Source organism: Chiroxiphia lanceolata, chromosome 15 (assembly GCF_009829145.1).
Source record: "Chiroxiphia lanceolata isolate bChiLan1 chromosome 15, bChiLan1.pri, whole genome shotgun sequence".
NCBI lineage: Eukaryota > Metazoa > Chordata > Aves > Passeriformes > Pipridae > Chiroxiphia > Chiroxiphia lanceolata.
This window is the reverse complement of record NC_045651.1, coordinates 6,905,207-6,974,397: the sequence shown is the minus strand read 5'-3', so window position 1 is coordinate 6,974,397 and position 69,191 is coordinate 6,905,207. Positions and strand designations below refer to the sequence as shown.

The 69,191-nt window shown below is 43.6% G+C and overlaps 5 protein-coding genes across 7 annotated transcripts; 4 read left to right on the top strand and 1 right to left on the bottom strand.

Moving 5' to 3' along the window:
• Window positions 1–14,698: 14,698 nt before the first annotated feature.
• On the top strand, window positions 14,699–17,708 carry EGR1 (early growth response 1). The gene is made up of 2 exons (XM_032703236.1): window positions 14,699–15,108; window positions 15,413–17,708. Exons 1-2 carry the CDS (start codon window positions 14,874–14,876, stop codon window positions 16,708–16,710), a joined length of 1,533 nt encoding a protein of 510 aa, XP_032559127.1. The 5' UTR covers window positions 14,699–14,873; the 3' UTR covers window positions 16,711–17,708.
• Window positions 17,709–24,604: 6,896 nt separating this feature from the next.
• Window positions 24,605–30,129, top strand: CCNG1 (cyclin G1). Its single transcript, XM_032703124.1, has 7 exons — window positions 24,605–24,753; window positions 25,152–25,415; window positions 26,428–26,681; window positions 27,272–27,350; window positions 27,435–27,533; window positions 27,783–27,977; window positions 28,610–30,129. The coding sequence occupies exons 2-6, from the start codon at window positions 25,152–25,154 to the stop codon at window positions 27,972–27,974; spliced, it is 888 nt and encodes a 295-aa protein (XP_032559015.1). The 5' UTR covers window positions 24,605–24,753; the 3' UTR covers window positions 27,975–27,977; window positions 28,610–30,129.
• Window positions 30,130–31,887: 1,758 nt separating this feature from the next.
• NUDCD2 (NudC domain containing 2) lies at window positions 31,888–35,805 on the bottom strand. The gene is made up of 4 exons (XM_032703125.1): window positions 35,502–35,805; window positions 33,940–33,988; window positions 32,556–32,707; window positions 31,888–32,217 (listed from the first exon to the last, which is right to left on the bottom strand). Exons 1-4 carry the CDS (start codon window positions 35,688–35,690, stop codon window positions 32,134–32,136), a joined length of 474 nt encoding a protein of 157 aa, XP_032559016.1. The 5' UTR covers window positions 35,691–35,805; the 3' UTR covers window positions 31,888–32,133.
• A 74-nt stretch (window positions 35,806–35,879) lies between these two features.
• On the top strand, window positions 35,880–49,976 carry HMMR (hyaluronan mediated motility receptor). 2 transcript variants are annotated; one of them, XM_032702859.1, is made up of 18 exons: window positions 35,880–35,980; window positions 37,064–37,162; window positions 37,723–37,799; window positions 38,632–38,712; window positions 39,797–39,985; window positions 40,252–40,338; window positions 40,874–40,974; window positions 42,020–42,094; window positions 42,474–42,649; window positions 43,468–43,616; window positions 43,921–44,135; window positions 44,709–44,825; window positions 45,641–45,799; window positions 46,902–47,054; window positions 47,164–47,263; window positions 47,513–47,689; window positions 48,213–48,375; window positions 49,018–49,976. In XM_032702859.1, exons 1-18 carry the CDS (start codon window positions 35,938–35,940, stop codon window positions 49,035–49,037), a joined length of 2,181 nt encoding a protein of 726 aa, XP_032558750.1. In that variant the 5' UTR covers window positions 35,880–35,937; the 3' UTR covers window positions 49,038–49,976. The 2 variants fall into 2 exon arrangements, with proteins under 2 accessions (XP_032558750.1, XP_032558751.1); XM_032702860.1 differs by lacking the exon at window positions 38,632–38,712.
• Window positions 49,977–50,633: 657 nt separating this feature from the next.
• Window positions 50,634–62,261, top strand: MAT2B (methionine adenosyltransferase 2B). 2 transcript variants are annotated; one of them, XM_032702863.1, is made up of 7 exons: window positions 50,634–51,187; window positions 56,443–56,637; window positions 57,447–57,561; window positions 57,867–58,019; window positions 58,328–58,521; window positions 59,483–59,596; window positions 60,613–62,261. In XM_032702863.1, the coding sequence occupies exons 1-7, from the start codon at window positions 51,158–51,160 to the stop codon at window positions 60,781–60,783; spliced, it is 972 nt and encodes a 323-aa protein (XP_032558754.1). In that variant the 5' UTR covers window positions 50,634–51,157; the 3' UTR covers window positions 60,784–62,261. The 2 variants fall into 2 exon arrangements, with proteins under 2 accessions (XP_032558754.1, XP_032558752.1); XM_032702861.1 differs by lacking the exon at window positions 50,634–51,187 and adding an exon at window positions 53,037–53,155.
• The last annotated feature ends 6,930 nt before the right edge of the window (window positions 62,262–69,191 follow it).

The window sequence follows — 69,191 nt, the reverse complement described above, 5'->3', positions numbered from 1 at the left end:
GGACCTTAATTGATTTTTACATAATGCATTAATTACATTAATTACATTACTGTGAGAGCAGTGAAAGAGGAGAAGCAGTCCCACCGAAGTAATTTGGGTCCTTTTCAGAGAGCGACCTAACTCACGTGCCAGGATTTACAGTAGGTTTCCATGGAACAAGGAAGCAAAAGGCAGAAGCAGGAGGAGAATCAATCAGCAGCGTGTACAACACAGCAGTGACCACAGCATCTGTCAGGTGGGTGAAGTCACTGCACACAGGTGTGCACACCTGGGATGGAAGGAAACACCTGCCCTGAAGAAGGGACTCGAACAAAGATGTTAAACAGTTGGAACTATGAAGTCTGGAAAATTCTGGCCTGCTTAGGATTACTTAAAATAGAAGAAGAAAGAAGTAATTGAATACATTGTTATTAATTTAATCCTGATTTGACATTATCATTCCTATGGAGAATTCATCTTAACTCTGCACATTAGGTGGATTTGTGGGCGTAGATGATGATATTTTACTAAACTTTACACACCTAAACCTTCAAATGTTGTCGTATAAATTATACTCTGATTTGAATTTGTGCATTTTGCCTTTTGAATCCTTTTCTGGTGCAGAAGTGTTCAGTAATGAATGTAGACTACTTAAAAGTAGAATGCCCTCCCTGCATGTGAGGCTATGCAGATGGAAATTACATACAGCAATCTTTTCTTGCTGCCATAATATATATTTAATACTGATCCAGTGATTTCTTACTGCTCAGTACATCTTGTTTTCTAGAGTTCTTTCCAGGTGATTAAAGACATGATTTCTTGGAAGGCTGTCCTTCAAGATGCTTTTCTCTTTTTCTTTCTTTTTTTTAATTAATTTATTGCCATGATTTTCCTTTACCCTTCTGATGATGTCATCTGTGCCCCTGAAATCAGAGGGAATTCAGCTGTTGGATACTGTAGATTCCTTTGGCTTTAATTTCTGTGTTCAGCAGCTTTTCCAATGCATCTTAACTTGCATTATATGTAGTTTTAATACATGATTCACTAATGATTCTGAAGTATATCAGGTTATAAAGTATTCTACTCAGTTCCTTTAAAACAACACTCCTGTTGACTTTATAGGTATTTCCCAACATAATTGCTCTCTTGGAAAATTAAAAATTTGGATTGATAATTAAACGTGGTAAAAGTTCTTAATAAAATTGCTCTGTTCCTTTCCTTCTGAAATGGCCTGTGAGGGAGCTTAAAGTGTATAATTTTATGCCATACAATATGCATACAATGCACGTAGCCCAGCACTCCCAGAAGTCATTTTCTTTCATGGAGTGGGTGCTTGTTGTGACTGAAGTTTCCAAGCCCAGACCGTGTCTTCCTTCGTGTCTGTGAGGGCACAACTGGCCTCTGTCACACAGCAAATTCTGTCACTTTGTTCTTACTTGCCTGTGTTGAATGCAGAGGGCTTTGACTCCCCCACTGTGCTTTTGTAAATATGTTCATGTGTTCACAAGGAAATAGCTCATGTGGGAAGAATGTTTATAAGGTCCTTGACTGCTCCCTGCCAGTGGATCTCATGATTTCTTTTGTCTTTGTCCCTGTTGTGTTTTACTGTGAACCAGAGGATGACTCTTGGCAGAATCACTTGCAGACAGGACACAGATTGGTGTCTTCTTGGCTGCAGACCTGTGGGGACATTGCTGGATTTTAAGACCTATGATGGTACATTCATTTTCTGTAAATGAGTCTTTTGCATTTAATTTGTAGTGAGGCAAGTCTCTAAACTGCAATATTGTGAGAACCAAAATGAGTCTGTAGTTTTATTCTTGTTTTGAGACATCCAGTTCTTTAACATGTCTGGTTTGCCAGTTGCTATCCCTGGTAGCTTTTTCCTTATCTGTTTCATGAAACTATGACAAGCAAGGAACAAATATCATCAAGTTGACCTACAGAAATCTTAATTGCATGCTCTTTTAACTCGAGTGTTATTCACTATGCACCTTAAAATTTTGGCGTGATTTCTTTTTCTAACTGCAGGAAAAAAACCCAAAGAATTGAACATGGGAGATATATTTCATAGTGCTCTTGAAAATGCAGCTTCTGCTTTCTAATGAGTTGCCTAATAAATAGTGCAGTGAAATTTCCATCTTTTCTCTTGTAATTGCACACAAAACAATTATTTTTAGTTTTGCTTGACAAACTAGTAAAATGAAGCCATTTGAAAAGTAAGGAGGCTTGAAGTTTTGTAGAAATTCCACACAGCTCTACGCTGAATCATCAGTCCCAAGAGCACAGACATTGCATAGAAATGTCACAGTCCTTCTGGCATATTAATGAGGAAGCAGCAATGAGTTTTCAGTCAGGTTGATTTTAGAGTTCTTGCTCAGCTTGCAATAAAAGCTCACAGCACTCAGTAAAAGAACAGTTTAAGCAAACCCAAAATCAGGATAAGGATACAGTCCAGACTTGGGCTGTTTCCATCATGAAGTAGAAGCAGAACCTTGCCTCTAGTGATCTGTTGTACCATGTGTTATTACAATCACACTTCTTTCCTCACCTTTTACAAGCCAAACAAAGAAAAATGTGTAAGTCTACCACTATTCTGACTACTATGAGACTTTTCCTCTCAGAAGATTGTGATGTTTAACTGAATAAATACTTAAGCATCCTTGAATACTCGAGTTACTGTTGTCTTCAGATTTTCTTTGAAGCAAGAGTTGTGCTTTATTTTGGAATTTTTATCACAGATCAACCTTGAGAGAAAGGTAAATAATACATGTTCAGGAATAATAACCTACTGAGAGGTGGGGCAGGAATTAGAGAAAAATGTTGCTCTCTGAAGAGACAAGAAAGTTTATGTCTTAATCCTTTGGAATTAACTTCATTCAGCCCTATTGAATGAAGAGTGAAACATCCCTGATTAGCAAGAAACAGCTTTTGGGATTATTTAGCAAGTTAATATTTTATAAAGTAAAATATCTGAAGAATGTAGAATATGCTAGAATCAGAGACAGTGATTGCCTCTGGAAACCAGCAATAACATTGAGGACAGCTGCAGGTTCAAATCTAACTCAAAGCAGTTGTACTTGAAAGGAGTTATTACCTGATATTTGGATCTGAGAAGGGGGGCAGAGCTAACTGACCAAGTGTTTACATTGCCAAGTGCAAATATGCAAAGACAGATATATTTTAAAGATGTGCAAGAAAAAATGAAAAATAAATGTCAGTTAAATGTCAAACATAATTAAATATATGATCACATATATAATTAAATACATGAAAACACTGCTAAAAGTATTTTAAAATCTTCCTAAAAGACAGGAAAACTTTTCTGTTGCCCGCGATTCTGGGGCATTGTTTTTGTTAATTGTATTACTGGTATTATCCCTAACAAAACTCTTATAAGAAGCCAGAGTTGACCTTTTCTGGACTTGCTTCTCTAAGGGGCTACACCATTCCCTGTGTTAGTGAAAGCCTCCATTCCCCAAAAATAATTCTCCATGAAAACGTTCTCCTCTCCTTCCCTGTCTCCAATGCATTGAACTCTGACTGTGTTGTCCTTGAGGAACCTGGGGGGGGGGGGGGGAAAAGGCAGAAACAGAAATATTGTGCTCCATAGGCTGGAAAAATGTGTTTTTCTCACTTCAGTGACTTTTGTGGAATTGTGTAGTGGAGAGAACATGTTTATAAACTGAATAAAATTGGTAGCACTCTTCTTGCTGTTCATGGGAGATTCTGGATTACCTTGGGTGCTTTCTCCACTGTAGCTCTCAAAGATTCTTTTTGAAACCCTGCAAAATACTGAAAAGACTAGATGTTTAATTCTGCAGAAAAGGAGGATTAATATGAGACTAATAAATGCCTGCGAAAATAACATTTCATTTGCTAAAGTGAGAGGGGGAAAAAAGAGAATAACATTGAGACTTAGGTTTTAGCCTCTAGATTAGTGGCTGAGGAATCATTAGTTCTCCTGTCCCTTTTCAGATATTGCTCCCCTTGGTATAGCAAATGGCATTTCCACCCACAACACTGCAAATATAGAGATAAACAAGCTGAGGTGGGGGGCAGGGAGCTGTCTGGTGATATGGAGAAAATCTTAAATAGCTTTGGTAGAACTACTTCATCACACCTTGCTACACCAAAACATTCCCAAGCAAAAAGCAACCTATTGACCAGATTATCTGGCCAGTGTTAGAAGCTGTTGTAGAGAAGCAAAATTGAAAGCCTAAAGAGGCAAAACAGGAGGAGGCAAGTTGAAGCACGAGGACTGTTTGTAAAGGCCAGCAGGAACTTCACTGCTGACATTATCCAACCCACTGGATAAATCCTGGTAAACAGAGCATCTGAATAGCACCTAAATTGGAACTGGTTTTGAGAAACACTGAATTTTATTTTGTTAAGGACAGCAAAGAAAAGCAGATGAACATAGAAAAGAGGAGGGTTTGCCTAATTTATGTACAAGCACTGCAATTGCTTGTGGGAACCAAGCCAAACAGAATGCTATGTGTGGTATGTAGTAGCAATAAGAGTTTCTTATTCACATTTCAGATTTTAAGGTATTGGCTTGAAATTTCTTTCATAATGGAGCAGGATTGTGGTTTTTTGCTTTTAAAGGCCCTCATATAAAAATGATTTATTAAATGGCCCTTTGATCTGAAATATACAGGATTTCCATTTCCTGTCATTCCTACCGCAAACTTTAAACCCTTCCCAAAAAAACTCGGGATACAACTGCTGAATTACCTCAGTTATGTGGTCTGGCCAACCCAGGTCTGTGTCTCTGATGGTACCAAGTTATTCACAGGTAAGTGACTGTAAGGAATTTTAACTGTCCTGACCTGGTTGATGGTGCTTTTGCTTAGTAGTTACCAATATTTAATTTAGATTATGCTATGAGGGAGCAGTGATGGGAGAGGAGAATAGTCTCTTTAAATTAAATCCAGGTTGGAACATGTTGCTAAGCGGATGGAGTGCTCAGTGTTTGCTGCATCTGCTGGCTGTATGTCTCTGTGGTATTTCATGAGAGCTCCATGGGTTAGGTATTGTGAAAAAAAATATACTTCCTTTTTGTTTCATGGTGTTCCTTCTCATATATTCTGAGAGATTATATATTGAGCCCTCTGGTTTGGTTTGGGTTTTGGGGGTTTTTTGTTTGTTTGTTTTGGGGTTTTTGTTTTTGTTTGGTTGGTTGGTTGGGTTTTGTTTGGGTTTTTTGGGGGTTTTTTTGTTGTTGGGTTTTTTTTTACAATTATGTTGCATCTTAATTGTTCCTTTTGTAAAAAGCAAGACTTTTGATCTTTTTAGAATTTTTCCGTACTTTATTGAGTTTTACCTTTGTCAAAACTGACAGATCAAGTCTCCTTAACCCATCTAATTCTCGCCTGTGAGTTTCCAGTAGGGAGTGGTGATAATACATAACAAACAAACCAAGCACAGTGTGATTTTTCTTTCTCCTGCTCCCACTGTCCAATATTAGGTGATTCCTGAACCTGAGGCTGCTTCTCAACATTATGTTTAATGGCCACTGGTCGATCTGTTTATGTAGCCCATTTTGTAGCTGTTCATGCTCCTGGCCTATACAGCATCACTCAGCATTGGGTTCCACTAGAGAAAAGTATTTTTGCTTGTTTGTTCCACACTTGCTGCCTCACTGTTTCATTGTGTTCACCCTTTCATCCTGAGCTCCCATCAAATTGTGTTTGCTAGCTTTGTCTTTTTCTAAGGTTCTTAGAAAGTCTGAGTAGCCTGAACTGAGTGAAGATGGACAGAAGAGGATGCCTGATGAATTTGCATTGGTTTTGTTGTGGTTTCTGTCAGCAATTTCTTAGAGTGAAACAATTGATATTCTCACTGCAGCTGAACATAAGGCAGGTGCTTTCACTGAGGTGTTACTTTATCCCAGTACTTGATTCACAGCTCCTGATGGTCCTTACTGATGTGAGGAGAAAGAGGCAGGAGGTACAAGTGAGTTGGTGTTTTTACAGCGGGTGAAGAGAAACACAGACACAGTCGAGCTTTGCTGTGGGTGTAATGTAGGTTCTTGCCTGCTAATTTCTCTTCTCCTTGGACTTCTCTCTGAAAGTCTACATGTGGCTAACTCATTTCTCACAGCGTTTGAATCTCCAGATGCCTGAAGAGTCTGATGCTGGGAAATTGCAGCCTGAGACTGAGGAGTGATTAACCACAGTCCTCAGTCTTGGTGGTAACAATATAACATAACATGTAACTTGTAAATCCAGCTAGAAGGGAAAATTATTTCCTGCAAGAATACTTGTGTCCTTGTACTCCAGTAGTCTTTTGCTGGTCTATGGTATTCCTTCATCCTCCTCACTGTTTTTCTGACTTGTCTTGAGTTACCACCAAGCCAGTTCAAAATGTTATTTTCACTTTTCCCTTGCCTGCATTTACTATTTAGAGAAAACAGTGGTGTTTAGCTTTGTCCATAAATACAAACCCATTCTGTAGCAAGTATATGCAGCTTTTGCAGCACCTGAAATTTCAGTTTGAGAGCAATCAGTTTCTTATAAACTGTCAGTGTTTGAGATGTAACAGATCCAGCCCAGGGACTGTATGATGGGTCTATAACATCCCTGCCATCTTTCCTGTGATAATATTCTTCAACAGTCCACATTTGTGGGAAGGACTGTGTCTTGATAGTGCAGATGAAAGATGGAGGAGGACAATTGTCTGAAGAATACCAGCTAACAACAGAAATTGGCTTTTCCTGGCTCACAGATAAAATACAGAAAACTCCAAACAAAGCTCCTCCCCTGGGTACAGGACACTAAACGTCAGCTCAAGCAAACATCCCTGGCATTTAATGAGATCCGGTTCCTCAGATAATAGTGAGATCCTTTGCTGATATGATGTAGTTGTCATGGTTACAAAAAGACCAGCTGCTAAAAACAAAGTATCGGAAAGATGAAAATGGAGAAAATCAATGTCCAAGCAGAAAAGACGTACAGCAGAGAAGATGATTTGGAGATCAGAGAGAAATAAAGGGAATGGGGTCAGCAGCTAGGGAATTCAACAGGAAATAAAAGCAAGAGGAAAGAAAGTTCAAAGGTAGATAACCAGAGATGCATGATCCAGAAGCAGACCTTGAGGGAACTTAACATGCTTATGTTTGTAATTAATGAAAACCCTTCAAAGAGAAGTCTGGAAACAATATTCCTTAGCAAAAGTCCCTTTTGGCTTATTCTCTTTGAAGCTTTGCACGTTATATCTTAGGCAAGAACGAACTGTGGAAGACAAAGTTACGCTCTGATACTGAAGGGTGGACAGTGGCTTTTTCCACCAAGATGATGCAGCATAGGTGAAAAACAGTGTATAGGATGTTGGAAAGATTAGCATAGAGCACCTTCTCCTGTTGTTGACATTTTGGCCAAGTTCCTTCTGAAAGATGTAAATCTCCAAGATGTAGCCTCTGTGTGCTGTGCCCTAGTTTTGAGGAGGTAAAGATTTAGGTGGCCTTTTTTTGTTAAGTTGGTGAAAGCTAATTGAACCTTTTGTCCTGATAAAAAGTAATGAAAAGAGTATCTGAGATAATAAAGTGAGCCTGATAGCTTGATGTGAGTTAATATCATAGTGATTCCCTGAGCAAGTGGGTTGGGATCCTCAATTAATTCCTGCAGCAAAATGGGAAATCAGGTTTCCATGGATACTGAGCCAGCAGCAGCACTGACACTCACAGCAATTGCAAGCTTAGTTTCCCTAAGGCTTGTTTGCTAAGGAGGGTTCTCCCCCTGCCTCCATGATCTGTATTCCATATTTTTAAAGAAAAAGAGGCAGATGGACATTCGAGGAACAGGTAGAGACAAACAATATTATCCCCGTACCTAGTAAAGCTGTGTACAAGAAATGCAAGTGATTTGCATAATTTTAATCTACAACTAGGAATAAAATATATTAAAACTAGGGAACGAAAGGGCTGCAGCCCACTGAGGTTTTGACAGTCACTGAGGATGACAGCAAGGCCTCTGTCAGGACAGATTTATAACCAAGGACACAGTAAGAGCAGAGTACCTATTCCAGTGCAGGGCTGTAGGTGGTTTCAACATAGCTGTTCAGCCAGGTGACTGCAGCAATGTGTATATTAGCACTCATGGAAGAAAACTGGAAGAAAAAAAAAAGATGTGTTGTATCTGCCAATTGAAAATCCAATATAGAATACAATATAGAAAAGCCAAATTACAGTTCTTACTCAGAAGCTCACTGCCAGACATAGTGATAAGTGATGTACTCGCATTAAAAACATGTAAGACAAGTGAGAGGAAGAAAGATATTTGGCAATTATGTGCGTTTTTAAGTCCCCTCTGATTCATAGCAGTATCAAGCACTGTATTTTTATTTGCTGTAGGATAGAAATTTGAGGAAACTCACTGCCTTATTTATGTCCATCAAACACAGGATGAACACTGGTAACATCCATGAAAAAAGGCAGTATAACTAGAAATGTCTTCAGCATTTGATCTGTGACCTGTTGCTCCTACTCAAGAATTTATAGTGACAAGTTGGTTATAATCAGAAGTTAAACCTGGCTGTGCCCAGCCCCTCTGACCTCTGAGGACTAACTGAAATGCAAGGGAGGGTATTTCCTTCCAAATTTCATAATCTAATGGAACACATAGTTTATTTGCAAAGTGACCATGGCTGTTGCAGCCACTGCATGGAGCTGCTGCCCTTTTACTGCCACAGCCTGAGTGGGTTAAAGCTCTGCCTTTGAATTGCTCATGTGCTTGTGTTATGGTTAGTCAATTTTATATATGTATATATATATATATATATATATATATACATATATATATAGTGATGTACTGTGGTGTCTGTGTGTGTGTGCATGATTACGCCTACAACACTTGAGCATGTGCTAGCATGGGATAGGAAGCTGACTGATGTAAAAGAGGGGGGGTGCTGTGGCTGGGGGGCATTGCTGTTGTGAGCTGGGAGCCAATTAGAACAGAATCTCCCTTCAGTACTCTGATTGGATTATCAGCCAATGTCATTCAAGAAGGAACTCCTATCTTCTGAATTCTTGTTACAGGCTGGAAAGAATATGAGATATATGGCTGTAATAACACCTTTTTTTTTTCATGTTACTTTCTATCAAGCGCTGCAGCGAGGGTGGAAAAACCCCCAAACTCTTGGGGTTTGAAAATTGCAAGACAAATCTTCAGAACAATAAGCCTCCATCCTTGCTATAATGTCCTGAGTATGCAGCAGTGGTTTGTTTTTGTTCATTAGTGAACTATCATAGCAAGAGGAAGAGTATTCTGCATAGATATTTCAGGTTAAGCAGAAAGGCATTGTAGTTAAGAGCTCATGGGTATTTCTGTGATGAATTTCCTAGTGTTTTGCTGTCTAACTCCCAAATCTTTTGTTGTCAGGGTGGTTTGCCTCTGTGGTCGTGTGAAATCTTGTAAATAAACAACCCGTGGCACTGTTTGTGTTACAGAAAGTAGGAAATGTCATTTAAAATGGCATTGTCACATCACTAAGTTTGCCAGCTGGAGTACTGAATCATAGAATCCCAGAATGGTTTGGGTTGGAGGGGACCTTAGAGATCATTTAATTCCAACTCCCCTGCCACGGGCAGGGACACCTTCCACTAGACCACTCTCATCCACCAGCCCCCACAAGTCCTTCTCAGCAGAGCTGCTCTCTTACCTGTTCATCCCCCAGCCTCTGTTGATACTGGAGGTATCAATATATACCCTGTCCAAGGTGAAGCACCTTGCTTATTTATTTTCACTAGCTTACAACATCTTGAGAGAAAAGAAGATCTTTGTGCCTGGCCTGGTTCCAGCTGGGATAATTTTTTTCTTAGTAGCTGGAGCAGTGCTGTGTTTTGGATTTAGTATGAGGATAACGTTGATAACTGATGTTGATGAACACTGATGTTTTGTTGCTCAGTACCATAAGTCAAGGACTTTTCAGTTTCCCGTGCTCTGCCAGTGAGCAGGTGCACAACAAGCTGGTGGGGAACATGGCCAGGACAGCTGATCCAAACTGGTCACGGGGATATTCCACACCAGAAAATATCAACTGGGGGCAGTTGGCCAGAAACTGGCCATTGCTGCTGGGCTGCAGGCAGTGAGCAATTGTGTTGTGCATCTTGAGTTTTATTTCTCTCTCTCTTTTTCATTACTATTATTGTTATTGTTATTATCATGATTAGTAGCAGTATTATATTTTACTTTGTTTCAGTTATTAAACTTTTCTTATCTTAGCCCAGGAGTTTTCACTTTCTTCCTGATTGTCCTTCTCATCCCATCGTGAGGTGGGGACTGTGTGAGGTACAGGCTGTGTGGTGCTTAGTGCTGGCTGAGTTTAGACCACAACAGTCCTTTTTGGTGCCCTATTGTGGAGCACAAAGGAGTGAGATAATGACAGATCTGACCAAAATGTGTTAAACCAGATTTGTTATGAGCATTCATTGTATTGGTTTAGTAGTCACTGGTCCCAGTGTTGATTTATTTGTGCTCATTGTTGTTGTGCTTTTTCCCAAGGCTGTGTTATGTAACACTTCACTTGCAGTGTGTGTTCCTTGTGCTGGGCTAGGAACACACAATTAAATTGCTCTTTCACAACATTTTTCTTTCTGTCACTAGCACCAGCCCAACTTCCCCTACAGAATACAAGGCCCACATCAGGGGCTACAGTTTCAGCTGGGCAGTAGTTGTGAATGATGAAGTGCTTTCTGCTTATAATTTGTGTTTCCTTTTTTTTTAATCTCACCCCAAATGAAATGTTAACCTAATGTCAGAAGACTTCCTTAGCTTCAGTACATTGAGTCTGCCTGGCATCTTAAATAATCCTTCATGTCTAAAGATACACACACATACGGTAGATGGCATCGGTGATTTTTGTTCTGAAGAAGAAAGTGAACGACCAAAGGAGGAAAATGAGTGCTTGTGTAACAGCAGCAGAGAGATCCCAGCACTGGTAGAGGCATCTGTTGTCTTTGTTCATTGGTAACACTTGTTGAATGCTCATAATTGTTACCTGCTCTGCTTTTCTTCCACTACCTTCTTACCTTTACCTTACCGATATTTCTCATATATTAATTCTGCAGGGACAAAGAGGACACCAGTATATGGTGAATCGTCTTACTCATCCTGATACCATAGGAGACCTAATACCACTTGTCACAGGGCTAACAGCAAACTGAGGTAAGCGTTGTCTCTTGGCAACCACAGCCAAATTACCTCAACTGGAGGATTAAGGTTCACCAGAGCAGAGGTGCTCTTCAGCACCAGGGAAATGTTTGGATACTTCAAGTACTGTACTGGCTTTTGAAGTCTGTTAATCCATGTGTCCCAAATGAACTATTTTTAAAGGGTTTTCTTTAAATCAGAGCAGGAAAGCCTGAGGGGAAAGCCCTCAGGTGCCTTAGATTTCTGAGAAAAATCGATGACGTCATCTTGCCGCTCATCTATAATGTCTGAGATCAGGAAAAAAACCAAGCAAGCAACCCGATTCTTACACAATCCCTGCTCTATTTAGTTTTTGTAGAGCATACCTTGCTCTAGAGTAATCACAGGGAAGAGTTCCCTCTCCTGGGTGATGGACAGCTCTGCCACAGCCAGCGAGAGCAGCACGGTTTGAGGGCCTGTGCACAGAGCAAAGAGAACCACATACCACAGTGGGGGGAGAATTCTGCAGCAAACATTGTCTCAGTCACTACAGCAAAGCCATGCATTCAAAAAAACCTGGTTTTCACTCCTCACAGGACTGAAAAGGCTGCTGAGATTTAAGTATTTCCTCATTTATGAGTGCATTTATACCCGTTCCCTCTGTGCCCTGTCCAAAAGCGACAGACTTTTATTGTAATGAATGCAACTGCAAAGAAAGAAAAATTAATTATAAATAAGTTTAATATATCTGTAGAATATCCTGCAGTACAATGCATAAAAATATCACAGTTTTTAAAATCAAGTGGCTTGGTTCTGGAGTGCAGGGTGAGAGGACAGAAATAATTCTACAGCATTTCTTTAAAAAGCTGCAATAGCCCCTCTTTTCTAATTATTTGGGCAGAGAATGATAAAATTGGAGAATAATAAAACTTTTTAAAGGGATATCTAATAACTTGTTTTACAGTCTGGAATATTAAAAACAGTATCCAGGCGAAACAAAGGAGAGAACAGGATAAGGTAGTTGGAGGTTCAGGATTAAGACAATTGAAGGCACGTGTATTTGAACAATTAGTGTGGGACCTAGAGAAATTATGATCAATGCTGTTAGTATTACATATCCAGGCAAAACCAATATTTCTGAAAGAAAATGACTGAATTTTGCCAAAAGTCAGCAGGCATTCCAGACACAAGGAAGCTGTTTGTGGATGAAGTGAAAAGTGCATCTAATTGAACCAAAATTTGTATTAGAACACCGGGCAAGTTACAAAGTCAATTAACTTTTCTTGCACTCAGAGTTGAACTTAGTTAATTCAGTGCCAACAGTGGCCACTTTACTTTTAGTCACAGTACAGGTTGGCAAGACTTGAAGTAAGCTGGTCATGAAAACAGCAGTTAACAAAAAATATCTGAGGTAATTGAAAAGGAAGAGAGCAATAGATTTTTTTTCATCTCTTTGTGATTTCAGATTTGGAAAACCAAACCAAACCAAACCAAAATTTGTCTGAATTATGTAGTTCAATACCAGTAAAGGAATATTGGGCCTAACATATGCAGAGTGTATGAATGAAATTCTCTGGGAATCTTGAAAAATAATAGCATAAAGAAAAGAGGGAAAGAAAGATGCAATGGCTTCTGCAGTGTCAGTAAACACGTTCAGAAGCCAAAACAAACTACGGTGTTTGTAGAAAAAGTCAAGTTCTGCTACTCATCCCTTTCTAACAGAGCTCCACACTGTGACAGGCTGGTGAAAAACAGACTAGTTGTAATCATTATGTATGGCACGTCACAAACCCTGCAGCAGGTATTTGTTAAAAAACGAAAAGCACCAAATCACATTTTCAAGATTGAGGTCTGGCCTGGTGCACTGACATTTGAAAACTGGTACGATTTCTCTCCACAAAGAGCAAGTACCAAAGAACAGATGTGTATTAGCTGCCATTCGCTAACGCCAGCTGCGGATAAACGGGAGCCTTCCCCATTTTTCCCGGAGGCATCGTGCGGCTACAACCCATCGCTGGTTTTAAGCTGGAAATGCCTCAGTGTGGGAGGCACCGCACAGCGACACTGACAAGGCACTGCCCTAAATATAGCAACTCGGTTAAACCCGTGCACACGGCAGAAGTTTAAATATTCCATAAAAGCGGGCGGGCAGAGCCCTGCAACTCGGATATAACCCGCAAAGGCGGCGGAGCGCGGTGAGTTACACAACCGCCCGCCCGCAGAGCGGGGGGGGGGATGCCCGGCACAGCGCGGACGTGTCAGGCGCGGCCAGACCAGGCAAGGGGACCGCGGGCCCCGCCGCTGCCGCCCCTCCCCGCGCCGCCGGTGCCCCCGGGGCCGCTCCCGCCGCCCCCCCCGCGGGTCCCCGCGCACTGCGGGGAAGCCCCGGCGGCGGCGGCGGCGGCCCCGCGCACGCGCACTGCGGCCGCACTGCGTCGCCGGTGCCGCCGCCGCCGCCGCCGCCGCCCGGGCGCGCGCCGGGGGAGCCCCGCCGGCGGGGCCGCGCGGGCGGGGCCGGGGCGGGGCGGCGGCACCGCCGGGGCCGCTATTTATAGCGCCCGGGGCTCCCCCGGCCCCGCCGGCGCTCCCGCGGCGGTGCGCGGTGGTTCCGTGCGGGCCCCGTGTGTGCGGGGAGGGAGCGGCGGCCGCCCCAAGGGACGGCCCTAACGAGGGGCGAGAGCGGAGTCCCGAGCGCTGTCACTCGCTGTCAGTGGCGGCCGCGGCCGTGTGGTACCCGCGGCTCTGTTTGTATCCGTGCCCCGCTCTCCGCCGCGCGGAGCACGGGTCTGCCCCGGTCTGGGCTCCGCCGCTCTCGCCGGGAGCGGGCGGAGGGAGCAGGGCTCTCCCGGCAGGCCCGCTGGAATCCCGGAGATTCCCCTTTTCCGGGAGCGGGCAGCTCCCGCCCTGGGCGCGCTGCCAGCGCCCAGAAAACTCCTCCGCACTGGGGCTGCCGAGCTGACCGTGAGCCGCCGGCGCTCGGCTCCTCCGCGGGGGCTGAGGTGTGTGTGTGGGGGGGCGAGTAGTGCGAGCTGAGCAAATACGGGGTGAGGGCGAACGGCCCCGGGGTTCTCCGGGCGCCCCCCGCGCCGCCCGCCCGGGCAGCGCCCGCGCGTTCCCGCGGCCCCGGGGGCGGGCGCGCGCCCGGCTGCAGCCTTGGCTCGGCGCCCCCCCACCCGGAGCCGGAACCGCCATATAAGGAGCGGGAGCCTCCGCCGGAACCGGGACTTATAAGGCCGTTCCCTTATATGGAAAGTGCGGCGGGGGTTTCCGGCGGCGCCGCCGCCGCGGCCGGCGGGGGCCGGGAGACCCCGCTCCCCGGGGCCGGCGGCGCTGCCGGGGCGCTGCGGAGGCGCTGCCCGCGGCCGGGGACAGCCCCGCACGGGGCGCGGGGCTCCCGGCGCGGGGCGGGCGGGGCCCCCCGGCCCGGCTTTCCCCGGTGCCAGGCGCTGACGCCAGGCGGGGTCCTCCAGGCCGCAACCATATAAGGGCTTCCTGCTTTCCATATATGGCCATGTACGTCATGGCCGGGGCGGAGCGCGGCCGGTGAGACCCGATATATAGGGGCGGTGTTGGGGCGGGCGGGGAGCCGAGCGCTTCCAGCGGGCACAGCCGGGGGGAGCCCCGGGCGGGCGGGCGGGGAGCCGAGCGCTTCCAGCGGGCAGCGCCGGGGCCACCGCGGCGCGGGGCACACAGCAGGCGACGGCCGCCTCGCCGGCCCCGCGGCGGCAGCGCCATCACCCGTCAGAGCCGGAGCCCCGCGCCCTCATGGCCGCGGCCAAGGCGGAGATGCAGCTCCTGCCCCCGCTGCAGATCTCCGACCCCTTTGGCGCCTTCCCGCACTCGCCCCCCGCCATGGACACTCACTACCCCAAGCTGGAGGAGATGATGCTGCTCGGCGGCGGGGGCCCGCAGTTCCTCGCCCCGCCCGGGGCGCCCGAGAGCGGGGGCTTCGGCGCCGCCGGGGAGCCCGGGGAGCAGCACTTCGAGCACCTGGCGGCAGGTAAGCGCGCTGACCCGGCCCGGGCGGGCGGGCAGTCCCGGTCCGCCGCGGGGGCAGCGGCGCCTGCGGGAGCTCCGCGCTGCAGCGGCGCCCCCGGTCCCGGCGGCCGCGCGGGGGGATCCTCCTGTTTGCGTCAGAGCTCCGGACTGGCTGCGGCTGGAGCGCTGCCAGCGGCGCTGCAATATGTTACGCTCAATTAGTGATTAACCAGAATCTGGGGCTGCGCTGCGCTGGGGATGGCTCGCGAAGCTCCGGCAGCGGCTGCGGTGGCTGCTGGAAGTAATCGCTGTTCCTCTCTTTTCAGACACTTTTCCCGAAATCTCCCTGAACAACGAGAAAAGCCTGCCAGAAACCAGCTATCCCAACCAAACGACGCGGCTGCCGCCAATAACCTACACGGGGCGCTTCTCCTTAGAGCCGGCCCCCAACAGCGGCAACACCTTATGGCCAGAGCCTCTCTTCAGCCTCGTCAGTGGGCTGGTGGGCATGGCTAATGCACCTCCCACCTCGACGCCTACTTCATCTTCGCCATCCTCCTCCTCGCAGAGCTCCCCACTGAGCTGCTCAGTCCAAGCCAGCGAGAACAGTCCAATCTATTCAGCTGCACCAACGTTTCCCAATTCCAGCTCTGACATTTTCCCTGAATCGCAGACCCAGTCCTTCCCCAACCCCTCTGGAGCCCCCATCCAGTACCCACCTCCAGCTTATCCGACTGCTAAAACCAACTTTCAGGTGCCAATGATCCCGGATTACCTGTTCCCTCAGCAACAGGGAGAGCTCAGTCTTGTTCCGGCTGATCAGAAGCCCTTCCCAGCCCTGGAGACCAGAGCACAGCAGCCTTCCCTCACGCCACTGTCCACTATTAAGGCATTTGCTACTCAGACTGGTTCCCAGGAGTTGAAGACCCTCAACACTAACTATCAGTCCCAGCTGATCAAGCCCAGCAGGATGAGGAAATACCCAAACCGTCCCAGCAAGACCCCTCCTCACGAGCGACCCTACGCCTGCCCCGTGGAGTCCTGCGACCGGAGGTTTTCCCGATCCGATGAGCTGACGCGGCACATCCGCATCCACACGGGACAGAAACCTTTCCAGTGCCGCATCTGCATGCGGAACTTCAGCAGGAGCGACCACTTGACCACGCACATCCGCACACACACAGGGGAGAAGCCATTTGCCTGTGACATTTGTGGCAGAAAGTTTGCCAGGAGTGATGAGAGGAAGAGGCACACTAAAATCCACCTTAGGCAGAAGGACAAGAAAGTGGAAAAGGCAGCTCCAGTCTCAACTGCTTCCCCAATTCCTGCCTATTCATCCTCTGTGACTACATCCTACCCTTCCTCCATCACCACCACTTACCCCTCACCAGTGCGCACAGTGTATTCCTCTCCTGCTCCGTCTTCCTATCCGTCCCCTGCACACACCACATTCCCCTCCCCTTCTATAGCAACCACTTATCCCTCTGGCACTGCCACTTTTCAGACCCAAGTGGCCACCTCCTTCTCATCTCCAGGGGTCACCAATAATTTCAGCTCTCAGGTGACCTCAGCACTTTCAGACATGAACTCAGCCTTTTCTCCAAGGACAATTGAGATCTGCTGAGATGACCTTCTGGAACAGGAGAATTCACCTTTTCCATTGGTATTATCAGACATGGAGTCTCCAATTACTCCCCCAACACCATACGTTGCAAGGCTATTTAACTTTAGTTTAAACTTCAGCTGCCTGAAACAACTGCTGCTTAAGTTTTCCACCTCTGTTGAATGACTTAATTTGCATGGACTGTGGATATAAGTTCAATATAATTTTCCCCGTAAACAATAGTCTTTTATTAGGAAGAAAGGACTTTTGATTAAGTATCTAGCTGATGTAAATTGTACATGTGCCATGGTTTTGCTTTCCTTTAGGGTACTATTGATGTGGAAAAAAAAAAACTTTGCATATTCATATTGTATTATTTGGAGTTTGCAGGGCCATATTTTGTAAATGTTAATTCTATTTCAGTGACAATGCTGTAACGCGTTTCAAACTTCTTTGGGAACAGCACTTACTGTATTTGAGCATGTTAGAGTGATGCTGTGTAAATATCATCTGATGAGACACTCACATGTGGCAGAAGTTTTGTTTTAAAAGTTAAAAGTCTTGGTGCCTTTTTGTGAAGCCTTGCTGACGTCATGCATTTGTGTGAATGGATGCTTTGCATCTTGCCTTAAAGTGAAAGGGATGTTACGCAAAGAATGTAAAGGGAAGCAGGGAATGGGTGGGGAGAGGAGCAGGAGAAAGGCCTGAGGGATGGAATGTAAGCAAAAAAAAAAAAAATCCCACACCTCTCAAAGTCTATTTTTGTTACAAAAATGTAAATTTATATATATATTCAGGAGTTGGAATGTTGTAGTTACCTACTGAGTAGGCAGCAATTTTTGTATGTTATGAACATGCAGTTCATTATTTTGTGGTTTATTTTTACTTTATAATTGTGTTTGTTAAAATGAAAGTGACTGTTTGGCTTCTAAACACATTGAATGCGCTTTCCTGCCAATGGGATATTTGGTGTACAATACCCTTCAGAAAAAAATAAATAAAATATCAAGTCGTGCAGACTTCCACGTTTTCCTTTAAGTTACTACACAGGAAGACTGTGCCACAGCAATCCTGACTCCCTCAGTGGCTGCAAAGCCACAAGTGCTGCTTGTCTCCTGGAAAAATACCTGCTTAAAGAAATGAGATCAATCTCATGTCCAGTCGCTTGCAAAGGCTTGGATGGAGCACCCACATCCTTGCATTAGGTGCATCACCTGCTCTTTTGAAGTAGCCACGATTACTGTTTTCTGGCTTCTCCAGAAGCATGTGAGCTAATCTTGGGAAGAAAACCGATTCTTCCAGTGCTGAAAGTTAAGTTAGAAAATTAGAATCTCAACTGTGTTCGTAGGTAGCCAGAAATCTTACTGGGTGGGAAGACAACAGAGTAGTTTTAAGGCTGGAAATACAATAAGCTCAGTCATAATGGCTGTTTGACAGAAGGTGGCCCCGCTCAGCTGAGGGCTGTCGTGAGTTCCTCTTTGACACAACATAGGGCATGTGTGGCCCTGTCAGACTTTATTACAGCCGTGTCAGTATCTGTAGGAGAAAACCCTTCCTTAGGGGATGGTTTGAAATACATTCCAGGGGTTATGTGGTCACTGCAGACTGAAGTCAGAGGAGTTTCATCCCTGAGAACTAGTGGTGCAGGTACAGAACAGGGTTCTGCTGTCTGTCCTTTCGGGTGGGCTCTCTACAAATCACTGGTGTTTAGGGTTGTGAGTCGCTGGGATACACGCTATTTCCATGGCCTTCATCCCATAAAAAGCAAACAGATTCCCGGGCTGGGAAAGCACCGACCGCGCGTTTTCTGCGGGATCTCCCGCTGGCCGGTGGCCCGACGACAAGGACATCCGATTCTTAAAAAGTTCTCTTCTAGTCCAGCTGGGAGGACGAGCCGGTTCCAAAGAGGCTGTTCCCAGGGAACCAGCAGGTGCTGCCACCGACCGGGGGAAGCCCTTTCCCTGCGGGAAGCGCAGCGCGGGGGGAGGGAGGGAAGAACCTTTTTTCTCCCCACTCACGGGCAGGAACCGCGCTCGCCCGAGTCAAAGCCCAGCTGCCGGTGACCTAAAGCTGTCGGTGACCTAAAGCTGTCGGCGATCCAAAGCTGTCGGCGATCCCAAGCCCCGGCTCCGAGCCGAGCGGGGGCCCCGCGCGCTCACGCGGCTCTCGGGGGCGCGCCCGGGCCCCGTCACGCGGCCCCGGGCGGGCGGAAGCGCCGCGGCCGCCGGAACCGCGCGGGCCATATTTGGCTCTTCCTGAGCGGCCTTTTATGGCACTTCCGAGGCCCAAAAAAGGCGTTTCCTGCCCCGACGGTTCCGGGGCCGCTCCGCGCAGACGCCGCGGACCCCGCGGAGACACCGCCCCCCCCCCGGGCACGGACCGGGAACGGCCCCGATCCAGCCCCGGGCACGGCCCCGATCCTGCCCGGGAGCGGCCCCGATCCTGCCCCGGGAACGGCCCCGATCCTGCCCGGGAACGGCCCCGATCCTGCCCCGGGAACGGCCCCGATCCAGCCCCGGGAACGGCCCCGATCCTGCCCCGGGAACGGCCCCGATCCAGCCCCAGGAACGGCCCCGATCCAGCCCCGGGAACGACCCCGATCCTGCCCGGGAACGGCCCCCATCCAGCCCCGGGAACGACCCCGATCCTGCCCGGGAAACGGCCCCGATCCTGCCCGGGAAACGGCCCCGATCCAGCCCCGGGAGCGGCCCCGATCCAGCCCCAGGAACGGCCCCGATCCAGCCCCGGGAGCGGCCCCGATCCTGCCCGGGGAATGGCCCCGATCCAGCCCCGGGAATGGCCCCGATCCAGCCCCGGGAGCGGCCCCGATCCTACCCGGGGAACGGCCCCGATCCAGCCCCAGGAATGGCCCCGATCCTGCCCCGGGAACGGCCCCGATCCAGCCCCGGGAGCGGCCCCGCTGCGGCCGCTGCCCCGCGCTCCTGCCGTTCCCTGTCGGCAGCAGGGGCCGAGTCGCTCCCCCCCCACGCCTCCGAAAGAGGTAGGATGCCCGCCTGACCCCCCTGCAGAGCCCGGGGACCGTGTCCACCAGGACCTTCCCCACCCCGCCTTCTCCTCTGCGGGACCCTTCCACGAGCGACTCTTCAGCTGGATAGTCCGAGCCCGGGCGGCTGCTCTGTGCTTTATATGCACCAGATAAAAATGATTATTAGGTTTCCTTTCCCTTTAGAAATAAGGAACTAAAAATCACTTAAGGCATGCTTAAGAGCCCAGTGTCTCCTGTGGTGTCCCGTTGCGTTGTGTCCTGTTGTTTTCTGGAAATGCCACTGGAGGCTCTCTATAAAAACTGGTGAAATGCGGCTATTACAGGTATTTCTGTTGAGACTGAGAATTGCTCTGACCAAGTAGGTCACTGACCTTGACTGAGGAGACGAGACTTAACGAGGAGTGGAGAGACTTCTCTGCAGGCAGAGACTTTGTAGTGAAGAGATACGTGACCACAAGTCCTCCTTTCCTCCAGGGCTCCCACTGTCACAGGTCCAGACCACAGGGGTGATTTTGTGCATCTGAGCAAGACCTCAGGTGACCCTAGGAAAAATAACTTTGTAGACTCTGAACTAGTATCGGGAGCAGTGAAGGTGTTCTGAGCTGCAGCAGATGGCCTTGAAGGGCTGCCCCCAAGCACAGGTTCACCACTGTCAGTTTGACTAAAGCTGGATACAGTGGGTGAAGGCTGGCTCATGAAGAGTGTCTTTGACCCCTTCTAAACCAAACTGTTAACTAGGGCTGAACTTTTCCAAATCAAACTCTTAACTAGGGCTAGAGTGCTTCTTGACTTTTTGGTATAAGTGGCTGTTTATTTTTGTTTGTTTTGGCCCAGTAGACTCAGACTCCAGAGTTATATGTGTAGTTAGTGTATTTATGAAGACAGCTTGGCTGTGGGATTTTTGAGCTAAGCACTCTCATGTTTTTACCTGTGTACATCATCTTAATGTAGCCCTAACAAATACTAGTTAGACCTAGAAAAGAGATTACATGCTTTAAAGTGCACTGAGACTCTAGGATGAAATATGAGCTATAGCTAAAGAACAAGAACTTTTATAATAGTTAAGTTTTTTTGCTACAATCAGAGTGACTTTGTTTTTAAAAAAATCAGCCTTGACTGATAGACTTTAATGATTTATGGTCTTGATGAATGGAACTCTCTCTTCCAAATAGCTGGGGCTGATGCTTATACATATTCTTTGGCACTTTGCAGGGTTCAATTTGTGATCATTGTTTGGCACAGTCATAATGAAAATGATGGATGGTTACGAAGGACTATTTCTAACATGTATATTTCAAAAGCATCATTAAAGTATTCTTCTTGAACTTTTTTTTTTTAATAAGCATATAGGCTCATCTTTTTCTTTTGTGAACTTTTCCTGCTACTTTTTTGTATCTCCAAACGCCAGTGATGTTACACGATGATGCTACCAGTAAATGTTGATACTTGAAAGTTCTGGTCTCCAGTGTCCTCTGTTAGGTTGACCTGAGGAATATGACCTGACTTCTGCTATCCCAAGTGCTGTGACAGTGGCCTTCCCCTCTAGCAAATAAAACTGTTGATCACAAATAGACCTGTGAACATCAGAGTTGGAAGTTTGATTTGAGACAGAAGTTTGATTTGATGGTTAAAAGGCAGTGAATGCCTTCAGCCTTTTGCTAAGATGCAGTTAAAACTTTTAAGCAGACTGAGCATTACTTTTTATCTGCCAGTGGCTGTTCTCCAATCTGACAAGGTTAGTTGGGGATGGCTTTAAAAGCTCTTGAAATCATGTTACATAATGAATATGTAAAATGTGTTTATCCAAATTGCTGCACTCATTTGACTGCACAGGTGTGTGTGGCTCTCAGGTTATCGACCTGAATGTGCCCAGCTATGGAGCAAGTCACTGAACTTTCTGGTGCATTCCAACACGTGACATTCTGTAAGCTGAGTGCATGAACTGGAACTGTGCTTCCAGGTTTGCCTGCATTTACAGGAATTCTAGTCACAGCAGCCTTGGGGAACCCTCAAAGTACTGTAAACACACCTTAGTAAAGTCTGAGCTTTGACTTCTTAGTCAAAGAAGTGTCATTAAGCTACGGAGTGAACGCATTCAGTTTTACCATTTTTAATGGTTTTGACTCTGTCATTGGAATACCTGAAAGAACACTGGAACAGAAGGAAACGAAGGGCCAGACTCGATGAGGAAATCCTATTACAAATTTCCTAGAACAAAATGTCAACAGTGGTTCTTAGAATACTGTCTAGAACGTTTCTTCCTAATTAATCAGGGAACTAGAGTTGGAAACATGACAAAGTTGAAGGAAATGTGCAGCAGTAGCATTTTGTTCTGAAGATACTTGTGATTAAAGGTCTTGATCGTGATTTCTAACTTCTCTACTCTCAGGCACACACAGCCAAATGTTAGTAGATGAAAGAAAGAGTTATGCTCAGAGTTCTTCTGTGCAGGCTTTAGAGATTTCTGATCATTTCTCAACTTTAGGGAGAGCAGCTTGTGTCATACCCGGATCCGAGCTGTTTGGCTCCATCAGAGATGGCGCCAGCAGGCTTTAGATATCCTGTGCTGCCACCTTATGTCTGGAAACAAAACTGACTTCTTACCAGGAAATACTTACGTTAATGCTCAAGTGACCTTGTAACTGTAGCTCTAGTCTTGAGTATGAAAACAATCACATCAAGTTATGCAGTTTCGGTTCCTTTGATTTTCTTTAGGAATCTGAGACTAAGCTTCTTGGTGGGTTTTGGGGGGTTTGGCTTCTGGTTTTTGTTTGTTTGTTTGTTCGGGTTTTTTGTTGTTTTCAGTTTGTTTGGGTTTTTTTTTATTGGTAGGAGAGCAGTGGTGTTGTCCTCTCCCCATTTGCTTGTGTTTTTTCTTCCTCCTTCCCAGTTCCTCCCTGAACTCACAAGGAGTAGAAAGCCGTTTTATTTTCTAGCTCTGGGTGCCTGGAGACAAACACTGGGATACATATCTTTGGAGCATAACATAAAGAGCATGACTTACATCTAGAAGTTTGTAACTTCTGTTTTCTGATGCTGCTTTTCATGGTTCATTCCTGCTGTCAGTTGGCAACAGCCAAAATGCTCTGTGAGGGCAAACTCCATACTTGCAGATTCTTGGCAAAGGGTGGAATAACTCACAAGTGGGGTCTGGCGTGAAAATGGTTCTGTTAAAATAAGGCAAAGAATACAATAAATAAAAATGGGCATCCTTTTTATGTATGAAATAAATAGGAATAAAAATGCTAATAAATAGGAATTATAAAAAGGCACTTTTTCATTTTATTTGCTGACATCTCTCATTTTTTTATGCAAGAAACCCCCTCTAGTGAGTAATCAGAACAGAGGTGTGAAAGTGAGGAGCCTTTGACTTCCACAGTGCACTTAATTTTCCTTTTCTCCTCTCTTTCAGGACAGGAAAAAACCATTTAATTCAGCCCAGTGATGTCAAATGCTTTGGTGTTTGAACAGCCAAACTCAAGAGCCTCCAGACCCATCAGCCTGCATTGGAGGAAAATCCACTGGAGCAGCCAACACTGCTTCACCTCCATGGACAACCCTCTGGGTCTGGGCAAATGCAGCCCCTGAGGGAGGGCAAAAAGAGCAGGACCTCGGTCTCTGAGTGTCTGAGAAACAAGGGAGAGACAAATGTATGGATCATCCTCTGCCTCAGGGGACCAGGAAAAGCCACTGACTAAAAAACTAAAATGCTGCTCCACAGGGAGCCCCTGCACAGGACTGAACTTTATTCTGTGCTTCCTGTCAGTTCCCACATGAGCCCAAGTCTCCAGTCTGGGTCATGCAGGACTTGAGGTATCAAGTACAAACTCTGAGGATGTTTGTGAATTAATGTGGTATAACTTAAAGTGTTTTGTTTATTTTCATTCCTCAGAATTTCCATGGTATTTGATATTAAATACCTCAGAGGGGTCTATCATCCTTGGGGACGGGAGAGTTCTGGCTGCAGTTCCCATCTCCCTGCAGGCCAAAGCTTGGTGTTCCCTGTGCTCCAAAGGTGGTGGATGGAAAGGCTGGAAATGCTGTTGGCACAGGCCCTGCTCAGGCTGGACCGTGACTTTCCATCTTCCCAGCTCTTCTGTCCCTTCCCTTGGATTTTCCTAGGAGCTGTGGTGTGCCACGGGCAGTATAGATGGCCAGTGCCTCCCTTAGTCCCAGAATCCCCAGGGTGGAACACAGAGAAAATAGCAGGAATATGAAAATTTCATGCATTGAGAGTTTGTGGTGCTCTGGATCAAATCTTGGATTTCTAATGTTAAAGGAGAGGGTGGGGTCAGGCAGCACTTGGCTGTTTTGGGGCTTCTCTCTCTGCCTCCTTGTCATTATTGTTCTTATCACTGCTATTGTTACTATTGTTAGTGTTATGTATTATCATGAATATTAAATTATTATATTTTTCTTGGTTTCCATCATTAAACTATTCTGATCTCACCCGATGAGCTGTATTTTTTCCTTTAATCTCTTCCCCACCTCACTGCAGGGGGCTGCTGGTGCCCAGTTGCCGGCTGGGGTTCAGCCATGACTCCGGGGCGATTCTGGGGGCTCAGAACCAGACTCACTCGGTCGGTTTTTGGGCTCCCACAGAGAGATCCAGTGCTGCGTTTGGGCGGCTCGGAACTGAGCCCGAGAGTCCCGCGATTCCGGGCTCATAAGCGGAGACCCCGGTGCCGCGTTTTGGGGGCTCAGAACCAGGCTCACTTGGCCAATTTTTGGGCTCACGAGGAGACACCAAGTGCTTTGTTTTGGAGTCTCAAAATCAGGCTTAGAGTTTAAAAACACAGACTAAGTCCTGCATCCCGGCTGCGGGCCGGGCGGGAGGCGGTGCCGGGCCGGGCGGGCGGTGCTGGCGCGGCGCCGCCACCGGAGGGCGCCGCTGGGGCGGGCGGGGCGGGGCCGCTGTGCTCGCCCGGTGCCCGCGGGACCGGACGGAGCCCGGCACGGAGCCCGGCTCAGACCCCGGCACCGCTCCGGCACCGACCCGGCACCGCTCCGGCCCGCGGCCGCCCCGCCAGGGCAGGGAGCGGGTCGGCACGGACACGGTAAGGGCGAGGGGTCGGGTCCCGCCGGCTGCGCCTTTGGCTCCCCCGCGCCCGTCCCGCGCCGTGCGGTCGCTGGGTCGGGGCTTGTCCCGTTGTCCCCCCGTCCCGGGGGCAGCGCGCAGGGGGCTCGTCTGCCGGCGGAACCCCCGCGGTTCAGGAGCGGGGGACAGGCCCGGGCATGTCCCGGGAGGCGGCGCCTGCGCGGCCCCGCCGTGCCCCGCGCATCCCCCGCGCATCCCGGGAATCACCCGCGGCTGGGGATAACCCGGGAGTCGCTGGGGCTGGGGCTGACCCCGCGTGTGCCCGGCCGTGTGCCTTTGCTTTAGAGGCGGCTGTAACTCGGTGAGTTTTCCCCCGTTCGGCTGCTTGATGCGCTCGCGGGTGTTTCGTTGTTGCAGATGATCGACACCCTGGCGAGCACCGAGGCCGAGGAGCTGCTGCTCCAGCTCTCGGCGCTGCTGGAGCAGGAGCTGCGGGCTCAGCCCAAGCCCGCCGGGCTCAGGCTGGTCGAGGCTGCTCACGACAATGGCCTCCGAATGACTGCCCGGCTGCGGGACTTCGAAGTGAAAGACCTGCTCAGCTTAACTCAGTTCTTTGGCTTCCGCACGGAGACGTTTTCCCTGGCTGTGAATTTCTTGGATAGATTCTTGTCCAAAATGAAGGTAAGGCTTTTTAAAGTATAAGCTCTCAGTCGTTAGCTCCTGCTCGTTGCGTTAGAACACGCTGGGTTTAGATGGCTAAAGGTTTAGCTCCTTCCATAGGTTCTGATTGCACCAGGTGTTCCCCGTTCAGATTTTAGTATTGTTAAGAAAGCTGTTTCCTCTGGAGAAGACAAAGAATAGGGCATCACTTTCAACTTTAGGATGCCCATAGGCTGGGAAATGCAGGGCATCTAATGGGTTAGACCAAGACAGACTGTCCTTCCTGTCACATGGATACAAGAACATCTTAAATTACTTCTTACTTAACTGCCTTTTCAACCTGCCTGTGTATATCAAGATGCTATTCAGCACTCAGAGTCTGGTGAAACATCAGTTAGCACTCCATTCCCCTGTGCAGAAGTGACATGCTGACCTGGGTTGTTTTTAATTGTCTGACAAGACAGGATTACCACTGTACAATCTGGACAAGAACAAAAGCTTGTTTTCCTTGTGTGTTAAAACAAAAATGAGAAAGCTGGATGGGAAAATGATGATTTGAAAGACTTCTGAATCCAAAATAAGCAGAGGACTGCAATGTCTGTGGAATAAAATAAATCTATATATATATGTACATATATATATGTGTGTGTATATATGTTTTTTAAAAGAGTTAGAAAGCCCCATTTTTTTTGTATCAGCCAATACTTAAAGTTCTAAAAGCTTTTGATTAGGCTATTATAGAACCACATTAAGAAACTAGTTCTACCTCAATCAAAATATATTGTTCTGCAATCTTGCTTTTTAGATGAATGAGGTGGAACTTGTAGTTTGTAACTGTCGTCTTCTTTGGTTAAATAAAAAGAATGTAAGATAAAAGACTTAGTTCTCAATCTCCAAAAACCAGAACAACCCCCCCTGCCTCCCATAATTTTTTCCTACAATACATTGGTGCCTGCAGTTTGGTACTTACATGTTGTAATGGCTCATCAAAGGCCTTCCTCTCTGAAGGTAACAACAATTAATTTTTCTTTAGGTGCAGCCTAAACACTTGGGCTGTGTTGGACTCAGCTGCTTCTACTTGGCTGTGAAGGCATCAGAAGAAGAAAGAAATGTGCCCTTGGCCACTGACTTAATTCGGATAAGCCAGTACAGGTTCACTGTTTCTGATATGATGAGAATGGAGAAAATCATACTGGAGAAGCTGTGTTGGAAAGTGAAAGCTACAACAGCCTTCCAATTTCTACAGCTGTATCACTCACTCGTTCACGAGAATTTAAGCTGTGAAAGGTAAAATAGCTAATACTAATTTAGCTCTTAACTGCATATGATCAGGAAGCCTACGCAGAAAAATAAGCAGGGAAATTGCTCAAGTAATTGGCCTTTCCATACTGTAAAAATCCCACAAACTTTTCCCTTTATTGGTAAATATCATAAATGTGAGCATATGTGGTTTAATATTATTTTAAATATTGTTTGCATAAATTGATCTAAAGAGTACTGCTCTCTGAGCTGAAAACCAAACTTGCTCAGTAATGATGATATAATGAATCTCTGCTTATGCTGCATTAAAGTATTGCCTTATTGCAAAGATTGCAAAATCTGGCTTAAAAAGATTCCTTTTGCTAGTAAGCACTAAAATTCCCAGTTGTTAAACCTGTTTTGACAATGCAACTCTCCCCAGCATAACACAAGATTTATTTTTAGCCCTAGGACTGCCAAAGCTGAACACCTGTTTGACTGTAACCCTAGAACTTTTGAGACAAACGAGGTCTTTGTTTAGATAATGAACACTGTTGCTGCTTCTGTGAGTTCCCAGGGTGATGCTGCGGTGCTCACGCTTGCATTTTTCTACATTCACTCATCTGTTTTTATTCTAGGAGAAAGTACCTTAATTTTGAGAGACTTGAGACTCAGCTTAAGGCCTGTCACTGCAGAATCATGTTTTCTAAAGCCAAGGTAAACATCTTGAAAGTTCAGTGACAGTGAAACTACTGAAACTTAACAAAGCAGTGTTCAAAAACGTTGTCTCTCTCTCTCCAGCCTTCTGTCTTGGCACTGTCTATTATGGCACTAGAGATAGAAGAACAAAAGCTGCTGGAGTTGACAGAGGCATTGGAATTTCTGCAGTTGCATTCCAAGGTATGTACACACAAAGTTTCAGGAGAGGACAGAATTAAAATGCATGCAAGGGTCTACACAGTGGGGAAGGGGCAGGTGCATTGTCATAGTGGTTTCTTTTCTGTCTTTGCTGTGATGTTTTGTTGGGTTTTTTTTTCATTTGGCCTGGGATATTTGGCCAAATTTTAGATGAAAAAGCTGGAAGTACATGTATGAAATAAGGATTTAACTAGTTATTAATGACAGAATCTTTTCTGTCTTGCTGTTTAGATAAACAACAGAGATTTGACCTTCTGGAAGGAACTGGTTTTAAAGTGCCTTACCGAATATTCCTCGAGCAAGTGCTCCAAACCAAATGTCCAGAAATTAAAGTGGATTGTGTCTGGACGTACAGCACGGCAGCTCAAACACAGCTACTACAGAATAACACACCTTCCTACCATTCCAGAGACCAGCTCATAAAAGGTAACTCCTTGCAAAGTCAACTCCTGATAATGTAGAAGTAATTAGCTGTTAACTGCCTCAAAGTTTCTTATTCCATGTCGGTTACCTCGTGGAAAATATGTAACATAAACACAGTAGGCCTGTCTTAGAGGCAGGTCTGTTCTCGTGTTTGTGCTTGAGCTGTACCTAAAGAAGTGACAACCTAATATATGAACACTGGAGAACTGATCCTCTGGTGTGCTGTTGGGAGCAGAAAAGTTCTATAGACATTGGGACCTCATTCAAACTAAAATTTGGAGTAAAGCTGGTAAAAAGGCAGAGAAAAAACTTGACTCGCTCCTATTCTAAAAAAAAAAAAGTAAAATCAGCCTGTTAGAATGAGTTTCTTGTAATTGTTCACTTAAACCACTTAACAAGGAAGACAGTTTTAATACCATTTTGCTGTTCAGTAAAGTCTAAAATCTGTAATTCAGTCATTCATGTTACTGCAGTTTTACTCTGTAGAAACTATGAACTACTTCCTTACCCAGACTTTTATTGCAGAGGCTACACCTTTCCTGCTGTATTGCTGTTATCTTGCTGCATTAAGATCTCATGTTTTGTTTGGCTCTTGTAGAAAGCCCTTCAGTTGACTGGTTTGTTTGTTTTTACAGGAATACAATAAAATGAAGGAAAAAACATCCTGTGACCTTGTCAACAGGCACATGAATACTTGAGAAACAAAGTCTGAACCATGATCTTAATAATGAAGAACTCAACTCATGGAAAGAACACGTAACATTTCAGACTAAAGATCCTCCCAGCAAATATGTTCTTTTCATGATGATTACAACAGAATGTGGTGTCACTTTTCAGTCTTATTTGGCAGACTGTTCACTATTCAGTGAAACACCACAATACAAGGAATTTTAACACCTTATAGTTTGTAGAGCAGCTCGTGTCATCTAACCTTGGTTTACTGTAACTGCAGGTGCTGAATCATATATTTAATATAAAAAATCGGGTTCACTTTCCGAGGATTACATGATACTAGAAAGATACGATGTGCAGTGCTGCAGTGTGTTAATCAAACAGCAGACTAATCCCACTCACTGCTGCTGACAATAGCAAATTCCTGTCAGCCCACCTGACGTGCTGTTTGGGCAGTGTCACCACGTGTCCCTGCTGAGCAGGGCACTGGCCTTCTACCATAGACACATTAAAGATTAGCCTTTGTGATACCCACTGAACGTGGTGAGTAGCTAGAGCAGGAGGAAAGTTTAATGCATTTCCTCATAAAAGGCAGTCACTAACACAGCATCAGTAACTGCAATGTTTTGTGAGAGCCATAGTTTACTGAGATTACAAATAGAAATTAGTTCCCAGAGTGTAAAAACTGTGATACCTAATGAAGGCCAAGGGAAAGTACTGGCTCACATGCCCTAGATCTGACATTAGTTTTGCAGAGTTTTGCTGTACAAAGGGTAAATGCTGATGCTGAACAGGCACAGTCACAGGCACAGTAGGAGCAGGGCTAATTCCCCATCTTGGACTGTGTGTAGGAGCAATCTGGTTGAGAAACATTGAAGATTGCTTCAACTCTGATCTCTAATGGTAACCTTTGTAAAATACAACTGTTTTTTTCTGCAGACCAGATCAGTACTTGAGGCATATCGTGCTTCTAGTGCTAACAAGGAAGTGAATAATAGGAATGTATTATTGTATGTTAGATGACTAGAGGTGCTGGGGGAACGTTGCTCACGTCCTCTTGAATTCTGCATCACTGTGGGATGGGGGATGTTAGCAACAGGCTGTGAAAACTGATTGTCACATGGACCAGTGTAGTGGAGAAGGAGAGATCAGAGTGTGGGCTTAGCCAGCCAAGCCTTCCCCATTATGGGAACAGCTGAGGGGGAAACCATTCAAACCAGTTAAACCTTTCACCCAAGGCTCCATACCAAAGCTCTGTCCTGGACTAATCAAGTCTCACGAGCTCATGGGAGTGACTGCCCGTGAACCATGTAATTGGGTATTGCACCTGCCAGAGCTCCCTGGGCACTGTCCTGGCTTGTGCAAAGCACTCCAGGGATTTGGACATAGGTGTGCTCGGCCTACTGGGAGAGGATACAATTCTCATTGTCCTGTCTCAATATTAAGATATGTACCTTTCAATTAAACATTGAAATGTGCTTAACTGGGCAGCTTTTTTCTTTCTTGTTATAAAACATCTTAGTAGGAAGCCTATAAAGTGACTTACACCCAAACAGTATCTGGAGGAAAATTTCCAGGCAGGAGGTAAGACATTATGGAGAAGTTTTTTCAGTTTTGTGTTTTTTTTTTTTTTTTTTTTTAAGAGGTTGTGGCTGCATGGGAAAGGCTGGACAACCACAGGAGAAACTCAAGGTTATTGATTACAGTTTTTTCAACTTGGCCCACAATTACTCTAAATTCTTTGAGATGTGAATGTGTCGAGACTGAAAAGATTGATTTAAGTAGCTTAGACTGTTCAAATTTGACTTCAGCTCTTCCATTATTTATCTAATAGTACATATCATTCCAAGTGGTTGAAATGCTTCATGGCTGTGTCCTTAATGGTGTGTACCAAATTCCTCATTGGCACATACAAAAGGTTGTATAAAATAATAGCTGAGTTGACAATGTGGCTATTAAATTTAAAACTATATACAAAAATGTACAGCTTTCTAGATACACTGCCAACAATTTGCACACTCTATGTTGGCAATGAATAAATGCAAGATAGCATTTCCTACCTAGGGACTCCTTCCTATTCCTTTGAAAAGTCTTTGTATTCTCTTACTTTTAAAATCTTGAATATTTGTATGGGGAGACTATATTACATTAACACATAAAATTATCTATATTCAGATTTTTCACCTGGCCTTTAGCTTCCTAGCATTGCTTACCTGGTAGCAAGCATTAATAATTAGTGCTATATTTGACAGCACAGTGCATTGTATCTTGCCTCAAATAAGGTTTTACAGTAGTTGATTTAAATCACGTTTTAGAAAGACATTACAAGTTCTCAGAGGGCTGCTACAAAGGGAAAGTGTAATTGTAGGAATATCATTCCTGTTACAAGTTAAAAGAAAATATTAACTGTAACAGCTGTTCTTCAACAGTGAATCACAGAATGGGTAAGGCTGGATCATGGGTGGGGCCATCTGGTCTCACCTCCCAGCTCAAGCAGGATCATCCCAGAGCACATGGCACAGCATTGTGCCCAGATGGCTCTGGAATGTCTCCAGTGAGGGAGAGAGGAAGACTCCACCCCCTCTCTGGGCAATCTGTTCCAGTGCTCAGTCACTGCACAGGCAAGAAGTTCTTCCTCGTGTTCAGGTGGAGCTTCCTGGGCACCAGTTCCTGCCCGTTCCTCCTGTCCCATTGCTGGGCACCCCCGAGCAGAGCCTGGTCCACCCTCTGACAGACATGGATGAGATCCCCTCTCAGTGTCTCTTCTCGAGGATGAACAGCCCCAGCTCCCTCAGCCTTTCCTCATAAGGGAGATGCTCCATCCCTTCATCATCTCTGCAGCCTCTGCTGGACCTGCTGCAGGAGCTTTCTCTTGTCCTGAGGAGCCCAGACCTGGACACAGCACTTGCAGATGTGCCTCGCCAGGGCTGAGCAGAGGGGGAGGATCACCCCCTGACCTGCTGGCAATGCTCTTCCCAACGCACCCCAGGATCCAATTGCCCTTCTTGTCCCCCAGGACACACTGCTGGCTTAGGGACAGCAGCTTGTCCACCAGAACCCCCAGGGCCTTCTCTGCAGAGCTGCTCTCCAGCAGATCAGCCCCAGCCTGTGCTGCTGCCTGGGGCTGTTCCTCCTCAGGTGTACATAAGCAAGAATAAGATGTATAAAGACAAGTGGTAGATTTATAACTCACTAGCTTACTATGGTGTTTCTAATAAGAAAAAAATACCCAAACCAAACATTCTGCTCAAAGATGTTAGTTTTTTATGTACACCTTTCTCTATAATTTGTCCCTTAGTATTATAAGGTAATTGCAGCTTATAAATCAGCTGGTAACATTTTATCTTCATTCTGCTGGAAGACACCTTCACTTAAGTAATTACTTTGGACAACAATCCATTGAAGAGATCGCTGAAGTCTTCACCAGCTCCATGATTCCAGTCCTTAACTGTAACATGTAAGTCCTCTAAAAGAACACAGATAAAGTTTACTTTTCAAGACTAGAAAAGTCTGGTCCTCCTTTGCTGTAGTTTCCAGAAATTTCTGCCCCACTGAAGTCAAATCCAGGGTTCTGATGGAGGTAAAAGAAAAAAAATGTTCAATAAATAGATTATTTGTAATAAAAATGCTTAAAAAACCCCAAACCCAACCAACCAACCAAAACACTTTGATAATATTCTACCACTGTAACAAAGACATATAATAATCAACTTGTCATCCATTTCTCATGGCACTGCAAAATAACCTTTTGAAAGTACAGTGATAAAGCCTTATAAGCATTTTATATATATTGAACTAAAGCCTATGTTTCCATGGCACTGGGCAGCAGAACCATTTTGCTCAGCTTTCCTGGCCATAACCTCTGTGTGCAAACCCAAAATACAAGGAGTTTATGGTCCTTTAACTTGCCTCTCTTTGGAATCGTTCCAGTGTGAGCTTCCTCTGCATCTGGTCCTGTACCCAGGGATCAGCAGCATACTCATTTTCTAACAGAGATTTCCAACAATTTCCAGCATCTCTATTTGTCTTCATCAGAACAATTCGTATCAGCTGCCTGTCTTCTGTTGAATGAGAACACAGAGAACAACCTTTAGACTCAGTCCTCTGTGCCAGTCTTTTTGTTTTGGTGAATTCACCATTAACAAGCACGGGGGGTGCGAAGTAATTTAAATTCTTAATGCCAATGCCAACTGAGTTATTGATAAATAAATAAACATTAACAAGAAACAAAAAGACTGAAGCAGAGACAGCCTGCACTGCCATCTCTCCCCTTTCTGGCCTGAAGTTGTTTTAAGGCATTAAAACACAGTGCATAAGAACCTCCATTGCAAACATAAACTAACCTCTTGAAGAGGTTCACAGCAGAGAAAAGATTTAATCTATTAATACAGACACCTCTGCTAAGGCAATAATGATTTGAGGTCAGGCTTTACAGAGAGTTATCACCAACAAAAGTCAGAACTAAGTCTTAGGGACACATGAAGGGATAATTAATTTGCTCAGACACAGTGTGCATGCCCACAGACAATATACTGGAAGCAGATTTCAAAGTTAGCATGTAGGGTGCTTAGTTCTACTTAAGTGAATAAATACAGCATTGTAAGTGTATTTTGAAGACTATTCACATACTGAAAAAGATGGGCTTAACAATGTTTGCTAACACTTACAGTTTTCATGCTTAAGTTACTAAATTATTAATCTATACTTAGAACAAATATTGAATGGAAAACAAAATTCTTCACAGGAAACATTAAGTGAGAGGCACAGTCCACAAACATGACTGCCAAAACATGCTGAATATTTTACAGTATTTATAATATAACAATCAGATATGCTTTTTTTGCTAATTATATATAGCTACCTTAGCAGGATTTTAAAATATCTTTTAGATTCTCTGGGACTGCAGATTTTGTCACCTGTTCCAAAAATATAATGCATAACAGAAGGAGAAAAAAACCCAGGAAAAATAACAATTATGGAGAGGCACAGACCACACAACTGTACCATAATTATTTACCTTTAAATGATGGTGTGCAAAAAACTTCTCACCTATATGCAAGTGTTTGGAATCCACTGACTATGGCCTTCCAGGATATGGCATTTTCCCATTAACCTTAATCTCTAGGGCTTTTATAGTAGCTCAGTTCCTCAATCCAGCAGCAATGACAGCCCTTTTTACAAAGCTATGTACAGGGAAGAATCTGTCCCATTAAAAAAGGGAGGTGTAAACTCTTCTGCAGCACATATTGAGAAGTTCTACTGCCTTTATGTCATTTGAGATGCAGGTTATTACCTAATGTCCATGTTCCTTCATCAGTTACTGTAGAGTCAAAAAGTTTACCCTGCAAAAGACAGGTACAATATTACAAACCAGGAAAACCTCAACAACATCCAGTTATATTGAATAATAAAGTTTTACTCACAACTTACCATCTTGTTTTCTGCTGAAAACAAATAGGGTGATCTGGCCCTACAAGTATAGACTTGCATATAGACTGTCAAAGAATTATTGTTTGTTGAGCAATTTTAAAAAAATGAATAATTTAATACCCATCACTGTTTCAGTATCTGGACTCACTGGAATAGCTTGTGTTTCTCAGCAGGCAATGCCATTTTTAGTACTCTTGCCATGAAAATGTCAGGGTTTGTGCCAAGGGTAATGCACAGGTCTGGTGCAGGGTACATACAGTATGAACTGTTTGTTACCAATGTGAAAGTAAATCTGCCTCTGGTTTGGTTTTTTTGGCTTTCTGGAGCAATCAGAACTGAAATGCTGCCCACATCCCTACCCAGAATGTAAATCCATGTGGATTTATTCTCTTTACTTCTCACAGAATCATACAACAGTTTGAGTTGAAAGGGACCTTAAAGATCATCTTGTTCCACCCCCTGCCATGGGCAGGGACACCTTCCACTATCCCAGGTTGCTCCAAGCCCTGTCCAACCTGGCCTTGAACACTTCCTAGGATGGGGCAGCCACAGCTTCTCTGGGTAACCTGTGCCAGGACCTCACCACCCTCACAAAGAAGAACTTCTTCCTAATATCCAATCTAACCCTGTCCTCTCTCTGTTTGAAGCCATTCCCCCTTGCCCTGTCACTACATGGCCTTGAAAAAAGTCCGTCTCCAGCTCTCATATTGGCTCCCTTCATCTACTGGAGCACAGGAACAGTCTGGAAAAACCTCGTGCAGCTGGACAAAACTGTTTCTAATAAACTTATAACTGACTAGTTTATTATGCTGTTTCTAACAAGAAAAAAACCACTCAAACGAAACATTCTGTTTAAAGATGTTAGTTTTTTGTGTGCACCTTTCTCTATAGTTTGTCTGTAGTATTATAGGTTATTGCAGCTCATAAATCAGCTGGTAACACTTTATCTTCATCCTGCTGGAAGAGACTTCACTGAAGTAATTACTTTTGACAACAAGCCATTGAAGAGATCACTGAGATTTCCACCAGGTATATGATTCCTCTTGATGTATCAAACCCTAGATCTCTAAGGAAGAACAGAGAGGAGCCACAGGGTGGAAACCTCCCAGGCAGCGAGGGGCAGGACATAAGGACGTAGACTTAAGCTGCACCAGAGGCGATTTAGGTTGGACTTTAAGACGAATTTCTTCACAGAAAGGATGATAAGACATTGGAACGGGCTGCCCGGGGAGGAGGTGGACTCACCGTCCCTGGAGGTGCCCAAGGAAGGACTGGACGTGGCACCCGGTGCCACAAGGTGTTGTTGGGTCACAGGCTGGACTCGATGATGATGCTGTGACCCTGTGACCACCCCAGCGCCCCGCGGCCTCCGCCCCGGCCCTGCCGCCGCCCCGTCCCGTCCCTCCCGGTGCTCCCCGGCGGTACCTGCAGCAGCTCCTGCCCTCGCACGGCCAGCGCGATGTCGCGGCTGCCCAGGCTGCACCGCACGTCCTTGGCGCGGGTGCCCGGCGGGACGCGCACCTCGATGAACACCTCCTCCAGCGTCTGGTACCAGCGGCCCCACGGCGTCTCGCAAGGCACCACCCCGCTGCGCTCCTCGAACGGTGCCGACATGGGGCTCGGCGGCTCCGGCGGGCACCGCTCAGCACCGCTGGACCGCAGCCACCAACTCCCTCAGCCCCGCACGGCTCCCGCCCCGTCCTGCGCACGCGCCCCGCGCGGCCGCGCCCAGCCGGCCACCCTCGAGCCGATTGGCTGAGGCGCGCGGAGCGGCGCGCGGTGATTGGCCGGAGGGCGCGCGCTGCGGCCGTTGGGCCCCTTTGAAAGCCCGGGGCCGAGGGGGTTGGAACCCAGAGCCGTCATGGCGTCCGTGCCGCCGGGCCGGGGCTGCTGCCAGAGCGCCGGTACGGGGGAACAACGGGGCCTGGGCGGGGAACAGGGTCCTTCAGCCTTGCCCGGGAGAGCGGGGACCGAGCGCTTCAGCCTTGCCTGGGGGAGCGGGGACCGAGCCCTAGCGTGTCCCTCACTGACGGAGCCGCCCGTAGCGCGGCGCCTTAGGACCCCCGGAGCCCTCGCAGGTGTCTCCTGAGGGAAAAGATCCCGACTTCGCGTCCAAACCTGGCTGTTGCTAGACAAATACAGCAGTGGACGTGCGTAATGTGCGCGCTAACTAAAGCGGTGCCGGTCCTTGGTGTCCTCTGGTTCCGTGGTACAGCACGGCGAGGGACACGTTCAGGGCTCGTCACGGCTGAAGTGCTGCTCTTGAGGGTGTTTTGTGATGTGTGACTCTTTCAATGAGTTTTTGGCTTTACCTGGTGCCTCTCTGCTGCCGTCGCCTGTTTTCGTGTTAAACGATGCTTTTATTTGCAGAAAGTCGAAGCGAGTAGATAAGCATTTACTGGGCTTGAGACTAATAATCGAATAAAGGGCTTGTAGCCATCATGATTCTGTCGGCTGTTTCCCTTAAAATTATTTAATTTCTAAAAAAACCCCACCCCAAACCAAAACACTTTATTTTTTTATAGAAGTTTAAGTGACTTAGTTATTTGAAGGAAAAGGCATTCACTAATATTTAAGTAATATATTCCAAATTGGGAAATGATGATTTAAAAAGCAAATGAAGTTTTTTAACACTTCAGTCTGGCTTTTTAACCAAATAGCAATAAGATCTTTTAACCATTTGGGTTTTTTCATTGTGGAAGTTAATGTGTTGCTGTCACCAGTAAAATGTCTTGCAACGTTGTGTGTGTAAATAAGCTTGTAATTTTATTAGCAGTATGATAAACAAACCCTTTCCCCCACCATGTGACCATATATTTCCTTTGTGTTTATGGGGAGGATGAGAACTGAGACTCCAGTTGTTTGGTTTTTTTTTTCTTTTTAACAGCATTTAACTTAAATGCGTTACCAGCCTCAACTCGTTTAAGTTGAAAACCCTGTCAATTTACCTTCATGGCTCTTTGTGTGTCTGAAAATCTCATTTCTAGCACATACCCCCCTGCAAGGATCCTGTGGTGTTAAACCATCAGGTGGAGTGAGAAGTTTGCTGTCCTCTGAAGCATGCCAAGGGGCTGGGAGACACAAGAGTGAGTAGTGGTAAAAATTGCACAGAACACAATGGTGTGATATCTTTGAATGCTACAATTGTCAGTGCTTACATGCTGTTACTGCTCTGCTGTTAAGAAGTTGGTCTCTGCTGCAGAGACTCCCTGCCTGCCTTCCAGCTGAAGGGAACAGCAGCTGTAAAAACATGTCTAACTGCATCTCCTAAAAATAGCTTTATTTTTTTACTTCATTAACCTTGATTTTAGTGATGTTTTCATGGGGATTTTCGTATATAAAGCATCCCTCAGTTGAAAACAGACACCATGGATCTGGATTGTGGTGGGGAGAGCTTGGCAGGAGCTGAATTCTCAGATCTGGCTGTCATCTGGTCGTCTCTCTCTAAACTCTGTCAAAGGCCCAGATAACTATTATTGAACTGCCTGATTGCAGTAAAAAAGCAGCTGGTGTTGGGCTTGAAGTGGGTAGTCTGATAACCAGGTGGTGTCTTCTGTACACAGTCAATTAACCTTGTCTAATTTGGTTAAATTTCCCTCCCTGTGTGCATTTGTACAACCTCTTCCTTCACCCTTCTTTTCTGCAGGTGACTCAAAGCTGAGCAGTGAGAAGAGTGCAGCCACCCCTATAACTAAAAGGAGATTCACATCCCTTGGATCAACAGTAAGACTCTTGTGGTGTCTGTAGCACTGTTAAGTGCAAGTTAAACCTCTGACTAGTTAAACCATGTAGCCTCTTCATACAGGTACTGTTAACCTGCCTGAGAGAACCATGGAACACATTGTTGTACCTGTATTCTATAGTAACTAAGCAGGAAAAATGAAATTGCAGCATCTTTGGGAATCATGTGATGGTTACTTGGGATGACAGAGTGGTTTATCTTTGCTGTTACAATGTTTGGATTTCTTTTCCTTTGCTCACCGTGTGATTATGGTGTGGCTGCTCCTTTTTAAGAAGACTGTGTTTCTGTTCCTGCTTTGGTGGGATGGACAGGGCAGAGTAGAAACCTGGTGGTGAAAGAAACAAGGAGGGGATGGTGCTGCATGAACAGGTTCTCAGTGCCATGAGCAAGGATATGGATTTGAAGATGTGTTGCTGAACAAGTTGAAAAAATGATAACCCTGACTTGCTAATTTAGTGCACTACTATTGATGATTCAGGATGAAATTCTGCAAACAAACTTGAGGTTAAAAGATTAAAGTGGTTTTTTTATGAAGTTTAGGGAGTGCTAATGTCTCCAACTTCTTTAATCTTCCTGTTGCAATTGTTGTGAGCTGTTCCTTCAGAGTAATGCTTATGAGAAAGTACAGTGGTAAACCCCATCCTAACCTGATACTTGTCTGTGCTGTCTAGGGGAGAGAAAGGTTTGCTTTTTATTTTGTGTGTATCTTTATAGTCTGTGTGAAGGCACCCAGTCTTATATTTAACTGTGTTGTTCAGCTGGTGGGCAGCTAGAGGTCAATTCAACTATTTCTAACACAAGTGGTTTCCAAAGCCAGGTAATGGGACTGTGAAGACTAAAAAAGATCTTACGCTTATGAGGGAGAAAAAGAAACAGAAGGCACTGGAGAAGGAGGTATGAATGTGTTATTGGAGTGCATTCCTGTCATATCTGCCACTAACCAAAATAAAAAATACAAGCTGTTAGAATTGGGCTCTTTTGCATAAGAGAGTATATGAGTAGTTTGCAAACAGGTCTGTGCAGAGCAGAGATTATCAGATATTATGGGATGTACAAAGTATTGGGTCTGCTAAGAACAGCTGTGCTGTCACTCTTCTCAGAAAGAGAACTAAGTGAACTATGTTCAGTACCCCAAAAAGGTTCTATTTAACAGCTGTTAGCTGAGATTTTTGCTTGCTAATTGTTATAATTTTAATGTTTAAGAGGCAAGTTACACTGTATCAGTACACTCCTGTGTACTAATTGATGCCTTGTGCCTCAGATGTCACATTGTCTTCTTGTCTGTCACAGCTGATGCCTAAAGATTTTTAGGTTTTTGTAGATTTCAGTGTAGCTGTGTGGTTTTCTCTCACTTCAGACAGTTACTTTCTCACACTCTGTATTGGATTCCTGAAGCTTTGGTTTAACTGTCTTTTCAAGGACATTCTGTTGGGATATGCACCTGGACCGGAATACTGAGAGATATAAGGCTCTTGGAGGGGCTCCAGTGGGGCAGTTCTGAGTGGTACCAGAGTGAAAGGGGTTTTTGGTTGGTTGTCCCCACTAGATATGACAATTAGTTAAAGATATAAAAGTGTAAGAATTCTGTATGCCAGTGTGTGCCTACATATTGTGTGCACCTGAAGGCCTTAATTCGAGGGCTGCTCTCTGTCTTATCTATGCTAATATTGTTTGGAGAACTTTTCTTCCATTTTAGGCATTACAGCCAAAGGAGGAGAGTTGGCTTCTGTTGCAAATCAAAGCTAAGACTATTGTGACTTTAAGATGTTGTACTAGGACTGTAAATGTGTGCTGTGTAGTAACAGCATCACTACAATTCTCTATTTAATCTTTCCTGTGCATGACAGAGTTGAAGATAGATATGCAAGTTAATACTGTTTGGATACTTTTGCCTGTGGTTTTCTTGGAGAGACTAAACAAATGATGTTGTTAAGAGAAATGATAGTAGGAAATAAAGAAAATAACTCTTTTGTTTTAGATTCGGGCATTAGTGAGAGAGCGTGGGGAGCAGGATAAAAAACTTCAGGCTCTGGATGAGGATTTTGTGAAGACTGAAGCAAAGCTGAGTGCTGCAGTTCAGGAGAAAACATCTCTTTCAGCAACTGTTGCATGCCTAAAAAAACAGCTTCTGGAACTAAAAAGAAGCAACGAACTACTGAAGTCAAAGGTATTCAGACAAATAACTGCAGATTTGCTTTGTCTTTGCTGTTATCGAGCTCCCTGTGCAGGAGGAAGCTTTAGCTGCTTATCAGCATCTGTTTTGACGTTCCCTGTGCCCCCTTCATTGGCACAGGGATGGAGCATGTCTGGTTTGGGATCTTGTCCACTTCTCTCTAAACACAGAGTGGGAGGGGAACACTTTGAAAGGATTTTGTGAAGAGCAGTTCATGTGGAGGAGTTATGCTTAGTAATTTTATTTTCTTCTCTAACAAGCTGTCTGAAGATGGTGTGCAAAAGAAAATGAGCAGCCTGTGCATGGAGTTAATGAAGCTCAGAAACATGAGGGATGCTAAGGAAAAGGTAGGACCATTTGTGCTGCACAGGACAATTCTGAGCTGTTCAGGAACAAAGAATGAAGGGCTTAGCACAGAACTTCACATCATGTGTTCTTTCTGTCCTCAAATTGGTAACTTCCTCTACTTTCTGTAGAGTGAAAATAGGGAAAGATCAACTGATGAATGTTCTTGATTTTGCTGATCTGCAGAGTAAATCTGAGTTCAAGTAAGGAAGCATAGAAATACCTCTGGTATTATTATTTATGATGTTATTAATATCAGTCTGGTCACACTAGGAATCTCTTTGAAAACCAGTGATTGTAAGTTTATTTTGAAGCTCTCATATGTTTATATTTTTCTGGTGATAGTGATTGTTCTAATAAATGGCTGATATCTTTACAGAGGGATACTTGGAATCACATTTAGCATAATATCAGGTGCTATCATTAAACTGTAGTGAGAAATTGGTTTCACTTTACCACTGCATCTTACACAATGGATTTGGTGTTTTTTACTAAATCTCACTTCAATGTTAATATGTGTCTTTTTTTTTTTTTAAGACTGCACTTGCAAAGCAGGAAAACATGGAAATGAAGCTGCAGGAAGTGCAAAGGAATCTAGAGCATTCGAAAGGAAAAGTAGCACAGTTAGAAGAAAAACTGTAAGTATAGGAAGGGAATTGAGTTGGTTGACAAGATACCATCTAACTGTGCTTACAGCTTATCCCTTAGAGTAAGCAAAATAGAGGCTGTGTCCCTGCTGAGAAGGAACAGGCATTATCAGTGTTGGTAATCTGGAAAAAATGTGGTGGAATGAACTTCTAAGAACTGCTGTGTTCTTATAAAATCACCATACAAAACATTGTTCCTTTAGTGTATTTCCAAAAGACAGACTGAATCATCTCAACCCTCTGTCTTCCAGTGTGGTATGGGTGGGATTTTTTGGGTATGGGATGGGGAGGGAAGACATAAGTCTTAAGAATTGTTGTTCATCTTGGAGCAAGACATTCATGTAGATTGGATGCTTCTGGCTCTTTAGGCTACTAAGTTAGGAATAAGCAAGAATGAAAAAGCTTTAGAGCAGGAGCTGAAATCCTAATTCAGCAGCCAGGGAATCACATAGATTCATTCCCTGGACATGTTCATGTTCTCCAGAGAGTGGCACTGAAGAGCCATTGTGGTGCCTTCACATTTGCTTTGTCCTGGACATTCTCTGAACAAAGGCAGCTGCAGAGTGGCTTGGCTGCAGCAGCTCTGTGTAGGTAGAGACTGAGTTCTGAATCAACACTTCCTATTCTGCCCAAGTAATGTCACTTGCAGCACAGGAACAGTGCACTGTGTTTGCTGAGGATGGTGACCTGTGAAGGATGAACTTATATTTTATGTCAGTTTTGCATGATTGGCACTGCAGCACAACTGGAATGTTAAAATACACAAAGCTGGTAGTGCAGGTCACAAAGGGAGGACATGATCATTTGCTACAACAGCTGCATTATGATGTTTGTGGCATATTGCTTGTGGCAGAATATGGCTCAGCATCTTTACTGCAAATGAGGAGACCATATGGAACAAGTATTAAAAGAGGGTAGAATCACCATGTAGAGCCAGTACCAGTTTGTCAGCTGAATTGGATTATGAAAGGTATGTGTTACTATGTAGCTCTGAATTTGCTTAAATATATCCATCATAAAAACTTCCTGGTTTTAGGTCTGCTACTGAGAGAGAGAAAGTTGTAGAAAAGTCTGACACTGAAAAACTCCTGGAATACATCACAGAGCTCAGGTAACAACAAATTGTTCTCAAGTTGGCTGGGGTAAGTTAAAAGGTGGTAAAACTAAGGCTCACTTATGACTGGTGAAGTAGAACCTTGGCAATAATCATAGAGGAGGGAAAAGAAATCAGGTATATTTCCACACAATGAAAAGTAATTGTAAGATATTATTTTAATTATCTTTCTAAATGCCTCTGTGCTTTTCTGGGCTGAGCAATACTGTGGAAGAGTTTTATGACCATGTAAGCCAGTCAAAAACTTGTTTGGAAAAGTAGGTGAAAGCAGTTTTTCTATTGGAAACCAACACTCCTAAGCATTTTTCCTTTGGGTTGAAGTGTAAGCTTACAAATAAAATTTAGTAGTAACAAGTGCCTGAATTTTCTCCTACAGTAGCGTTGCAGAAACAGCTGAGAAATACAAAGTAGATATTGCTCAGATGGAGGAGACACTGATTAAGAAAGATCAAGATATTGAGATCCTGAGGGATACCCTCAAAACAAAAGAGGAATCATGTAAACTGATGAAAGAACTTAATGAGAAGTGTCAATTGCTTCAACAAGAAAAAGGTAATTTTTAGTACTTGTATACTCTTGCATATGTAGGATGATTGACATATCTTAAATCATCTCAAATAGGTTTATTCTAAAATGTCAGTTTAGACTGGTTTGTTCAAGTTAAAAGTCGAGTCTCTGAGCTCCAGCTGAAAACAGCTGGACATGTTTTTAACAGTGGGGAAATTACTTTATACCTGACATCTGTTAAGTCTGATTTGGTGTTTCCATGGAGGTTTACTCAAGTAGGCAGTATAGAATGAAAACAGTTTGCATGGTAGGAGTGGCTTTAATCTGAAAGGCGACCACTGAGAAGTTCTTGTTCCTTTCTCTTCACTGAGAAGCAGGATAATATTGTCTGAATTCACTGTTAGCAGCTTGTGCACGGGTTCTTTGAGGTATTGGCAATGTGTCAAGGATCCTTCACCTCCTTACCCCTTCTGTCCCAACACCACCAACTCTGCAGTGTGAGCCAGGTGCTCAGTTCTCTGTACCAGTTGGCTTCTGTATGCTAGTATTATGTGGAAGAAGTTTTGGGGAAATCATACAGTTTTTCCCCAGCCATACTGCTGTTCTGATGAAGGCTAGTTGCTTGATCCAAACATTCCTGCTGTTAAAATTATTTTCAAGTGAGGTACTTCGAGCAGATTTTGAGGAGTTTCCACATGGGTTTAAGATATGGGTTTGTTATGCATGGGGTATTTTTGTTTGTTTGTTTTTCCCTTGCCAAAGTAACTTTAAAGCTGGAATGGAAGTACTATTAAAAATAGATACTGTAGTTCTTTGCAAATGGAGAAGGCAATTTGTGTTATATTGACAATTTCTCTATGCAGAGAAAGAGTTGTCTGAGACCAGAGGAAAATTCCTGAGTATGAATGCTGAAATAGAAGACCTGAAAAAAAAAATTGTTTTGGAGGAAGAACAACACCAAAAACTGCTTCAGAAACATGAGGAGGTTGTCTCTCAGCTGCAGCAAGAGAAGGTAAATACAGACTATAAATTAGTCTGAAGAAAAACTCTAATCCCAAGGGCTGGCACTAAAGGTTCTGGTTTACATTATGCATGAGATGTTGTATTAATAATGGTCTCATCAGTGGGGGCTGGCCAGCCAGCAGAGGCTGTGTGGTCCAATAGCTCTAAGAATCAGTACTGGTATGATGGGTATTTTGGTTCTTCCTGTAGATTTGACCTTATTCTTGTGCTCTGAAGTGAAAACACAGCAAATTAGCCTTTACTGTCTAGAAAAGTACTATAAGTTTTGAAATCTGTGGTATTCTGGCCCGCAGGAGTCATCTGCATCAATGCAGCAGAGGTTACTGGAGTTGCAGGATGAGGTAACAAGGGAGAGACTTCTTCTTGAAGAAGTGCTGAATGATACCATGAATGAGCTGAATAAATTACATGCAAAGGAGAAGAAAGCTGAAAAGTTGGTGAAGCAACTGGAACAAGAAATCAAATCTCAAGGTCTTAAACTTGCACAGATGGAAGAGAAGTTGAAAGGGTTTGTGAAAAACTTTCTGGTTCTGAAACTTTGAAAGGAAAAATCTTAAATCAGTAGTATAAACAAACCTGCTGAGCCCAGTTCAGGTTTTAGAGACCTGGGCAGGTCTAGAGTTATTTCTTGCTGGTTGTTGATTATTGGTAGAGCTTGTCACTATGAATAATAACTTGAATCAGTTTGACACTGTTTTAATTTAAAACTATTAGCTTGAGATTTGCTTGAAAGGCTGGTATTGTAGTGCTATGTCCTTGCTGTGCAGGGTAAACTAAATGCTTGTTGTACTACGTGTTTCTGCCCTGCCTTGGAGAGGGCAATGACTAGAAAAGATTTTCAAGCCACTTTTTGCTTCCTTCCATGTATTAGAAATTAACTATTAGGTGTTTAGTGTATCCTATAACTGTCTTGGAAAATATGGGGAGGGGGAAATGCTTAGTTATATCTGCTGTGAAGGTTGTGCTTTAGTACATGAGGAGTTACTGGTTTGTCACTGCAAGCCTTCTGTAAGTGATAAGAGCATTTGGTAACGTGTTCAGACACTTCTCTCCAGTGTGGAACACTGAATTTTTATTTCAGGAAGAATGCTGAGTTGGAGCAAATCAATGAAACTCATGGGAGTGCTGTATTGCAAATCCAAGAGCAGCATAGGAATACACTGGAGAAACTTGGAGAGACTGTTGCTGACTTTGAAAGGTAATCCCTGTCCTGTATCTTAATGAAACTTTATCTCTAAGGTGACAATGAAATACACTGTCCATTCACATGCCTTGGTACTTTACACTGTGTATGAGTCTGGCATTAGAGCAGAGGATTTTGATGGAGTATTTGATGGCATTAAGAATTTATTTCTTGAGTACTAGGCAAGTGTAAAGACCTACTGGGTATGTAGTTTGGGAAACTGGATGTTTCTTCTTCCAAAATGTAACCAGTTAGAGTATTTAAATGCTCTTGAACCAGAATAAGAGTTGTAACCAGTGATGGTGTTCTCTTTGCACTGAAATATCTTGCAAAAAGACTTCTTGTTTAGGCTCAAAACTTGCACTGAATTAAAGACTAGTTTCCCATGTTTCTTGAAAATATTTTATCTCAAAATATTCAGATTATGGAAGTATGTAAAAATTGGTGCTGTTATTCCTAGGTATGCATGGCACCTGTGAAGGATCCAGTGGGATATTTGCCAATGCAAACTGCAGACAGTAGGTCTTTTGGTGTTTAAAATAAGCTTCAGATACAGCAGGGGTTTTGTATTCTAAAATATCTACAAAAAAATGAAAATATCTGTATCAGAGAATTTGTTATAGTGTTAGTGCTTATGGCTTTATGGAATTATGTTGTGGCTTGCTTTTTACCTTTGGATTTGTCAGTGCCAGAACACTGCCATATCTTCAGAGAATAAAATCTTTGGTACTCGTCAGCATGAGCTTGTGTTGTTCTTGTAAGGCCTGAATGTGTCAATTTGTATTTTGCCTGAAGTGACCAGATTTTTCTTATTTGCCTTGTAATATCAGCTACAAGAAGACAACAGCTGAAGAAATACACTGTCTTAAACTGGAGAATACCTCTCTGAAAGAAGCAGTTGCCAACCTTAAAAAAGTAGGCCAAGAGAATCAAGAATTGCTCCAGGAAGCAGAATACACTAAAAACAAAGCAAAAGAAGAATGTGCAAGGTACTACAGTCAGTCTTCCTTAAGCTAAATAATGCAAACTAAGGCTCTCCTTTCTAACTAGGACTTAATGTGGTGCTCTACCATGTAAGATCAGCATTTGCTGTAAGCTGGAGATTCTTGCTGTTCCCAGTGCAAAAGGTTGAATCAGTTGTTTTGAATTTTGCCTACATGTAGAACATAGAGGAAAAGGAAAACACTTGAATGAAATGTGCTGGAATATTGTCACTTTCAAAAATATCAGTTACAGTGACTGCTCCACAGATAAGACCCACAGGGGAGACAAATACTTAATGCAGAGCTCACTCTTTGCCACTCTACTCTGAATGATGTCACCTCAAATTCTGCTCAAGAGCAGATGCCAGTTAACCATCCATGAATTACCACACTGGTGATGTACACCCAGGTCCTCTGCCCAATATGAGGCACCACAGTTACCAGAACTAACACCCAAGAAGTTATGTTAGGCCACAGCTGAGGACATGTTTCTCTGACTATCTAACAGCAGTTTAGTGGTCCATGTTCTGTTTTATTTGCTGGTTAAGATGTTGTCTTTCCTTTCCACCTGCTTATTATTGCCTCCAGTTTCCATGAGAGCTGGTAAAAGAAAAACTGAAGAGTTGTTTTCTGTTTGATTTGCTGGTTCAGTGTGGCAGGGAAGGGGTTCTTGGTCCCCACCTGGTTGATGGGACAAACAGCTGAGGCTGAAGAGGGGAGGCAGTGCTTTTAGGTGTAGGGTTTTTGAAATCTTGAGGTGCGTCCACACTGAACAGTTTGATTGGTTTGTGCTTGAGCAAAGCTCTGCATGTAAAGCCTAATAAACTGTCTCTGCTGAAAGCTGCTGGCATTGAACAGCCATTATCTTTCCTTGCTTCAGAAACAGTGCTTGCTTCCTCATAGGAGAAGTTAATTATTGTACAGCTTAAACTTGATTGCTTTCTGTAGTGTTGTTCTCTCTGTGGCACTGTTTGTGCAAACCTGTATTTCAGTTCTACTGGCAGCTTTTCAGTCATGGTTACTTGTGTTTTCAGATTTAGAGCTCTGTAAAAAAAAAAAAAAAAAAAGATAAATTTAAGGGCTCATTAAGGAATGATATCTTCCTCAGGATGCTTTTAGAAGTCCAGACCAAGCTTGCACTAAAAGAAGCAGAAGCAGAGAGAACAAAAGAGTCTTGCCTTGCACAAATGACTAAACTTCAGGAAAAACTAGAAGAGCAAACTGAAGATCTGAAAAGGGAACTTGAAGCAGAAAGGTCAAGGTAACTTTCTCAGACTAAACTTGCACATTAGGGCACATCCAAATTATATTGGGAAGAAGTGCTGCGAGTTAACAACGAACATAATGAAACTTCACTTCTTGCTTTTTAGGAAATCCGTAAATGAAGATGTGACCTCAAGCTTAAAAAAAGAGATAAAGACCTGGCGTAATCTATATGAAGATTTATATAACAAAACTAAGCCTTTTCAGGTGTGTTGGGAAGTAGGTGTCTGTTTAGTATCTGTTGACTGAAGACTTTGCAGTTGGCTCAAGTTCTACTTTTGAGAAGTAAACGTGCTACATCTCATTGCAAGGCATTTGTCCTGCAGTGGTTTCCTAAGGTACCCTGCACTGAGCCAGCTAGTCCCCTTCCCAAACCAATCTTCCTGTGTAGACCTCAGTTCAGTAAAAAGCTGTGTTTAGTTAAATGATTTCTAAGAGATTCAATTTGTATTTCAGCAACAACTAGATGCATTTGAAGCAGAGAAGAATGCACTCTTACAGGAGCACGGTGCAGCCCAGGAAGAACTGAATAAACTAAGTGATGCCTATGCTAAACTACTTGGCCACCAGAACCAGAAGCAAAAAATCAAGCATGTTATGAAGTTGAAGGAAGAGAATAGCCACCTGAAGCAGGTTTGTAAAATGAAAAATTACAAAGCTGCAAGTTATTAATGTGCTTGATGCCTTTTATTGCTCTAAATATTTATAGACAAATCCTGCAAGCTCCTTACTTTCTGTGATTCTTAAATTCCCTGCATGAACCAGATTGGAACAAACCATCAGCCTCCAGAAATGCCAAGAGGACCTGTTTTATTTTTGACTGAGTGTATGACATACAGAGGGATCAGCAGTGCAAATAACTACTCCTATTCTTAGTTTAGTTGGCTTTTCTTCCCTCCTTTGGAGGTTCTAAACTTAGTAAACTAGCTGCTGAAAGCAGCAGCTGAAAGTTTCAGACCAACGTAGCACTTAGTGGTGTTGCACAGCAGCTATACAGTGCTGCTGGTTTCTCTGCACCTCTGTTTGGGTTCAGATTTTAATGGCACCAGTAATTGTGTGTATGTTTATCTTTAGGCAAAATGGCTCTTAAAGTAAATAACGAAGCCGGCTCTTCTCCTGTTCTTAATCTAACTTCCAAGTATGATGTTTTCTGTAGGATGTCTCCAAACTGCGTGCGCTGCTATCCAAGGAAAAGCAAACCAGCAGAGACCTCCAGGAGCAGCTGTGTGCAGTCCAGGGCATCAAGCATTTGGATCCTTCCAAAGCTTTCCAGTATAATAGCAAGGAGAATATTCCTCCAAAAACCCCTCTTAAAGAAGGTAGGTTTAGCTATTAAAGTAGCCAAGTCTTTGTACTTAAACTTATCCAAAGAAGGTATGAGAGCCTTGCACAGTCTGCTACATCTAGGGAAGGAAGGAGAATGGCATCTCCCGTGTTTCACAGCAGATGATGGAGGCTGCATCAGTGGGGCACTCCCAGTGTGCAGTTTGCTGTTGTGCTTTCCAGGCCAGGTCCTTCCTGACCTGAGCAGGTGCTGTGCTGGGTCAGACAGTAGAACCATTTTCCTCCTGTCACCCAGCTCCCATGGTACAGCTATGAGGGGACAGGCAGTGTCCCCTGCTTGGGGGTGGGTTACAAGGGGCTCAGGCAGAGTTCTGTGCCTTTGTTCTTTAGCTGCTACTTGTCAGGACCTTGGACTACTGTAGGTGTCAAGGAAAGCTGCAAAAGGCCTGGAGATGTGGAGTGCAGGAAAAGATGGAGAGAGCCTAGGGGTGCACTAAGGCAAGCAGGGTGGGAGAGAGTGTGGGAACCAGACCTCCCATCTGTTCTGGGGTCTGAAGTCCTGTTTTCACTGTTAGATGGAGTGTAGTGCCTTCTACCCCCCCAGCAGACAAGTAACTACTTGATGTGGTGGGAGCAGTAGTGAAAACCACAAACTTAGTAACGTTTTTCCATTGCAGGTAATAAAAACAAAATTTAATGCCTTCTTGGCATTAAGAAAAAAAAAGTACTAATGAATTTGTATGCTACAGAAGACTGCAACAGACTGCTTCAAGGTGAACTTGGATGCTGTATATAATATAAATTAGTAGGAGTATTAGAGAAATGATCTAAAATTATACATTTTTATAAAAACTATGCTTGGCTATACTTCTGTTGAGAAGCCACATGTTCCTGACTCCTGTTAACATCATTGCACTTGGGAGCTCCAAAGTGTTCCCTGTTCACTTCTTTGGTATGCTGAATCTGCTTAGTTTGTTTTGGACAAAGCAGCTTAAGTTGGGAAAAGGTGAATAAGCACTGGCAAATAAGATTGCAAATCAAATCCGATTTCCTGAAAGCTTTTGTGGGTTTTTTGCATCTATCTCATGTATACAATTTTATGTTAAATTATTTTTGTTGTCTATGGTTGCTTCAATACCAGATACAGCAATACTGCCAAGAGAGTCTTTTCCCTCTGTGGCCTACATAGTATAGAACCAATGCAGGAAATGGGAATGTACACTTACTTTTGATATTCTCTATGGGATCTGTATTCAGGACAAGCTAATTTAAATCCTGGGGGAGGTACTGCAGCTGTTGAAATCTTCAGAAGAAGATTTCAGGTCAAAGTCAAATTGATTGCATTTCCCTAAATGTATGCATACTGTGGGTAAGAACAGTGTCTTAAGAGCAATGTCTGTTAGGAATGCTGTGCTCACTGGACTCCTAAACTGCCATCAAGTCTTTGTGGGCAACTGTTGGAATTGATCAGTGTTAGTGACAGGGAATAACAACAGAACTTGTCTCATTTGGGTGGAAGGATACCCACTGTATGTGCAGGCACTGTACAGACTTGAATTTTGGCAAGGGGAAAAGAATCTGTTTAACTGCATCTAAAATTAAGCATGTTTTAGCACAATAAAATTTTTGAAATAAAGAATCTGTCTACGTCCTTCACAAGCCAGGGATAAAAGCCAAAGCAGTGTGACTCACCTGATGTTCTTTGTTCTAGTCTTGTTTTCATAACACAGCCCAATGTCAGTCTTACCTCAAAAACTACATGTTCTCTGGTCTCAGGGAAGTTATTTAGTTGAACTGTACAATACATACAACCTGCAATTGTCTTATCCTCTCATTTCCTGTGAGTTTGTCTTAATACAGAAGTAAATACTGAACTTAACTGAAAGGTGGAACTCGGTGTTCTTGTTATTGTATCTGCTGATACCCTGCAGAGAGGAGCTGCAGGGAGGCAGTACCCAAAACTTAGCATGTAGAGTATGTTGCCATTTATTCTGGCATTGTGAGTTTACAGAGACTTGATAATTCCTAGGAAGGGATATACAAAAAAAATGCACATTAAGACCAAGGAAAGAAATTGCTAATGTTATTTGTTGATGTCATCTTTATGTATTTGCTGGATTACTTGATATGCTGAAGATTGAGGATGAGGATTAGCTTCAGGTGTTTGAATTAAGAGAAGACTTGGTATTCAATTTAGCAGTTTGACTGAAGTGCACATATCAAATCAAGTCTTAAAAACTGAAACCTTGACATTGGTAGCTCAACTGACTTAAGTATTCACTGCACGAATCCATTACTTTCATGTTGTGGAACTTTTTTTCATTTTAATTGCAAAATCCATATTTTAACAAGAAGTTATTTCTCTGATTCATCACACTGTATTGTAGCAAGAGCTGGGCTGTGCTTGGTTGAAATGTAAAATGAAGAGCTGTTAGAATCCTCAACCTGCCTGACCTAATTAGAGCCCTCCTCCTGTTTCCTATAAAAGGAAAACTGTGTAAGACTCAGTGCCAGTGCTTTGACTGAATTTTGTACACACAATGGCTGTGCCTGCTCCTGCTGCCTCTTATGAAGTAAAAGTTTAGGCTCACACTGAGCTGCTTAAATGGTACCACTGGGACCAGACCAAAAGCTTAACAGGATTCTGAGCCACACGTGATTGTAGGGCTTGGATTAGTGTTTGGGTTTCAAAGGTCAGCAGAGCCATTGCTGCTTCCAGTGCATGTGCTCTGGGCAGGCACAGCCCACAAAGGGGCAAGAGCACAGGTGAACTGCAATAATTTCCTAGGCTGGTGATTCCCTCTGGAGTTTGAGGCAATGCCTGAAATGCTGGTGGGAATGGAGCAGGTAAGGCTCTGCATATTTGCATTAATATGATGCTGCCACACTTTGATTACAGAATCTAAGGAAACAGAAACAGGAGGGGAGAGAGAGAGAGAGACTTAATTATTCTTCAGTCTCTGTGAATTACAGTCTGAAATGTTAATTTAATGAATGGTCCATTGAGTCACCCAGGGATGCATTGTGCTCGAATGACCGTGATACAGACAATATAATTTTTGTTTAACTGTTCCATGAAATCAGTGTTTCACAAAGTGAATGTAATGACAGTAAATAAATGGGAAGTATAGGTAGAACACTACTGAATCCAGGTAAATATTTGAGGAGAAAATATGTATTATGTAATGGAGATAACAAATTATACATAGTTTTTGTAATTTATACTGGTGACAAAGAACTGAAGATATTTTACAGGCTGATTATTGGTTCTAGCTTGAAGCTTCAGTGTTCATGCTTTCTCTATTTTTCTCTTGCTCGAATCCTGGAAGGCAAAATTTTCATTTCCATGTCATGGTTTATGTTAAGATGCACAGGAGGCTCTTGCAGTCCGTGCTGGGAGGAAGTGGTGTGGCATTAGATGTGCTGGGAGTTGTTACCTCAGAGCTGCTGGACAGTTCGGTATTTCTTTGTAGATTTTTCCTTCCGGATTTGAAGTTATGAATTTGTGATTTTAAAACAGAATTCTAAGTTTAATGAAAGAGAAATAAATGTCAGTAGCTTGTTACAAGGAAAAAAAGGGCACCTGTGTTACAAGAAGGCAGAAACTGCCTGAAGTAGTTCATATATATATATATATATATATCACTTTTTTGTCCTGTGAATATTAGTTGTTTGTCATAAGTAAAAACCATTTACAATATAATTCTATTAAATTTTAGCATGATTCTATTAAATTCTGATAGATTTTTCTGATTTTTCTTCAATTGTGTGTTAGTTTCTACAGTATCACCTGGTTTCCCTCCTTGACTACTACCAGTTAAATACAAGTCAAGTTGAAATAAATTCATCAGGGGCAGATATAAGTGTGAACATAGCTAAAGTGAGTCTTGGCCACTAATTCTTACTTATCTTCTTAACTTTAGTCCTGTTGTTTAAAAAAATGCCAGGCATGGTCTCTGCCTTCGTGGCACAGCACCACTTTGTATACAGGTTCCTGTTACTTTCAAAACTTGCATCAGAGAAAACCAAATCTGTCATGTTGTAGGCATAAAATTATATATATAGGATATGTGCTATAAGCAGTGATTGCTTTCTCAAAGGCAGCTTCACCTGCTCTGTGGGATTTACCAGTTGGCTTTAGATCAAACTCTGGATAAAGGCAAAGTGAAAATGCTTATTATTTTCCACCTTTCTAAAAGGAGAAATGAAGTAACTTCTAGTGCTTGTGCCAGAGCCATATTAAGAGGAATGTTAGTTACTGTTCGAAGCACCATAAACACGATGAAAGCAGGAGCCAGCCTGGAGCTGAGGCAGCCCGGGTCCCCTCCGGCTCACTCCCGCTTCCTTCTCCACCCCGAGAAAATCAAGACCAGTAATGGGCATTGGGGCTGGTTTCCTAAAAACCAGTGTGCTTTTAGGTTTTATGGAGAGGGTACGGGACTGCCGCTGTGTCCCTGCTAAAGCGGGTGCCCTGGGTCGTGTATTTTAAATTAAAAAAAAAAAAAAAAAAGCGCTTTCCCTCGGTGTTGGGAGCAGCCGCTTTCCCACCGCTCCACGTGGGATCGGGGTTGTCACTCCGGCCTTACAAAGCCCCGCCTCCTCCGTGCCGGCCCCGCCTCCTCCGCGCTCCTCAGCCAATGAGCGCGCGACGGCGGGGGGCGCGTGCGTCGCGCGCGGCGCGGCCGGGGTCGGGCGCCCCCTGTCGGCCCGTCCGTGGCGCAGCGCGGAGCGGGAGCGGCAGCAGGCCCGGCCATGGTCGGCCGGGAGAAGGAGCTCCGGATCCGCTTCGCGCCGGGCCGCTGCGAGCTCGTCGAGGTGAGTCTCTGCGGGGAGCTCTGGAGGCGAGCTCGGGGGGCGGGTCTCTGCGGGAGCGCGGCGCGGGGCCGGGCGGGCAGGCCCCGAGCGCTGAGGGAGGCCCGGGGGGGGCCGCGGCCGCGGTGGCTGCGCCTGAGGGAGCGCGGGGAGCGCTGCCGGGGGTTCCGGGGGCCGAGCGGTGTCTGCTCGCGGTGTCGGACCGGAACGGCCGCAGGGCGCTGAGAGGTCACGGCACAGGGAGGGTGTCTGTGCCATGGGGAGCCTGTGCAGAGATTCCACACGGGATTCCACAGGGGTTCCTTTGGTAGGTTCGGCCCTGCCCGCTGTCCCGGGCGGTGCCCGTGATCCCCACAGGTGTCCGTGAGCTGCCGCAGCAGTGGGGGTTTGATGGGCGAGGGGAACGCGGAGCAGCCTCTGGGAGCGCGGGTGAGGGTTCGGCTGTCAGGCGGAATTTTGCAAAGCCCGAGGGTTCGCCTTTTGCTTTCCGTCGCTGCAGGGTTATGTCAGAGCTGAGCCGGAGCTCGGTCTCCCCGTCCTTTCCCTGCAGGGACTTGTGTATCGCCGTATTATGTTGCAAATGTGTGTTACACTGGGAGCTTCCGCTTTGTAGTGGCCATTCCTTAAAGTTGGTGTTTTGAGTTCGTCGTGATTTTCTAAATAAAAATACGAAGCTTAAAGAGTACTTGTTTCTGTTTTTCACCTCGAAACGCATCACGTTTTGCTCTCTTTGTAAATTACACTCCTCTTTTGTATTTTGTTAGCGTCTGCAAAGTAATCTGATGTCTCATAAGTGTTATTTTTTAATCTTACGATGTTGCCACTTGTTTATTTTTATGTGAACGAGACAGCCAAGTACAATTCGTTTTTTATTGTGTTAGTTCTTAGTTAACGTTGACATCAGATAAAACAGAATTAAATCGGGTGCTTCATTATGAAGCTCAAAATTCTTCGTATCAGTGGTGTTATTCAAAATGGTTTGTGAAGACAAGTTTTTGCGTGCTTGATGATTGGAATGTGATTGTGGCTTAGCTGAGAAACACATGTGAAGGATTTGTTAGCACAAGGCTTATCTGAACAGGGACCTGCATTTACACCTATAAAACTTGCAGGCAGAAGGATAATATTTGAGTTCTAGAATGTCTTCTATTCTTTATGTACAGTAACGGTACATAAAATTACTTCAAAATCGAAGTGTGCTTTGTAGCTCTCTTGTCTGTGTGTGGACAAGAGCAGCACCTTCTGCACATCTGTGAGACCACCTGCAAACAGCAGTGGTGGGAACATGGAGCTTCAGAGGGCCTCTGGGCTCAGAAGTTCTGTGCTTCTGAGACAGAAATGCTGCTGCAGCTGGGGGATGTTCTGTGAAGGAGCTTATAGGGAAAGAGTTCATCTGTGCAGGTTTTGTTATCACCAGAATGTGTAACTTCTGGCAAGGTGAAATAGGTTCAAACTGCTAATTGGTTTGTGTTGGATTTATGGGAAACATCTACCCTTTATCTTGCTTTTTCAGAAACAAGTGACTAAAATCAATCAGTCTTGCAGACAAGAGCAACAGGATGCGAGCTGTGCTTGGTGAAAGCTGTGGTTTTGTCCAGTTCAAGCTGTGCTGCTGATGTAACATCCTCTTTATGCTGTGCAGAATAAACAAACTTGGATGAATGAGGCTTAGAAATGTCAGATTTCACAAATGACACTTGGTTTTGTGTTGATCACTTCCTTCTTGTTAAAGATGTTCGGTGACATTTTTAGAGAACCATTTGACTCTGTTCTACAGCAAATCTTGGATGTTTGTTAGGGCAGCTCTGGCTGCAGAAACACTGATCAAATGTCCTGTGACACTCTGGGCAGATTTTGCAAAGGGAAAAAGTACAGGAGAAAACAGTAGTTGCACATTCTCACTCATGCTCTTTAAAGAGACATGGATAGCCTTAAAAATGTAAATAAACTTGTGTTCTGAGGTAAAATTTAAGGACATCAACAAACAAAATTTTTGAAACATCACTTGCTATAGTCTGTCATTTTCAGGCAACTGTCCAGATGTAAATTATTAATTTTCATCCAGTACTGATGGGAATAAGTCATCCTTCACCTGGAGATTTAGAGATGAGACAAATGCATGCACAGTGCTGGGAACTGGAAGCGATTGTTTTGGGATAGGCTGTTTCTGTCATGCACAGAGCTCTGCATATACCCTTGTGGAACAACAGCTTTGTAATTTCAAGGGTGAAAACCAGTAATTTGGAAGCAATTGCTGTGGTTTCCTGAGCTGCAATCAAAAAGTAGCAATCTGGTACAATGCTCAGAAATTCCTGGGCTGTTGGGATTGCATAGCAGAAGTATTCTGTGATGTACAAAATTATAGTCAGTTATCACAAATTGTCCTGTTGTGTAAAGTAGTCAGGAAATCCAAGGTTTGTGGGTTCTGCACACCCAAAGTTTTTTTCTGTACTGGCATGGTAAGAATATGCTTTCATTTTTGTGTTGTGTTTTAGTTTTCATGTTGCTGTTGTTCATGGTAGATGCAGAGGCAAAGCATGAAAGGAAAATAAAGATTATATAGACAGACATGGATCTTGTGTTTGCTGCCTTTAAAACTTGATGTTCTACTGAGAGGTGGATAAAGTTTGTGTGTGCTGATGTACAAAGTTGTCCCAGTACCAAAACAAGGAGCTGAAGTACAGCTTTACTCTGTGGTGTAGATTGAGAGTTGAAATTGTCAAATCATTTTCAGGCGCATTTTGTAAAACTGGCAAGAGATCTGTGTGTTGGTTTTACTTATTAGACTGTTTTGTTGAGTAACAGTCAATTACTGTTCTATTTAATAATAAAATTCAAGTCTTTAGTTCTTACAGTGATTTATGTTGTATTGCTGCAGCTTCTAACAGGCACAGCCTATCCAAAATTATTTGTTGTACCGTTCAGACCCTAAATCTTACATCTTTTGGGTCCATTTTCTAAAGAAGTCGTTTCCCTCCTTTCAGATTGCACAAAGCTGTCAGCTTTTGAATGAACTTAAAATCCTGTCTTCACTAGTGGTTTAGTTTGTTGTAGAAGTAAATGAGTTTCCTGCTAAAGTTTTGTTTTCATTATCTTCAAGTGTATGTTTAAATATTAATCTGGCTGCAGTATTGGTGCTCCCAGATGTTTGTGTTCTGTGAGATACTCCAAAAGACTCAGGAAAAGCTTGTTTAATACAGTAGCTCTGACTGTGGCCTTGCATACTCCTAAAGAAAAACCAGTAGAAAATTGCAGTAGAAACAAAACTTTTGCTGTTGTCATTTTCCTAGGAAGATGTTGACATTCCCAGTAGGCGAGTTTTGATCACCGGTGCTACGGGACTTCTTGGCAGAGCTGTGTTTAAAGAATTCCGTGAAAATAACTGGAATGCAGTTGGCTGCGGATACAGGAGAGCTCAGCCCAGATTTGAACAGATTAATCTTCTGGACTCTATTGCAGTTCATGACATTATCCATGATTTTCAGGTGAGTTTGTGGAGTATGAAGTGGATGGATGGGGTACTTTCTGTAGTAGTCAGTGGATGGTGCTGCTGAGCTCTGGGACTGCAGTGGGGCTGATGCTTGGGCAGAGCTCTGACAAATGTGTGTTGTTTCCCACCCAGAGTAGGTTTGCTCTGTAGGGACAGACAGCTCTGACCTGTGCTGTCCTCACCTCGACAGGCTGCAGGCACAGCTGTACATGGCAGAACAAAGGACAAGAGAAATGTGAGTTATTGACACAGTAATGTGTCCCTACACAGTTCTGGTGAAGTGCAAGAACACCTGAACACAGCAGCAGGAACTGTGTGTAGCCTGCAGTGCAGTGAGGAGTTCACTGTTTTTTTCAGTTCACCTGGGAATATATAAAACCTGCAATTCTATAAAATAGCTTTTAATATCTCCTTAATAATCTTCATATGTTAAATAAGCCGTGTGTAAATGGCTTATCTAAAAATTTTTAGCACCCTTGTGCATGTGAGAAATACATCTTTGTATTAATATATTTCATTATACAGAGTTAAAAAGGCAAAACCAACAACTTCAATCTCACTGTAAAATTGAAGCTGCTGAAGATCACAGTTGCAAAACTAATGATAAATTTTTTTGGTCTCTTGAGGCAGCAGGGTTGTATTGTACTCCCCAGGGAACACATGCTCCTCAGAATGCCGTGATTAAAAGTAACACTGCTACTTTTATTACTTCACTTTTGCCTGAGGGGCATCATCACTACAGTTAGGGTGCAACTGCAATCTCTTGACCATGTTGATTGTTTAAAATTAGTCTTTAATTTCCAGCCTCATGTTATAGTGCATTGTGCTGCTGAGAGAAGGCCAGATGTTGTAGAAAGTCAACCAGATGCTGCTTCTCAGCTCAATGTGGCTGCTTCAGCAAACTTGGCAAAAGAGGCAGGTAAGGAGACCATGTCATGGATTGTTTTGTTGTTTTGTTTTTTTTTTAAATACTGCATTTATTTATACAGGAACATCAGTACAAATAAGTTACTCTAAGTGCTGAATGTCACTTCTGCCATCAATGTGCCATCCATCCATTTTCTCTAAGGGTGTTGTGCACAGATATGTGAAGGATCAGCAAAAAAGCAGTAGGAATGAATGGGGAGAGAACATGAGGTCCTTGGGAGATTAGTTTTGAAGTTTGTTGGGATTTCAAACAAAGCATGAATTAAAATAAACTATATATAAACATTTTCTTCCTAGCTGGAGTTGGAGCGTTTCTGATCTACATCAGTACAGACTATGTGTTTGATGGAACAAGCCCTCCTTATAAAGAGACTGATGTACCAAATCCCCTGAATTTATATGGTAAAACCAAGCTGGAGGGTGAAAAGGCAGTCCTGGAAAACAATGAAGGTAAGGATACACTCAGCTGTTTTTAATAGAGGCTTTCTGGTTTTGCTTAGTTGTAGATTGGCTTAATAGACTCCTAAGTCAGTGGTGAAGTTGCAAAACCATGGAAACGAGATCCAGAGAAGAATGGGATTAGCAGTCAGTCCTTGTGAATGGTTTCTCTTGCCTATAGGTTGACCAAAGCTTTATTTCTTACCTGTTCCCATCATCATTTGTGTTACTTGTCTCTGCTGATGGGCATTTGTGAGCCTTTTTCTCCTGTGAACCTATCTATACCAATGGTGATGCTTTTAAAATATTCTTTCTTTTAGGAGCTGCAGTACTTAGGATTCCTGTCTTGTATGGAGAGGTAGAAAGACTGGAGGAAAGTGCTGTGACTGTTATGTTTGATAAAGTGCAGTTCAGTAATAAATCTGCCAACATGGACCACTGGCAGCAGAGATTTCCTACCAATGTCAAGGATGTAGCAGCTGTTTGCAGACAACTGGCAGAGAAGAGAATGATGGTAAGAGTGTCAAGAAATGAGCCTTTGCAAGGTGAAAACAGTTTGAGTTCTTAGCTTTGTTTCTGAACAACTGAGAACTGCACATAACCTGAATTATTCTTTGCACTTCTGGAATTCTGGGAGGGAGGAAAGAACTGGCTCTAATACTACAGTACCTTTATATGACTGTGGGGGAACTGTGGTCTTTAAAACAAAAGGGAATGAAGTGATGGGACAAAACCTGAAAGTTGTCCTGTGTCTTCTAGTATAGAGGAGAGAAATGGAAATGCCTAACTTATTCTGATGTGCCTTTTACAAATTGGTATTTTGAACTAAAAAAAACCCCATGGTGGCTGAATGTAATTCTCAAAGATGCCCTTGATTAGTGTGTGAAGAACACTAAAGTGGCAAAACAAAGCCACTGAACTGAAATACTTTATTGTGTTTGTTCACCACAGCACCTTCAGATTACTATCTTTGCAAGGTAACAGAACGAAACAACAATCAACCACCTTTATTTTTTCATACATGTAACAAGGAAAACATGGACCATGCACATAAGGTGGATAAGGTGCAGTTTGATTGGACTACTGCAGGATTTGCAGTTTGACATTCAGAATGTGTGTGGTGCCTTTTGCCTTTGTTTTCAAGTAAGCAAATAGCACAGAACAGCTGAGTTGCTCCTCCCCAGCTCTTTGACCTTGGTTGGAGGGTGGAGCTGGACTGCTCCTTTCCCTCCTGTTCATTCTCCAGCACACAGGCTGTTTGTGAACAGTCAGGTCAGATCCATGTAACAGCAGTTTCCAGTCTCAGTCCCCAGATGTGTGTTCTCTGGAAAGGTACCGAGTTTCCAGAACACCAGTGAGGTGCCTTTCAGGATGGGGTCTTGCTGGGTGATTATTCTGCACAGCTCTTGCCCAGGGATTAGTCTGAGGGCCATCTGGCTGCTGCTTTTCATCTGTGCTTCCTGTTCTTTCTCTAGGACCCATCAGTAAAAGGAACATTTCACTGGTCTGGCAATGAGCAGATGACTAAGTATGAGATGGCCTGTGCAATTGCAGATGCTTTCAACCTCCCCAGCAGCCACTTGAGACCAGTAAGTGATGTGTTGTTCGACCTGTAGAGAGGTGGATGTGCTTGGTCATTCCAAGGAGTTGGTTTCACACTGGCTGTGCCAGTGAGGTTCCTCTTCAGGAGGGTTGTGCCTGTCTGGCACAGCAGCTGTATTGCTGAGGGGGCTGTCTGGGATCCAGCTCAGGCAAACAACAGCTGCTTTGACCTGCTGAATTAGGAAAATTACCCAGTCAGTCACCAGTTTTACAATCTGCAATGTAATGGTATTTCTGCAGAACAGTTCCCCTGAGTCACGAGTAAATCCATATCTTTCTTGTATCTTTGACCTTAAAAAAAGCTCACAGATTGACAGAACATTAACTTGCAGGTAGGAATCTGTAAAAACTCTGCAATGTCCAGATTTATTTCTGAATACATGCACTTAAGAACTTCAAAGGATTTTTGCTTTGCTTAAAATGCCTGTCCTGCAGTTTTATTGACACTTGAAAGTAAGACTGAAGACATAATGATAATGTGGTGAGAATATAACATTTAAACAAGATGTTATTTATATACAAAATAAATTCCAAGGATTTGGAATTGGTAAACACTGGAACTGAAATGTGGCTTGGAAGATGGCAAGAAAAGCAGTGGAGAACACTGAGTTTTTTCTGCCCGAATCTACTCTTCAGGTATATTGATCAGGACATGGTTCTGTGAACATTCTGGAGCATTTCTTACCTTGTGATTATAATCATAGAGTGAAAATAGGAATAAAAGGTAGAAAAAGCACAAATAGCAGCAGTAACTGAGTGAGAAAAACTTAACTTCACACCGCCCTGCCTTACATCTGTTGAAATGAAGTTAACCAGAAAACAAGCAAACAAATAAAAAAAATCCCAAACAAAAACCCCACAGAAAATAGTTAGAAAGGAGGACAGGAACATTCCTACATAGAAAGCGCTGAAGGAAAATTTTACTGTATGTGTATGAGTGTTTTTCTGTTACTTCTGATTACTTGTTGGTGTGTTGTTTTTGTATGTCCTGTTTCTGTTTTAGATTACTGACAGCCCAGTTGTGGGTGCTCTTCGCCCGAGGAACGCTCAGCTGGACTGCTCCAAGTTGGAGATGCTGGGGATAGGCCAGAGGACACCATTTCGAGCTGGGATCAAAGAATCACTTTGGCCTTTCCTCATTGACAAGAGATGGAGGCAGACAGTCTTCCATTAGTTTGTAACTTTTTTAGTAAAAGTATGCTATGTGGCACTTTTTTAAAAGAAAGAATAGTTTTGTATGAGTGTTCTTAAATCGTGACATTTATGAGCTTTCATTTAATCGGGTAAACAAATGGTCTTGCACTAGTGAAACTGTTAGCCTAAAAAAAGTTCAGTGACAGAAACTGAGCCTATTTGATGTCATGCATCTTTCCTTCCATTTGTACCAGTCTAACTTAGTATCTGTTCCAGGCAGATTGAGGTTCTTAGTAATCAGTGCCATGCGATGCTAAGAATCACTTCACTTGCTGACTTACTTTTGGCTGAACTGTGTTGTTGATGCTTAAGGTCTGTGTCATTGTTGTATATACCATTTCTCCTCATTAAAAGACATGGTCGGTTACTTTATTATCAAAAATTCGAGTTTTTTGTTTTTAACTTCTGCAGGTGGTGTTCTTAGGGAGTTAAGCTGAAGTAGAAATAGTTAAATACTTGTTTTGCTCGAGCTCTGATCAAAACGTTTTTTAAAAAAGCGAAACCTTATTTTTGCAATTATCAAGTGTACTTTTTATGCTTGAAATATTTTCAGAATGTTCTGTAACTTGAATGCCTGCAGCTTTGTATTTGTACAGTAAGTTGTATGCATTTGTTTAAATGGTGACTTGTAAAAGCTGGAAGGGGGTGGGGAGGGTGGGGAAAAAGTTTTGACCTGGGGGTTTTTTTGGGTGGGGGGATTGGAGTTGGAGGATTCCTTTTTTTTTTTATTTTTTTTTGACTGGGTGGTTGTTTGTTTTTCTTACAAAAGCATAAAATGTCTTCATCTTTCTCTTTTCGGGGGGCAGTATTTGGGATTGGCTAAACTGATGGGAGGAATTTGTTTGTTAGTTGATACAGTGAGATGGAGAGGAAAGGTGTTTAAGAATTTGTAGCACTGCGGCTTCTTTTGCACAGACTGTCAGACTTTGCACTGATGCAGCTTGTTCTGGAACAGCAAAGTGCTTGTGTTGAAGGTTTGCAGCATAATAATGTAACCACAATAGTCTAATATAAGTCTTTAGTCTGCTTAAGTCTTGTCTTTAAAGCTGGACTCAATAGCCAGGTAAAGTGGAGGAAGAACACGTTTGTAAAGGTTTGCTTCCTTCTGAAATGGTAGAATTAACAATATGAATGTTCCTCTATTGGCAGCAGGTTATTAGGAAAGCCAATAAAAGGTGCAGTTGGATGATCATTTATTTTTCTGAGGTTTAAATAAAGGAGGAAGGAAAGATGTTCAGATTTAATTTGGAAAAAAAAAGAAGAGGGTTGAGGGGAGACACACACAAAAATAGACCAACTGAAGGTCTTGTAAAGATCAGCTTTATGTTCAGTCATTTAATTTCAACTGGCATATGCTAAGCATTCATAATCCCAATTTGTTTTTAGTCTGAAGTCCTATTATACACATGGTAATTTATCTCCAAAATGACAATAAATATATATTGCCAGCATGAGAAACAGTAGTTGATTCTTTCTTTACCATCAGGATTTGTTTATCTGGATCATAAATATTTGCAGTTCTTCTTGAAATCTCTGTGCCGTTTCAGTGCTGTTTTTTTTCCTCTGTTTATTTCAGTAACTATTTCCAGAGTCAGATTAGGTGAGATCAGTGTCTCTGACACTGTGTCACTGCCTTGGGGATGTGATAAATGTACACACAAAAGGTGCAGAAGCTTTTGAAAATATGAGCCTGAAACATCCTGGGCCTCAGTGCTGGATCAGGAAGATTCTGAGTACACCTCCTCCCCTCACAGGGAGCAGTTTGCCCAGGAAGGAAGAAGGATGATTTCTTTCCTAGGCATAAAGCACCTGATTGGGATGAGTTGGGCATTTTACTGGGAGGAGGGAATTGCAATTTTTGAACTTTTTTTTCCACACTGAGCAAGTGAATCAGTCCCAGTCCTAGTGCTGTAAACGCTGAACTGTGACAGTGCACAGTTTTGACAATTCAAAATTTATTTTGAAGTGCAAGGAAAAACAACCTAGAGGGGTTTGGAGTAAGTCACACTAACTATAACTGGATTAAATGGGTAGCTCCTTTCATTCTTTAATTTTTATAGTATGGCTCAGAAGTATAACCTAGGTTGAATGTTCATATGTTAATCCTTTTACCAGGCATTTTGGAGTAATTCTGCCTAAATTCTGGCAAAAGTAGTGATGAACTTCAAGCTACCATAATTAAATATGTGGGAAGACACAAGCTGAGATATCCAATCCCTTTATATAAATGTGTGGATTCTGTTCAGATAAATAGACACTTAATTTCAGTATGCTAGTGATGAAATTTAGCAATCTATATTTATTTCTTAATGTATTTTCCATTTTGCTCCATATGTTGACTACATAAAATAAATACCAAACTCCATTTGGATATCACTTCTTTCTTTTACAACCACAAGCTGAAGGCTGTGACAATACAAAGGTTAAGGGCAAGTATTTTCCTAATGGTCATGTCAGTTTGCTACACAGTTTTCCATGTCAGTTTGCTACACAGTTTTCCTACCAAGAAAAATATTCTTAATGCTTAAAGGGGGAAAATCGTAGCAAGTTACAAAATCAGTAACAGCATCATCTTAGATGTAAATACTTAAACCAAAATATGGAAACAACAGTTCCTTTTAACCTTTTTTTTTTGTACCAAGTAACGAATAAGGAATCACATAAAGAGAAATAAGTCTGTTCAGGACTCCTCCTCCCTGCCTGTGCAGTGTGTTCAGAGGGACTGCCCAGCTGTGCAGGAGGCTCAGGAAATGCCCTGACTGTGGAGAGTGTGGTGGCAGCAGATGAACCAGCTCCTGCTCCAGAGCACTCCAGGGCACCTTCAGGAGGTACCTGCAGGAGCTCCCAGGTGACCTGTGCCTGTGTGTCACCTGGCAGAGCAGGTAACTTGATTTCAAATTATATCAGTGATTTCTACCCTAAGTTACATGAGGCTGTTTTACACTAACTCACTAATGACATAAATTACCCAAGTTTTAACCGTTTTGTTCCCACATGGTCTGTAATTAAATGGTATCTAGAGGACCTTTTTGAGGGGCATATCTTTATTTCCCTGATTGGCTTGACGTGTTTACAGCCAGTCACATATGAAACTGCTTGTACATTTAGGGATTACAGTATAACAGGAACTTAGATGAGCTGTTATAATAAGACAGAAATACATAACCTGCAGTATACACTGGTTTTGATGAGATTTTGCAGTTCAGATGTGAATTGGTAAGATTAGCACTGTCTTGAGGGTCCCTGAGTTGCAGCTTTGAACTCAGGGAACTGGTGGCTTGGCAGTGTTGTTTGTCTGCTTTATAACTCTTGCCTGAATTTGTATTTAATTATAACCTTAGAGAAGTGAGGCTTCTGTCTGAAATGGCTCCTTTATAACCTGAGAAAGGGCTCTTGAGGAGGATTGGCTGTTCTGTGACACCAGCTTCCAAAATAATGACTGCTGTGTAATGTCATAGGGCATTTGCCAGCATGAAAAAATGGCATTAATAGGTATGGAAAAAGAAAAAGTGTGTAGACAGCAGGGATTAGGAATTACATTAAGAAAACTATTACAGAAAAGATTTCTGTCTGTGCTTAATGTTCCACTGATTTCAGTAGGGTTCCTTACTGTGCTTACATTTAAGTACAGGTATAAAACTTGGAAGCCTTGATGCTTGGGAGTACCTTGATGAGAGGTGAATAAGGATACAGATTATTGCTTCACACGTATTTTTAAGTTTTGATAGTACTCTGCTGGGGTTACTGTAATTCACATTGGTATCAAAGAGTGCAGCAGTTAAGTTCTGAATCTTTTCAGTGCAGGAACTGGTAGTGATGGCAGTGAGTGCAATCACAGGGGATGGCCCTGGTCAGGTCCCCAAAGCCACTGCTCCTACCCCAGCCCCAGTGACAGTGCTGTGCAAGTCAGAATGTGTGCACACAGGGCTTGCCCTGCATTTTATGGGATTGTTGTGTTGCTAAAAGGCAAAGGAGGGGCTAAACAGCTTGTAGGTTTTACTTGAAAGAAATCTGGGAAAGCTAATTGCTCACAGTTAGTTATAAGTGGTCAAGCAGAGAAATTAGGGAAACGCTGAATGGACCAACACACGTGGTTCTGCTGTTTGAGCTGAGGGAACTGCAGTTGTGGGAACAGGCTCTTAGTCCTCCAGCTTGGCCATCTGCCAGAAGACAGAAGAGACACTTTTGGTCAATGTGTCCGTGAAAAACATCCCTGGAACCTTTGGGGCTGATGTACTTTTAACCTCCAATTGTACGTAAAAATATTTTCTGACCTCCTGCTGTCCTCTTCCCCCCTTCACCAGCACTGCAGCACACAAATCTTTTTAGTCATCAGTAGAAATTTTAATTGCTTGGAGTTTCTGATCCTTCTTTTATAGATATATACTATATTTGCCTGATATGTTTGGTGCACAAAGTTGTTGTGCTTGTTGGCACTGTCTGTGTGGGAAGTTTCCAAAACAACCCAGTACTTTACAATTTCAAATACCAGGTTCTGTTCTTGCCTTTTGATTCAACTGGTATATTTTTATTTTTAACTCGATCACCAAATGGTCTAGTGTTCAAAATTACTAATCATCATCTAATAGTGAGTGACTTGCAATTTCTGAGTCATGAGAATTTAAAAAAATCAGGACAGTAGTTTTAAATGATGGATGGGCAAATAAGGTATGGAAAAAAGGCTTAACAGGAGTCAAGGTTAAAGAATCCATAAAAAAGAAGCTTGGATTTGTATACCAGTCGTAGCCATGTAGTTCTGTTGCCTCAGGAGACCAAAAGAGGTAGCACAAATATCCAGTATAAGTTCAATTAGTTCAACAACAAGCCTGAAGAACTGATCTCTGGGGCAAACACCTGGGACAAATACTGGGAGGACAATGCCAACTGCACCTTTTCCACTGTGAAGAAAATTGTGTCCTTTTCTTTAACAGCTGGAAGAAACAAATGGGATGACCCTCCAACCCGGGGGAAATGATGGAATGCATGCTCAGCAAGTCTGCAGATGGCACCAAATTGTGAGGGAGCAGTTGTGCTCGGGGGCAAGGCTGCCATTCAGGTAGATCTAAACAGGGGAACAGAAAGTGGCAAAAGTCTCAGTGAATTTATTTGGCCCTGAGAAAGGCTGGAGAAGGTAAAATTCTGGAAACTGGATGTTTCCAGATGTTAAAAGGTTTCATGATTATGCTGGAGCAGACAGGTAATTAGAAGTATTGAAAGCTGACAAGACACAAGGTCAAGATGAATTATATATTTGAATATTCTAGCAGGAGTGGGAAGAGAAATATTTTGAGCAGCAGACACTTTGCAACAGTGGAGGTTCAAAAGATGGGTGTGGGTCTGAAGAACTGAAAATGAACTAACATGCCCTTGTATATAAAGAGGCTTTGTTTTGCCCCAATTCAGTTTCCAAAGGAAGACAGCAGGAAGGGAAGAGTTTGTGAATAGGAGAAGGGTCTGGATGAAAGCAAAACACATTCGTCTGTGTAATGCTCTATATATTTTCTCAAAATAATTAATGTAAATTGCAAATCAACAATCTTGCAATAGTTTTACTGTGTCTTGCAAGGAACAGGCAATACAGGCACAAATAGCCCAGTGGGTGACAGCAGCAGGTATTTTTTATCCCCTCCCAGGTGTGTGAATATCAGAGGCATTATGAAGAACTGCTTGGTTCATGTAGTGAAGCAATAGCTTTGGATTTTCTCCCTGAGGACTTTCTCCCACCAAACTCTCTGAGCTATGGGGAACTATCCTTTCTTTGATTAGCTAAAGGAAAAAGAAACTGGAACCAAGTCTCTGTATGACTGTTTCAAGCCTTTAGCAGATAGTTAGCACCAACAAAACTGCAACTGTGTACACTGATGACAGTCATACACAAAGGCAACAGATATTAGAAGAAAAAAAAAAAGCATAAAGAGACACAGTGAAAGTACAAGATAACCAGTGTCCATAAACAAAGTCCTTGATATGAAGACAAATTAAATACAGTAGAGTACATGAAGATACACCTAGTAACTAAAGTATTAACATGTCTAATATTCATCTTATCTTTTCATGCAAACAAGATGTAAATAATGACTGTAAGAGCAAACCTGCATCACACACACTGCCTCTGACCACTCTGCTGCAGGCAGTGCTTGTCTCAACGTCCACACAACCTGCATACTTCTTAAGAGTACTGTTCATTTCAACCTGACTTTTAAAAGCACAAAAGTCCATGTCAACTGGATGCATAACACTGCCTTGAACCTTTACTTGTACTTTTGATATCCCTTCTCTTCATTATCTACTATGCAATCAAGAGGGGAGCTTTGCACAGTGTCCTCCTCTCTCCTGCTGAGAACTGTTTAGTTTGTTCTATCAGGAGAAAAGTACAGCTGCTTCAGCTTCTGGAATCCTGATTCATCCAACTGTGGCACGGGGGCATTCCTGGTAAGTGCCTGCATGTCCCACAGGTCTGGAAGCTTTGCTTTTGGAGGTTAATGTTAAACTAATGCAGAAGAAATGAAGAGAGTGATTTTGGAAACAGGAAGTCCGGATAAAAAGAGGGGAACCATGAAGTGTCTCTATCACTTCTGCACATCAATCCCTATAATTACAGACAATAATAGAAACCCAGGGCAGGAAGTTCTGTGCTTTTCATTAGGTTCCTCAACCCAGCCAGATCCATGGACAATTAAACAACATGAGGAGTTCTGTGTTTGTGAATTCCTTTGTGGCAAAGAGCTCTTTGCTGCAGATACACAATGTCCTAGATGTTCTACAAATCGTATTTTGATTAAAGAAAATAAAGTTGTCATGTTGATAAGTACATCTTATCTGTGCCTCTTACAGGACAGAGCAAAGGGCTCTTACTTCCTCCTCTCTCTGGGGCAATACTGGTGCAAGTTCAGCAAAATATTACCCTCTATATTCGGTCTTTCTTTTGTTTCTATTTTAGTTACAGATCTCAGGTGATGATTGGTCTCTTTTTGTTTGATTTTTGATGAGGACTTCAAGTAGGAAGACTTATAGAAAGCTAAGAGTATGGCAATAACTATGAGGGGAAATATGGGAAACAACAAATACTGAACAGGTATGAAAAATGCAAGGTAATGTATTTAACAGTGGAGGGAAAGGCTCAGAGGTATGACTTAGACCATCAGGGTATACTGCAGATAGATGTCAGGGCCCTGAGGGGGCCACTGGCCCTGCAGCCCCTTTTCCCTGGCCCTGGGGCTGAGTTTGGTCTGACTGTGGTCACTGCCAGGGTCCCCTCTCCCTGTCAGCTGTGGCCACTGGATGAGGAGCTCAGCCTGCTTGCTGGCCCCATGGGCAGCCCCTCCTGCTTCTCCCTGATAGGGAAGTGTTGAAAAAGGCACTTGGCTTTTTGAAATTGTCAGTCCTATAGGAAAGGAAAAGCCTCTAGGCTGGGGGAGATTAGAGAAACATAACTTAAAAAGTTTCCTTTCTTGAGTCTTAGTGGTGGCCATTTTGACTTTTTCTTTATAAAGTATGTACTGTATTGATAATTTATTAAAGGACAAAACACAGCATTAGGCACCAGTGAGCATCTAATAGAAGCAGAATGACTAGAAGAAGATTGAGAACACTGCAGGCTTGTAAATCTGATCTCAGCAGCAGAAAATACATGGAGAGCAATTATGCACACAGAACATTTAGATATATGTAATTGCTTAAGGGGAGTCAGCATGGATCCTAGAAAAGAAGATTAGGCAAGATAAATGTGCTTGGCAGCTCTGAGTAGGCAGGACAGCTAGAGTGGATATCATTTATCTGGATTATGGGGAGGGAGGGGAAAATTTCTTAATCTTACATAAACCAAAAGATGATTCATTTTCAAAGTCCATAAACATAGCTTGAGAAAAGAAAGCTGGTGGACTGGATTATGGCAGGTGGAGACAACAGGCATAAATATCGTGTAACACTTATATTAAAAAGAGTCTCCATTTGATTTTCAGAGACTGCTTAGTGAACTCCTGAGGCTTTGTGTTTCTGTTGCATGTAAGTAACCCCCACTGACTTTAGTGCTGTCCTAATATAACCTGAGTCCTGGCAGCAGTTTCTGTAGCAGAGGCTTGAGCCTGTGTTCACCTGTGAATATCCACTGTCACAGAAGTTAGGAATAGAGGAACAGCTCCAACCTGGCATCAAGGACCCTGGTAGTAATTAAATCACCCATTGTATGATGTGGTGGAACATATGTTAAAATCACATGTTGCATTAACTCAGGGACGGAAACCACTGGATTCAGGACAACCCTCTGGGCCTCCATCTTCATTTCCATCTCCAGCACCCATTCTTATGGTTTCACTTTTATTCTACATGAAACATCTCAGAACTCAGAGCAGAGCAAGGACATTTTCACCTTAGAGCATATGGCTGGGC

Bases quoted from the DNA above. Each gene is read 5' to 3' on its own strand.
- NUDCD2 (XM_032703125.1), bottom strand. From the start codon at position 35,690: ATGTCGGCACCGTTCGAGGAGCGCAGCGGGGTGGTGCCTTGCGAGACG. The intron at 33,989-35,501 runs GTACCGCCGGGG...TGTCTTTTGCAG, and splicing joins GAGGGCAGGAGCTGCTGCAG to GGTAAACTTTTTGACTCTAC. The intron at 32,708-33,939 runs GTAATAACCTGC...CTCATTCAACAG, and splicing joins TGAAGGAACATGGACATTAG to AAGACAGGCAGCTGATACGA.
- EGR1 (XM_032703236.1), top strand. From the start codon at position 14,874: ATGGCCGCGGCCAAGGCGGAGATGCAGCTCCTGCCCCCGCTGCAGATC. The intron at 15,109-15,412 runs GTAAGCGCGCTG...CTCTCTTTTCAG, and splicing joins CTTCGAGCACCTGGCGGCAG to ACACTTTTCCCGAAATCTCC.
- CCNG1 (XM_032703124.1), top strand. From the start codon at position 25,152: ATGATCGACACCCTGGCGAGCACCGAGGCCGAGGAGCTGCTGCTCCAG. The intron at 26,682-27,271 runs GTAAAATAGCTA...TTTTTATTCTAG, and splicing joins GAGAATTTAAGCTGTGAAAG to GAGAAAGTACCTTAATTTTG. The intron at 27,534-27,782 runs GTATGTACACAC...CTTGCTGTTTAG, and splicing joins TTCTGCAGTTGCATTCCAAG to ATAAACAACAGAGATTTGAC.
- HMMR (XM_032702859.1), top strand. From the start codon at position 35,938: ATGGCGTCCGTGCCGCCGGGCCGGGGCTGCTGCCAGAGCGCCG. The intron at 40,339-40,873 runs GTAGGACCATTT...TTTTTTTTTAAG, and splicing joins TGAGGGATGCTAAGGAAAAG to ACTGCACTTGCAAAGCAGGA. The intron at 44,826-45,640 runs GTAATCCCTGTC...TTGTAATATCAG, and splicing joins ACTGTTGCTGACTTTGAAAG to CTACAAGAAGACAACAGCTG.
- MAT2B (XM_032702861.1), top strand. From the start codon at position 53,093: ATGGTCGGCCGGGAGAAGGAGCTCCGGATCCGCTTCGCGCCGGGCCGC. The intron at 56,638-57,446 runs GTGAGTTTGTGG...TTTAATTTCCAG, and splicing joins ACATTATCCATGATTTTCAG to CCTCATGTTATAGTGCATTG. The intron at 58,522-59,482 runs GTAAGAGTGTCA...TTCTTTCTCTAG, and splicing joins TGGCAGAGAAGAGAATGATG to GACCCATCAGTAAAAGGAAC.